This window comes from Equus quagga, chromosome 10 (assembly GCF_021613505.1).
Source record: "Equus quagga isolate Etosha38 chromosome 10, UCLA_HA_Equagga_1.0, whole genome shotgun sequence".
Lineage (NCBI taxonomy): Eukaryota > Metazoa > Chordata > Mammalia > Perissodactyla > Equidae > Equus > Equus quagga.
Genome location: NC_060276.1, coordinates 74,338,919 through 74,411,007, shown reverse-complemented (window position 1 = coordinate 74,411,007; position 72,089 = coordinate 74,338,919). Strand labels below are relative to the sequence as shown.

The window sequence follows — 72,089 nt, the reverse complement described above, 5'->3', positions numbered from 1 at the left end:
AGACCAATTGGTTATTGATCCTTTCTCTCCCAAAGATAGCTATTCTCTTCTCGTTTGTCTTATTTCATGTTCTAAGAACTTGACTTGTCTTTCTGCCTTCCTGGGACATGCAGGTTATTGGTTCTTTCTTTTGGCTATGTTTGAAAGTGACTCTAGGTCTTGTGAATATAATATCTTTTGCACCCTCCTTGAGGACACCTCTTAAGTCCATAGGATTGTTTAATACTGCCAGGAATATTTACTGAAGCCTGGCGGAAGCCTGATGATATATTTGAAATGGTTTAATAACTTTATCACGAGAAATTTGGCCCAAGTTGAAGTGATATTCAGAGTCTGATAGAAATTTTTTAGATCTTCTCTCCTAAGCTAAATATACCCAGAGGGAAAGAGAAACATTTCAACACAGCTGGATGAGTGTGCCATTCCTTTGATACCATTTAGGTAGCAACCCAAATCTTTGAGAAAATAAAAATGGCTGTCCTTGTTTTATAAATCTAGTCTTTATGGGACCAGCAGTGTGACTCCAGAAACAATTCAAAGTCCACTGATTTTCTTTTAACAATCTCAAAACTTCACCTATCTCAAAAGTCTTGTAAATATTAGCCTTAGGAAGCCAAAGTCCTTCTTGGATTTACTTGCATTCTTTCCCTGTGCCTTTGAGATGAAAATGCAACTCTTATCTATGCCATCTCTTTAAAATACAAACTTCAGGGAGGTAATTCTTATCAGAAGGAGAATGAGAGGAGGAGAGATCATTTGAACAGATTCAACTTCTTTTATTAACTAGTGAGTTTGCATTGTCATACCCATCTCATGGCAGTAACTTTAAAAATGCAAGCTATAGAGTCTCTCTTTGCATCTTTGTTTATGTTTATCTGTGTCTATATATGTTGTAGGTGTGTGACATTTTCTACCTCTGGATGTATTGCCAAAATTAATTTATAAAAGAGCTCTATTTAATTGGCTTAAAGAAAATTACACACTTATATAAATTAAATCCTCAGAAATATAGAAACCAACCCAAATGTTTTTAAGTGCACATGATCTAGGATTAGCCTTTCGTAGATAAAAGCTAGTTTAAAGCATGTCTTTAAGTTATCAGCATTAAATATAAAACTTTTTATTTTATCTGGGTTTACTAATCAAATAAGTTTGCTATCTCTGATACAAAATTTTTCAGCAAGAAAAATATCTTGGGATGATGGTTGACTTTGTATAATATCTCATGAACTTTTTGTGAGTGATCTAAACATAAATTGTTAAGAACAAGTAAATTGAATACATGTAACTAGCATAAAAAGTTGTTAGGAGAACTTTTTAAATAGTTTCCCAAATCTTTTTGTAATCTGAAACTTTAAAATATTGTGAAGGTAAATTAAATTATGAGTTAAGTTAAATTCGTTGAATATCTAGATTATTTCCAAATAAAATAATATATTTAAACATTAATTACTGAACATAGCTTTATTCGCTCTTGTGTTTACATAGTAAATTAAAGATATTTGGGTCTATTACTAAAAATATTTTGTGCCACACTAAGAAATTTATTATGAGAAAACATATTTTTCCAAAAGTTATACAATGTATTTATAAATTTGCTAAGCCACAGAATGGAGATATAAAAGACAGTTCACAGTTGTTTACTTCTTTATTAAGGTTTTTAAGGGTTAAAAATTCTAATATTGTAATTGAAGACACAAGAATTAATAAGAGAAACATCTCCAAATGCAAGGAAAATAAGAGGTGTGTCTTCAGTAAAAGAAGATATGGGGAGTGGAAATGCATTTTGTTGATGGAAAAGAAAGTAATTTTGTCCTAAAGAGGGGCTAGTTATTTTAAAATGGGAAAGAGGGAAAATGTAGGACAAAATCTGAATGTAAAAAAGAAAGTTGTGGAAGGTTAGCTAAAAGGCATCTCAAGAAAGGAATTTTATGCATGATTAAGCTAAATGAATTTGTTATAAAGGTTTTAAATAGAATAAGCTTTAATACAAATAGTGTATTTATGTAAAACTAAACCTTAATTTTCTTTCATCTGATGAAAGGAAAAAGTTTTCTTGGACTATTGGTCTGCTTCTCATAAAATATTGTAAACGAAAGGTTTTTTTCTTTTTACCTCTTAAGTAATCTACCTAGAAAACAAGGGTTTTGTGTTTTATCAAAATAATTTCCTGTTTGCTATCTTTATCAGGTCTTTGATGACTTAAGTAAATATAATCTTCTTGATATTAAAAGAGCTAAATTTTGCCTCAAACTATGTAACATTCTATATTTGCCTGTGAAGTCTTTAATTGTTACTTTGGTTAAATAGACACCTAAGAATTGTTTCACAGTGACCTATGATCCTATTTCATCAAGTGTTTTAAAAATTTTGACTTTTTTGGCAAACTTCCCAAGAACCAAATTCCAAATAAAGTCGTTTTGACCTTGAACTAACTTTGGGATTCTCCAGAGAGTCCTTGAAACATCTCAAAAGATTTGTTCTCTCCCTCATAAAAAGAGAGAAGTTACACTAATTAGGCTTATTTGCTATATTAATTTATGTGGAAAGCATTGGCAAATAAGCGGGGATAAACTTTAGGTTCTATTGTATGGGTGAATGTGATTGATATAAGTGTTCTAGAAATTGTATGAAATTCTTAGAAATCTGATATGTCCTGGTATAATGTTATCACTTGTAATTCTCCTTATCTTAAAATGTGTATGTCACAGAAATAACAAAAGTCCCTTGTCAATTCCATTATAATAAACTCTCATATCTTCAGTAATGGGCATTTTTAAATTTTTTGTCATTTACAGAGAGTTATTGCTTGATTCTGATGCTTTACAAAAGTTTTCCTGCCGAAGTACTTCATCTTCAATGAGATCCATGAAAAGCATTCTCCTGCAAACACAAATTTCTGATACCTTTAAGATCATAAAACTGGATTAGGGGTTCTGCATCGTGGCATAGTGGATAAGTTTGGCATGCTCTGCTTTGGCGGTCCAGGTTTGTGAGTTTGGATCCCAGGTGCGGACCTAGACCACTTGTCAGCCACACTGAAGTGGCAACCCACATTTAAAGTGAAGGAATATTGGCATGGATGTTAACTCAGGGCTAATTTTCCTCAAGCAAATAAACGAGGAAGATTGCCAACAGATGCTAGCTCAGGGCAAATCTTCCTAAACCAAAAATGGCCCCCCAAAACACACTGAACTGGGTAATACTTTCCAGAACTAACGGAAAAATTGGATTCAAGCAGAACAAGAATTAATAGTATGAGACTGAATGAACTGAGGAGGATTTTTATAATTTTTATGGAATGTTGTTGGTTCTCTAATGTTTTGCTTGTCCAGATTTAAAGGAGGCTTTTCTCTTAAGCTTTCTATGACTTACAGCAATTTGGTAAAATGCATCTCTGTAAACAAAAATGAAACATTTATCTTTATCCCTACCTGATCTTTCCAGAATTCAGAAACTCTTGAGTATTCTTTTCATGGCAATATAGTTAGTTATTTGCGTAAGTTCGATAAGAATGTATTCTCCTTGTAACAGGACACAATTAGAAATATTGGCTATATTATAAAGGCTTTGACTGGATTATTATATTTGAGAGAGATGTGCATAGACTCAGATATGACTAAACGGTTTTAAGGAACTAGGGCTGACTTTACAGAACCAATAAAGCCCCCTGGTAAAAATTGACCTGATACTTTGCTTACAAGTTTCCATGAAAGCAGTCTTAAAAAGAGCTTATATGGTCAGTCACTATTCTTGCTACACTTATGTAAATAATGAGACTAAGTCTAAAGCAAACAAATTAGTTTTACTGTGATTATCGTTGGACCCTGATATTAGATCGTAGTCCTGTTAATTATCTTTCAGGTTGTGTTATATACCTGTAAACTGAACTGGATCCTGAATTCTTCTAGTTTCCTCAAACATCTGGCTATGACACTCCAAACTAGCATTTCCAATTTTCTTTTTATTATTGAAGTATTACTGATATGCAGCATTATGTTAGTTTACAATTAGTAAACTAGGTACCAAAGTTTGTACCTCTTAATCCCCTTTACCTATTTCACCCAACTTCCCACACCCCACTCATCTGGAAACCACCGGTTTCTTCTCTGTATCTATGAGTCTGTTTCTGTTTTATTTGTTGTATTTTTTAGATTCCACATATAAGTGAAATCAAACAGTATTTGTCTTTCTCTGTCTGCCACTTCATTTAACATTATACCTTCTAGTTCCATCCATGGTTGAGTTATATTCCGTTGTGTATATGTGTATGCATATATATATGAGTTCTCTATTCATCTGTTGATGAACAATTAGGCTGCTTCCACACTTTGGCTGTTGTAAATAATGCTGCAATGAACATAGGGGTGCATAAAACTTTCAGAATTAGGACTTCTGTTCTTCTGTTTTCTTTGGGTAAATATGCAGAAGTGTAATTGCTGGATTGTATGGTAGATATATTTTAAATTTTTTCAGGAACCTCTATACTGTTTCCCATAGTAGCTGCACCAATTTAGAGGCATGAGGTGATATCTCACTGTGGTTTTGATTTGCATTTCCCTGATTATTAGTGATATTGAGCATCTTTTCATGTATGCCTGTTGGCCATCTATATGTCATCTTTGGAAAAATGTCTATTGAGGCCCTCTGCCCATTTTTTAATTAGGTTTTTGGGTTTTTTGATATTAATTTGTATGAGTTCTTTATATATTTTGGATATTAACTCCTTTTCAGGTCCATGATTTTCAAATATTTTCTCCCATTCAGTAGGTTGCATTTTCATTTTGTTGATGGTTTCCTTCACTGTGTAAGACTTTTTAGTTTTATGTAGTCCCATTTCTGTATTTTTGCTTGTGTTGCCCTTGCCTCAAGAGATATATCTGAAAAGATATTGCTAGGACCAATGTCAAAGAGATGACTGCCTATATTTTCTTCTATGAGTTTTATGGTTTTAAGTCTTACATTCAAGTCTTTCATCTATCTTGAGTTTATTTTTGTATATGGTGTAAGACAGTGGTTCACTGTTATTCCTTTACATAGAGTTGTACAGTTTTTCCAAAATCATTTATTGATAAGACTGTCATTTCCCTATTGTATATTCTTGCCTCCTTTGTTGAAGATTAATTGACCATATACTCATGGGTTTATTTCTGGGCTCTCTATTCTATTCCATTGACCTATGTGTCTCTTTTTTTTGTCAGTACTATACTGTTTTGATTACTATATCTTTGCAGTATAGTTTGAAATTAGGGGGTGTGATACTTCCAGTTTTTTCTTTTTTCTCGAATTGCTTTGGCTATTTGGAGTCCCTTGTAGTTCCATATAAATTTTAGGATTGTTTGTTCTACTTCTGTGAAAAATGTCATTGTTGTTTTGATAGGGATCATATTGAATCTGTAGATTACTTTGGGTAGTACGGACATATTAACAATATTAATTTCTCCAATCCATGAGCACAATCTATCATTTAATTTAATTGTGCTGTCTTCAATTTCATCAATGTATTATTGTTTTTATGTTGCAGGACTTTCACCGTCTTGGTTAAATTTATTCTTAGGTATTTCATTCTTTTTGATACAATTGTAAATGCGATTGTTTTCCTAATTTCCTTTTCTTATAGTTTGTTATTCATGTATAGAAACACAGTAGATTTCTGTATAATAATTTGGTATCCTGAAACTTTACTGAAATCATTTATTACATTCAATAGCTTTTTGGTGGAGTCTTTAGGGTTTTCTATATATAGTATCATGTTATCTGCAAATAGTGACAGTTTTACTTCTTTCTTTCCTATATAGATGACTTTTATTTCTTTTTCTTGCCTAATTACTGTGGCTGTGATTTCCAATACTCTGGTAAATAAAAGTGGTGAGAGTGGACATCTTTGTCTTGTTCGTGATCTTAAAAGAAAGACTTTCAGTTTTTCACTGTTGAGTATATTACCTGTAGGTTTGTCATCTACAGCATTTATTATGTTGAGGTACTTTCCTTTTATACTCATTTTGTTGAGAGTTTTTAGGATAAAACATATGCTGAATTTTGTCAAATGCTTTCTCTGTCCTATTGAGATGATCATGTGATTTTTATTCTGCATTTTGTTAATGTAGTGTACCCTGTTGATTGATTTAAGGATGTTGAACCATCCTTGCATCCCTGGAATAAATCCCACTTGATCATGGTGTACAATTCTTTTAATGTATTTTTGAATTCAGTTTGCTAATGTTTTTGAGGATTTTTGCATTTTTGTTCATCAACAATATATGCCTGCAATTTTCCTTTTTTGTAGTGTCTTTGTCTACTTTTAGGATCAGGGTAATTCTGGCCTTTTAAAATGGATTTGGAAGCATTACTTCCTCTTTAATTTTTTGAGATAATTTGAGAGGGATAGGTATTAACTCTTCTTTAAATATTTTGTAGAATTCACTTCTGAATCTGTGTGGCCCTGGACTTTTGTTTGTTTAGAGTTTTTTGATTACTGATTCAATTTCATTGATAGTAATCAGTCCATTGAATTTTCTATTTCTTCTTGATTCAATCTTGGAAGATTGTATGTTTCCAGAAGTTTATTCATTTCTTCTGGGTTGTCCAATTTGTTGGTGTATAGTTGTTCTTAATAGTTTCTTAAGATAGTTTTTATTTCTGTATTTCTATGGTATGTGTTGTAATTTCTCCACTTTCATTTCTGATTTTATTTATTTGGACTCTCTCTCTTCTTTTCTTGATTAATCTGGCTAAAGATTTGTGAATTTTGTTTATCTTTTCAAAGAACCAGTTTAGTTTCATTAATCTTTTTTGAGTATTTTTTAGTCTCTTTTGCATTTATTTCTGCACTGATCTTTATTATTTCCTTTCCTCTACTAACTTTAGTCTTTGTTCTTTTCTAGCTCCTCTAGGTGTAAGATCAGATTGTTATTGAGATTTTCCTTGTTTCTTGAGGTAGGGCTGTATTGTTATGAACCTCCCTTTTATTTTTTTATTTTTTTATTGATAAAATATCATGCTTTTTATGTGCTGGATGACATTTGAAATATTTTACATACTCTAATGCATTTAGTCTCACAATATCCTATGAGGTAGTTCTCTTGTTTTTTGTTTGTTTGTTTGTTTGTTTTTTCAGATGTACATCATAATGTATTTCGAATTCTGTGTAGATTACATCATGTTCACCACCCAAAAACTAATGATAGAAATGCTTTTGCTGCATCCCATAGATTATAGAATGTTGTTTCCATTTACATTTGTCTCAAGGTATATTTATATCCTCTTTGATTTCTTCACTGACCCATTTGTTCTTTAGTAGCATGTTGTTTAGTCTCCATGTGTTTGTGTTTTTCCAGTTTTATTCTCATAATTGATTTCTAGTTTCATACCATTGTGATCAGAAAAGATGCATCATATGATTTAAATCTTCTCAAATTTATTGACATTTGTATTGTGTCCTAACATGTGATCTAAAGTGGAGAATGTTCCATATTCACTTGAAAAGAATGTGCATTCTGCTGTTTTTGGATGGAATTTTCTGTATATATGTATTAAGTTCATCTGATCTAAAGTATCATTTGAGGCCAATCTTCCTTTATTGATTTTCTGTCTAGATGATCTACCCATTGATGTAAGTAGGGTATTAAAGTACCCTACTGTTATTGTACTACTGTCAATTTCTCCCTTACATCTGTTAATATCTGCTTTACATATTTAGGTGCTCCTTTGTTTGGTGCATCATTATTTACAAATGTTATATCCTTTTGTTGGATCAACTTGTCATTATGTAACGCCCTTCTTTGTCTTTTGTTACAATCTTTTAAAGTCTATTTTGTCTGATGTAAGTATTGCTACTCCAGCTTTATTTTCATTTCCATTTGCACAGAATACCTTTTTCCATCCCTTCACTTTCAGTCTGTTTGTGTCTTTAGATCTGAAATGAGTCTCATGTGGGCAGCATAGAGATAGGTCTTGTTTTCTTTTTATTTGTTCAGCAATCCTATGTCTTTTGATGGAAGCATTTAGTCCATTCATATTTTAAGTAATTATTTATAAGTATGTACTTATTGCCATTTTGTTAATTGTTTACTGGTTGTATTTGTAGTTCTTCCCTGTTTCTTCTTCTCTTGCTCTTTTCCCTTGTGGTTTGATAACTTTTAGTGTTAAGTTTGGATACTTTTCTTTTTATTTATTGTGTCTATTATAGGTTTTCGGCTTGTGGTTACCATAAGGTTCATATACAACAACCTATATATGTATAGCAGTCTATTTAAACTTGATGGTCACTTAAGTTCAAACCCATTCTAAGATCTGTACATTTTTACCCCCTGCCCATGTGTTATGTTTTTGATGTCATATTTTACATCTTTTTATTTTGTGTATCCCTTAACTAATTATTGAAGTTATTGTTGATTTTGCTCCTTTTTTTAACCTTCATACTATCTTTATACGTGATTGATCCACTATCTTTATTATATATTTGCCTTTTCTAGTGAGGTTGTCTCTTTCATATGTTTCCTTATTTCAAGCTATGACCTTTTATTTTCTGCTTAAGGAAGTCCCTTTAACATTTCTTGTAATGCCAGTTTAGTGGTGATGAACTCCTTTGGCCTCTGATAGTTTGGGATGCTCTTTATCTCACCTTCAATTCTGAGAAATAACCTTGCCAAGTAAAGTATTCTGGTTAGAAGTTTTTTTCTTTCAGCACTTTGATTATATCATACCATTCCCTTCTGGTCTGTCAGGTTCTGGCGAATAATCCAGTGATAGTCTGGGGGTTCCCTTGAATGTAACTACTTGGTTTTTTTTTGTCTAATTTTAAGATTCTTTATCTTTATTTTTTGACATTTTAATTATAATATGTCTTGGGGTGGATCTCTTTGGGTTCATCTTGTTTGGGACTCTGTGCTTTATGGACCTGGATATCTGGGTTTTTTTCCCAGGTTAGGGAAGTTTTCAGCCATTATTTCTTCAAACAAGTTTTCTGCCCCTTCCTCTCTCTCTCCTTTTTCAGAATTCCTACAATATGAATGTTAATACACTTCATGTCACAGAGGTCCCTTAAATTATTCTAATTTTTCTTAGCTCTTTCTTCTTCTCTTCTGATTGGGGTATTTCCACTACCCTGTCTTTGAAATTACTAATCCTTTCTTTTGTATCATCTACTCTGCTGTCAATTCCATCTACTGTATTTTTCACTTCAGCTATTGTATTCTTGAGCTCTGATTGTACTTTATTATGTTTTTTAGGTCTTTGTTGAGCTCTCACTGTGTTCATCCATTCTTCTCCTGAGTTAGTGAGCATCTTGTTTTGTCTTCTTTTGGTGAGGAATATTGGCCCTGAGCTAATATCTGTTGCTAATATTCTTCTTTTTCCTTGAGGAATATTGTCCCTGAGCTAACATCTGTGCCAATCTTCCTCTATTTTGTATGTGGGACACCAACACAGCATGGCATGATGAACAGTGTGTGTAGGTCTGTGCCTGGGATCCAAACCCATGAATGCCAGGCCACCAAAGTGGAGTGTGTGAACTTAACCACTATGCCACCAGTTAAGCTGAGAGACTGATCAAAAGGGCTAAATTGTTAAAAAACAAATAACAAGCCCAAAGTGGAGTCACTTGTGCTTAGCCTCATATCAGTGAACCAAGACTTAATTGTAGTTTCAGTCTCTTCCACGAGAGGAATTTTAAACCAATCAATATGGAACTTCCTGATCAAGACTAGTGGGGTAATATGCCTGATAAGACCCCTGTCATTCCCTGCACCTAAGGAAAGATGACCTTGCTTGATATGTTCCTTTCTTTCATTTCCTTTCCCACCCCCCTTCTTCCTATTAAAGCCTGCCATTTTGTACAGCTCCTTGGAGCTACCTTCTGTTTGCTAGATTGAGTGCTGCCCAATTCATGAATCGTTTAATCAAGCCAATTAGATATTCAAATCTACTAGTTTGAATTTTGTTTTTTTAACAGCACATACACAGCTCTGAACATGTGCATGTCCTTCTAGATTCCTAGGAATATATTGAAGCTCTTCAAAGCCCACTGTGGACACCTTAATACACAGATTTTATTAAATATTTTGGCCCACCTCTCGTTTGACCCAAGTAGTGTAATTTCCTCAGGCAATGTTAAACAATTGCCAGTGATTGATATGAAAAAATGCCTTGGAGATACAACTTTGCCTAGTGAGCCAACGCTCTGAGTCAAGTGAAATAATGACAAGCCCCATGAATGGTGTTTATCTAGGGAAATTTCCAACTGGCCAAATGACAACTTTCTGGGGAGGAATTTTTTGAGGAATTCCAAACGCAGTCTACTAGGCTGCTTGTTTTCACACCTACCAAGGTTGTTAAACTGTTAGTTTTCAATGCTACCATGAATACCATTATGTGACTTGTGTACCTTGGCAAGGGAATAGGCCGGATCAAATAAGAATTTCAAAAAGCTTGTTTCTTAAAGGACATTGATCCACAGACGTATGAGCAGAACATTACCAAAGATTATGAGAACAACAAAGCCATAATTGATTTATCCACCCTCTCAAATATGATAAACTACCTGGAATATTCCATCAAGACCAGATATGCACTAAACTTCACCAGAGAAAGAATCAGAGCTGCACACAGTGTTTCTACTTATAAGGAGGCTTGTTCAGCAAAGCCCACAGAAATGCAAATTCCTATTGAAAATGTAACCAAATCCTTCTCCCTTTCACCAAATCCACTCACCAATCTATGATAATTGTGAGCTATGTGTGCAGAGTGTGCATGTGTGTGTGTGTGTGTGTGCATCTGTGAGTGAAATTTTTGATACCAGATCAACACAAGGTTGACACAAGGGAAGCAATATCGTAGAAAATAAACCATATTGTAACTTTGAGTTACCTCTGACTAACTAACTCAGCTGGATATGCACCCTCCAGAAGATCTAACTGCTTTGTAGATTTCATGACCCTTGCTTGCTCAGGTACCTCCCAGCTGCAATAAGACAATAACTTTGTTCTTTTGAGTTTCTTAGGAATGCAATGACACCTGGAGAGAAAGTCTATCTGGTGTGGCCACTCCCACTCTGTAACACCAGATGGTCAACATTCCTAAACCACTCCCCTATAACCCGCTGTCCTGTATAACTGCTTCAAGATTCTGTGCCCCCCTTAAAATGGTTCTTTTGGACATTAGTCAGCCATCTTCCCTCTTGCTAGAAAGCTGCAATAAAATACCCTTTCTCTGCCACCATCTTGCCTCTTGACAATTGGCTTTTGTCTCATGGTGAGCAGATCATGCCCTTTGTGTGGTAACAGAAATCTGGCGACTATGAAGGGACTCTAAGTTCTGCTTGTGGCTAGTGGACCTTGGATGGGCAACCTGTTGGGTAAGTCCCTAACAGGCACTCCTTTTGTCTCAGGGATATGCCCTTCCTGCTCTCCCATGCTGATGCTGGCTGCTTCTTAATGCTCCATATGATGGAATGAGAAATGGCTACTTCTGGTGGGTCGATGGGCTCACATCTGGAGTAGGGTAAGTTGCTTCGTGAGTGAACCACCAAGAACTTTCCTTCCCCTCCATCCAGGGCCCCCTCTTTGAGAGGGGGACCATGTGGTTAATAGGGCGCCTTGCTGGAGTGGGAAGAGGTACAGGACTTCACTCAAAATCTAGGAACCAGTTCAATGGTGTCTGGTTTTTCTGTGTCTGTGTCTGTAAAGAGTTTCAAGATTAGACGTCTTCTGGGTGAGTGACCACATTAAAACACGCCTGTGCCTAAAATTGTCTAATATCTATCAGGATATTGGGTTAGATGCCCCACTGGTGATATTTGGTTGCTGGGTTAAAGTCCCAAGGTTAGGATTTGGGGAGACAATATAAAAGGGTTACAGCTACTGGGGGACTCAAAAGGATCTGGTTAGAGTCCCAACCTCTGAGTTAGAGTCCCAGAGTACCCTGGGTTAGAGTCCCAGAAGTATTGGATTTTGGTGTCTGTTCATATTTGTCTATATCTGACTGTTCTATTTATTAAAATTGGCTGTTTTGGGATGAGTTTCTCAGTGATCGTAACAAACTCTTTAAAAATTACCTTGTTTGCTGTGGCCACATTGGGGAGAGCCCCTTAAAATGGGGATAACTGTAAACTGCTGGCTAGATAACCTGGGATAATTTTAAATTACTGTAGCCATTTTCAGCTCTTTTTGAGCCTCCAAACCAAGGAACAAGGAAAAATCTTTAATCTTTTAAAGAGTTAAGTGTTCTGCCTTTCAACTGAAATTTTCCAGAAGCTGTAAACATTTACAGAGAACAGTAGAATCTTACCAAGTTTGTTTTATGTCCTGAGAGCTTGGCTTGATAATTGTCAGGTTGAGGGGTTACCAAAAAATGGTTGGACAAAAATATGGTTGCATCCCATTTTGCAGTAAGAGACAGTCAGACAGAAATATGAGTTGCACTCCTGCTTGTGGCTAAGAGTCTTACCAAGCTGCAGTCAGCCTCAGGGGAGTTACATTGGCCATTAGAAGAAAGCCTTATCTGGGCCTTCATTGTAAGGGTCTTGATTTCAGGGATGCTTGAAATTTTCACGATCTGATTCTAGCTGCAGTATAAATATACTTTTGATCAGTGGTGTCTCAATTCTGAAACAATGGGAAATGCTAATTCGATCCCAACCTGTAGCCCCCTAGGCTGCATTCTCCGGTATTGGGCAACTTTTAGCTATAAGTAAGTTGTACAAGCTATTGAGTACTCATTGTATGTATCCTTCTCCTCCCAGAGAAAGCCACTATTTTTCCTTGTGTGTGTGTGTGTGTGTGTATTTCATTTGTCATAAAAAGGAAAAACTATAGAGCAAGTGCAGGCACTCCATAAGCCTATTGTCTGGGCAGGCCCACAGGAGGCTTTGCTGTAGGGCTTGCCTATGAAGTATGCACATAAAGGGGAAGCTGTTGCTAAGGGCATCTTGGAAGCCAAAAAAGCCACAATATTGATGAGGTTGGGTTTAGTAGTTAAGAGCCATTAGAGCGCTCACCACCTCAAGATGTCTCATACACAATCCCCAATCCCACAGCACCTCCCTGCAGTTATAGGTCTGGCTCAGTGAGACCCAAAGCATAGCTAAAACTGTTAATGTGCATATAAGATGAGGTTTTTTTTTTTTTCTTTTTGTCTAGTGCTATGTATTGATAGCTTGGCTTTGTGACCTCTTTGGTCATGAGGGGTCCCAGTCCATCTGGGGCCTTTGTCATCTCAACCTTTATTGTTTGTTAGTGCACTACCACCTGTGCAGCAGTAGCCTTTGCTTTCTTGGCCTATTTTTGGGAGTGAATTTTCTGGGTCTTCTGAGGGCTGCTTCTTTTGAACCCTCTTCTGGGGATGCCTCTTGCATACATAGTTAAGCCATAAGTGCTCATAGGTATTTGGATGCTAAAAACTGATAAGGCAAATATGACCCAGAAACTCCATCTTGGAGAAAACTTGAGTGGTTTCTCTGTTCCTTTATGATGTAGTTGGACAGGTACACTAAGCTATAATGTCATTTGAGTTACAACACAATTTCTGAAAAATCAAGAGCAACTGTCCTTAGAAAATCCTTGCAAGACTGGAAAAGCAGCTCCAGAGGCAGTTCAGATTCCACCCAGTTCCTTTATCTCAAAAAGGATTATCATCATCCACTTCTCGAGAAACTGTCATCTAGCCCATTACTAATTCCTAAGACTGAAGGGGAAAAAGGAAAAAGCAAGAAAAACTGCCTAAGAGCACCCTCGCCAAAAATCTAGCATCTTGAGTGTCTTCTCTACAAAAATTAGTAAAATAGTCTTAAAGCAAAATTTGGATTCATAACTAGGGAGTCTTATACCTGATTCATGGGAGTAATTTTAAAACAACAGCTGTGCAGTCTCTGTGTATGTGTGTCTGTATGTATGTTATATATGTGATATTGTACCTCCAGATGTTATAATTTCTAAAGACCTCTATCCAATTTGCTTAAAATAAGTGCTTATATAAATGCAATAGAAACTAATACAAATGTCTTTCAAGTTAACATAATGTAAGTTACTCTTTGGTAACTGAAAACTTATTAAGATTGTTGGTTTAACTAAAATAGACATGTTCTCAAAGTTCTCAGCATTGGCTATGACCCAGACATGCAGCCTTTATTCTACATTTATTTGTCAAATATGCTGATGTTATGTCTACCACAGAACTGGTTAGCAAAGACAATAACTTAAAATGATGACTAATTTTGTTTAATGTCTCATGAAGTTTTGTAGGCAATCTAAGTAATTATTGGAAACAGGTGAACTGAATAAATGCAAAAAGGGTGAAAATTTTTAGGGATTTTTTAACAATGACTATATGTTATGATGTATGTACTTAAAACAACTTAAGATGATGGCTAACTGCTTTAGTGTTGCATGAAATTTATATTACTCATCTAAATATGATTGTTAACAAACAAATGGTCTGGATGTAAGTGAGATAGGAGTTTATAGGTAAACTTTTAGCAATAATTATAGTTTATGACATGAGTACTTAAAATAGCTTCCAAAATCTCGTCAATAACATGAAACATTGAAGTTTTGCTAGGTTAGACTGAATGATAAAAGATAAAAATTCATTGAGTATCTAGATCATTTCCAAATAAGATAGAATATTAGAGATTAATTATAAAATCTGGTTACCTACTTGTGGCTTCTTATTACAGAGAAACTAAAAATTTTTGAATCTACTAGTAAACATGTCTTCTATTTTATTAAAGATTGTTCTATGAAGTATCATGTTTCTAGAAATTATTAAAACTATTTATGAATTTGCCAAACCACAGAATGTTAATATAAAAGATAGCTCATAATTTCTTTTTAGTTTTTACTAGAGTCTGTAAGGGTTAAAAATTTAACTTAATATATGTCATTAAAGCTACTAAAAACTAATGAGGAATACACCTTTGTAATTCAAGGGAAGTAGGATATATGTTTTCAGTAGAGAAGGTATAAAAATAGAGATTTTTTTGTTTTGTTTTGTTTTAAAAAAAGGATAAATTTGTCCTAAAGTACTAGGAAAGGAAAAAGGAAAAAAATACTCGGGAGAAATTCTGAATGTAAAAAAAAAGTTATAGAAGGTTTGTGGAAGAAAAACCCTAAGAAAGAATTTTGTGCATGATCAAGTTGGCTAAGATTAAAATAAGTTTAATTACATGAATACGTTTTAATATCAGAAGTAAACTGGTACAAAACTTAATTGGGTTTTCTCTTTCTTAAAAGCTAATTTTCCTGGAATTTTAGTATGCTCTTGATAAAGAGATTATAAAAGGTTTTTCTTTATTTGTGAGTAAGTCTACAGAAAATAATAGAAGATCTATGTTTTGTTAAAATAATTTCCTATATTCAGAAGACTATTAAGCATTTTTTTACTGTTTCTGTTGTCACTTTGATTGAATGGATAACTGAGCATTTTTTCACAGTGATTGTTGCTTCATATTTGACCAAGTGTTTAAAATCCTCGTGATATTTTCGACAAGCTTCCCCCAAAACTCAAATACTAAATGAAGTCTTTCTTTTAACATGAAAGGAAAAATTTTTTCTTTGAGAATTTGTCAGAGGACACTCAGGACTACTCAAAGAAATTTGTTCTCTCTCTTCTTGTAAAGAAAAAGATACTAAACTAATTAGGCTTATTTGGTATGTTAAATTACATGGGAAGCATTGTCAAATAAGTGATGAAAAACATTCCTAGGTGGTGTTATGTGGGTAAATGTTATTGATATATATGTTCTAAAATTATTAACATTCCTAAGACTCTGGTCTGTCCTGGTTGTCAGCATAATTCTGGTTACTACTTTAAAGTGTTGTATGTCATAAAATTAACCAAATTTCTTTATTGCCATTTTGAAGCCTTGTTGTTTACAGATAGTTATTGTTTTACTCTGGAGCTTTTGGAAAATATGTTTCATCTTCAGAGAAATTCATGGAAATGACTCTGACAGTCTAGAATACAGGTTTCTGACAAACTTTCAGATTATAAAACTGAACAGGCTAAGAAATTACAGAACTCTAACAGAGAAACGGATGACTTCAGAAACTGCTGACAGAAGATTAAGATCAAGAACCAATTACACAGGACTGAATGAACTGATGAGGATGAGCATAATTTTTATGACTTTTGTTTGAAATAGTACTGATTTTTTTAATGTTTTTGTGTTTTTCAGATTTATGGAAATCTTTATCTCTTTTCTCTCAAGCCAACTATGACTTACAGCAATTTAGTAAATTATACCTTTGTAAGCAGAATTGAAACATTTATTTTTTTCTCCCTACCTGATCCCTCCAGCATTTGGAAACTCTTAGTGAGTGAGTATTGTTTTCATGGCAATATAGTTATTTGCATAATTTCAATAAGAATCTGTTATCCTTATAACGGGACGCAATTGGAAATATTGGTTATATTACCAAGGCTTGACTGGAATATCATATTTGAAGGAAACATGCTGACTCAGATATGACAAGACAGCTTTTGAGGAATAAATGTTGCCTTTCTGGAATAAAGCCACTTGGAAATATTGGCCTTGTACCTTGTTTTCTAGCAAGCTTACCAGGGGAGTAAGGAAAGTCACTTATCTGGAAGGTGCAAGGAACGTCAATATTTGGGGGGACCTCAAGAGAAGAGAGGAATTCACCTAAATCTAAGGTGTTGCAGGTGAAGACTGATTACAAATACTTGGCTTGGGTTTTCTGGCCTCAAGAGGCCTTTAAAGTTCCATCTGAAATTCCCTATAAAAAATACCAGCAAAGTAGATTTAAAAGAGCCTATATGATCAATGGCTATTCTTTCTGTACTTACGTAAATAACTGAATTAATTTTTATTGGAACTAGACTTATTTTGCAAACTAGTTAGTCTTAATTTGGCTATCTTTTATAAAAATTGAGGGTTATTTTAGAGAGAAAAATTGTGTGTTGGTAAAAACTATAGTACACATTAATGGATATTAGATTCTAGTTCTGTTAATTATCTTTCAGGGTTTTGTTTTGTATCTGTTAACTGGACTGGGTCCTTAATTCTCCTAGTCTCTTGAAATATCTGGCTACAAATCTCCAAACTAACATTTTTTCCATCATTTTAATTTGGAATCATTGAGAACTGAAGCTTCCCTTTTCCCTGAAGCCTTGCAAACTGAAGCTGGTTGACTTGGTATAAACTTAAGAGATATTCATGTTTGCTGCTCTGTAAGATACCTGAATACCTGATGACGTCATCAGAGATATTTGAAACTGAAAAAGATGCTTCAACTCTGACATCTAGAAATCCTTTTAACTGGCTGCCACCTGGGCTCAGAAACTGGTTTATAATTTGCTCCCACCATTAACCTTGTTTTTCTTTTGTCTCTCTAGAAATGCTTCTTATTAAATACCTGGTTACTTGTTTACACAATATAGGCCTAACTTTGGGAGCCCACCTGCATCACTGTCTTACTAAGAGACTGGTTCAATGAGATGGAACAACCTCTGCCCCTCATCAACAGGGTTTCCCTCAAAATTGAGGAACAAAAAACTAAAGGGGGGAATTCCTGCTGGCTCAATGCAAGGTTGACATGAGAGAAGCTATATTGTGGAAAAGAAACTATATTGTAACTTTGACTGACCTCTGACTAACTCAGCTGGATATGCACCCTCCAGGAAATCTAACTGCTCTGTAGATTTTATGACCCCTGCATGTGCAGGTACCTCCCAGCTGTGATAAAATGATAACTTTGTTCTTTTGAGTTCCTTGGGAATGCAATGACACCTGGAGAGAAATTATATCTGGTGTGGCCACTCCCTGTCTGTAACACCAGAAGGTCAACATTTCTAAACCACTCCCCTGTAACCCACTGGCCTTACATAACTGCTTCAAGATTCTGTGCCCCACCCCCCCTTAAGATGGTTCTTTTGGACATTAGTCAGCCATCTTCCCTCTTGCTAGCAAGCTGTAATAAAATGCCTTTTCTCTGCCACCACCTTGCCTCTTGATGATTGGCTTTTGTCTTGTGGCAAGCGGATCATGCCCTTTGTGTGGTAACATTTTCAGAAGAAATCATTTTTGGATAAGTACATAATTATATTTCCACGAGAAATCTAGCCTATACTTTTTTTGTTGCCATTTGGCAAAATAAAAGACAATATTTAATTTTTCTTTGGCATGAATGGGTGATGTACGTGGTAGCCAATGGCAGCAGGAACTGTCTTCAAACATGGAAGGCTACTACATAGAAGACTTTGCTGATGGATTCCATCTAGATTCAGGGAGTATAACAAGAAAGACTCATAACAAACTCAGGAAAAGCTACCAGGGTAAGATTTCAGTTCATTTTAAGAATATAGCTTTCTATCTCCCTAACTGCTCCATGTTGCATTGTGGTGTGACAGGAAGTGAGAACCCCTTTTAGAGCTACTGCATAGGGGTTGCATGTTTTGGGAGCAAGATAGTAGAATTCTCTTCTGAATTTAATGTTCCATGTTCCTATGCGCACTGAACACTTAATAATACTGAAGGCTGGCAGAATTTGCCACCCAAAAATATGCCTCTTTGACATAAGGATTATTTTGAGAAACAGCAGACACAAGAGAAGTTCTGAAAACAAAGTAGAATTTACTCTTTTTTAAGGCAAATTTAAATTTATAAAGGAAATCTCCATTTGTAAGGGTGTCTCATTCTCTGTACCAGGAAAAGAAGAATGACTCTAAGTAACAAAAGAATCTTATCAATGGAGAAGGTACTACTTAAATCTCTATAACAAATCTCTCTTTTCTTAACAGTGCTTTTCACCTCCCCATAACTGTCCTCTCCACATCATTTCATTGTTTTAGCTGAAGATGGTATTTAAGCCTGAATTCTTTTTTCCAGCTTTCTTGAGATATTATTGACATATATAACATTCTGTAAGTTTAAGGTGTACAATATAATGATTTGATTAATGTATATATTGTGAAATGTTTACCACAATAAGATTACTTAACACATCCTTCATCTCACATAATTGCCATTTTGTTATTGTTGTTTTGTTGTTATGAGAACTTACGTTTGAATTCTAAGTCATCTTTTTTAGAGTCATCTATTTATCCTGGGTATCCCCCATGTATACATGAAACATACATTTTCATAAATTTCTGTTTGTTATTCTCTTGTTAATCTTCCCTTTGTTACAGGGGCTCCAGCTGAGAATTCAGAATGGTAGAGGAAAAAAACTTATTTTTTCTCCCCTACAATCCCCAGGAGCATATTTTCCTCTTACAGTTAAGTTTTTAATTTTCTCCCTGGAGCCTGTTTTGGAAGGAAGTGGCAGTGTATGTGAAGTAGATACATGAATGAAAGTTATTTATTGCTCAGAAACTGTTTTCTATTTATAATCCGACTTCTTTGGGATCTATTATGGCAAAAATTGGGGTTCTCTTGCTTTATGTGCATTAAAAAAGCAATTATTATGGCATCAGCTTTTGGGAAAAGACATGTAGCTTTAGTTTATGTGTTACATCTACAAGGATACAGGGGGTATGGGTCCTAAGATCTGTCTCCCCAATCCAGGGCTTGGGGCATAATTTATGGGATGAAGAGCAGGGTGGTCTGAATTGTGGAGATAGATGATTGGTGATAAGGAGAAGTGAGCTAACCGATGATCTGTGCAAGCATAGTCAAGCTTCATCCCTCTTCATAGGACACGTGTTCACAAAATGGCAATGTTACCATGATCTGGGGGTAGAGTTTTTAGCTCCTTGATGTCAAAAAGTTCACTTATTGAGCATTTGCACAGGCCCATTTGATGGTTTGGTGGTCTCCACTGGCCTGAACTGGACAAGGGGTCTCAGTTCCTGAAAGAAAACTCTTAATTACTCTGTTGATAAGATGGAGTCAGTTGAACTGGTCCTGTAGTTTAAGCCTTCTGTATGACACTTGAGACAACAACTAAAACGATAAAGAATCTATTTTCCTCAGCCTCTTTACATTCTTGGGAGTTTTTTTTCATCACGTTCAACCTTATTCCAGATATCACTAGATCTCACTAGTCTCAAATTCATCCTCTTCGGCCTGGCATTCCAGGCCACCTGTAATCAGGCCCATTGCACCTATTCAATTTTACTTCTTACTCTTTCCTAATATAGACCTTTCATTAGCCTCAGGCCATTCTCTTCACTCCCGCCAACGTGTCAACATTTGTATCATTTGAAAAAGGAAAGCAGTTAGCAGATAAAATTAAGCCCAATGTTGGTATAGTAGTGTGGGGAAAGGGAAAAAGCACAGACCTTGAAACCAGTCTGCTTGGGCTCAAATCGCAGCACTGTCATTTACTGGTATTGTGACTTTAGGCAAATTACGTAAAATCTGATTCTTAGTTCCTTCATTAGTAAAGTGGAGCTACTAATGCATAACTAAAATAGTTGTTATGAGTATAAAAGATATTCCAGGGGCTGGCCCCGTGGCTGAGTGGTTGAGTTCACGCGCTCCGCTGCAGGCGGCCCAGTGTTTCGTTGGTTCGAATCCTGGGCGCGGACATGGCACTGCTCATCAAACCACGCTGAGGCAGCATCCCACATGCCACAACTAGAAGGACCCACAACCAAGAATATACAACTATGTACCGGGGGGCTTTGGGGAGAAAAAGGAAAAAAATAAAATTCTTTAAAAAAAAAGATATTCCAGCTGTGTTCACCCTGGAAATCACACAGAACTGAAATGCCAATAGGATTACCCCTTCAACTCAGCAGGATCCTGTTTTCATATGAAAGCAAGGAGCCTTCTGGAAGAACAGTTACCCTAAAGAATAAGAGAGTCAAGAATAATGGTCCAGTGTTTGGTGGAAGGATTTTGAGTAGAGTATTGGGTCTGCCAATCACATTTGCCCAGTCTCTGAGAACTCATTCCTAAGTATCAGAGAAAGAGGCTTGGAGATTTCACTAGAATCTTTGCTTGTGTTACATGGAACTAGTGAGAGTAGAGCGTACTTTTCCTCATAAAACTGACCAAGTGATTCAAGAATCACACAGAGAAAGAAGACATCACACCAGGGATCCTGAAATAAATTAAGCAAAATGACTGACACCCTGTGGTAACCAGAAAGAATATATTACCAGAGAACCTTCTGAGGATTCCCAGATCTTTTTAGGAGGCACTTCAGTGTGCCAGAGTTTCCACTGAAAGAGTCTTGGTATAGCTAGGAAAAAAATTGTTACTGTTTATTGTGACTCAATTTTCCCCATATCATTTTATAATGAAAAATTTTAAATATACACAAATAGAGAATAGTATGATCAACCCTCCTGTACCCATCTCCCAGGTTTAACATTTTTCTGCACATAGTCACTGGATACCCCCCTTCACTCATCTCCTCGCTGGATTATTTTATACAAATCCCAAACATCATTTCTTTCCAGCCTAAAACACTCCAGTATGTATTTCTAAAAGACAAGTCCTCTTTTTTCCCCAACATTACCATGGTATCATTATCACAGCTTAAAAAGTTAACAATTCCTTAATGACATTAAATATTCAATTAGTGTTCATATTTCCCTGATTTTCGTCATATTTTACAATTAGCTTGAATTGGGATCCAATCCAAGATACAGACATTGCATTTTGTTGATTTCTATCTTAATTCTCTTTTAACCTATAAATTTTCAGTGACAGGTAGAATAATGGGTCCCTAAAGACGTCCACAACCAAATCTTCAAAAGCTGTGAATATTTTAGGTTACATGGCAAAGGGAAATTAAGGCTACAGGTAGAATTAAAGTTGCTAATTAGATGATATTAATGAGGAGAGTATCCTGGATTATTTGGGTGGACCCAATGTCTACCCAAGGATCCTGAAAAGTGGAAGAGGAAGAGAGGAGAGGAGAGTCAGAGGGAGATGTGACTAAGAATAATATCAGAGAGATTCAACATTTCTGGCTTTGAAGATGGAGGAAGGTAGCCATGAGCCAAAGAATGCAGGTAGCCTCTAGAAACTAGAAAGGACAAGGAAATGGATCATTCCATAGAAGCTTCAGAAGGAAAAATAGCTCCGCCAACACTTTGGTTTTAGCCCAGTGATACCTGTGTTGGACCTTTGTCTTACAGAACTGTAAAATAATAAATTTGTGTTGTTTTAACCCATCAGGTTTGTGGTAATTTGTTACAGCAGCAAATTAAAAACCAATTAATTCTCCTACCTTTTTTCTTTCTTTACATTTATTTCTTGGTGAAACCACATTTCTCCTACAGAATTTCCTACACTCTGATTTGCTGATTGTATCTTTTTGGTGTCATTGAACATATTCCTCTGTCCCCTGTACTTCCTGTAAACTGGTAATTAGATCTAGAGACTTGATCAGATTCAGGTTCAACTTATCAACACAGCTACTTCATAGGTGTTGAGTTTTCTTCCTTTCCTAGGTGATTCTGAGACATCCAGTCATATACCAGCATTTAGAGACCACTAATTTTGTCTGACTCCTATTATGCTGTAGGTAGGAATATCGAAGTCCAAACAGAAGATGGGATCCACACAAACTCTCACAGGAAGTTAGTGGCAGAAATGAGACTACTATTCTGATTTAAAGTTCATTATACTGCCAGATCCTGGGGCTAGATGGACCCTCAAAACGTCATTTAGTCTAGCTCTTGAAGCAGAGCTCACATAATCAGCTTCTTAGATGACTCAATATTTATCTCATAGGGTAGCCTCAGTCTTGGAAAAAGGTTTCAAGTCCTTCACCCTAAACTGCTACCAGAATAGAAAAAAGAAAAGTCAGGTTAACCGCAATCTGGCTGATCTTGCAGTTTGTTCTTCCGAGGAAGATCTTGCTGAGAGTGACATCTAGGATGGTCACCCCAATGCTGTCTCCTGCCACCTTCTGAGTCAGGGTTAAAAAACATAGCCCTTTTGAGAGAATGAACACACACACACACACGCACACACACAACTAACATGAGAAGTTTGTTAATTATAATTTACAAAAGCACTTTATCATCCATTATGCCATTGGATCCTCCCCAAAGCCCTGAGAGGTGCACTGAGCAATAAATATTATCTCCATCTTAAACATGAGCAAACTGAGGCTCAGAAAGGCAAAGTGGCTTATTCTAAGTCACAAAGGTTTCAGATATGTCTGACCCCAGACTCTTTACATCCTTGGGTCCCCCATCCATGTCTTCCCTAAACCCCTCATGTGTCCACCTACAGGCTCAAGCCCATCACATGTCCTGAGCCAGTACTCATCAGGGTAATAACTCAGTCAACAGCTTCTTCCTGCTATGCAATCAGACTTGGAATTAAGCTGTATTGCCAATCAGAGTGCTTCCCAGGGCACTAGGGAATAACAGCTGCCATTTGTTGAGCACTTTCAATCTGCCAAGTATTCTTCTAAGCCCTTAAATGAATTCCTCACGACACTATTTTCCACTTTACAGAAGAGGAAAAGAAGACTTAAGAGAGATTATTGATTTGCCTAAGTTCATACAACCAATAACTGGAAGATACAAGATTCAAACTCAGATCAACCTAATCATTAGCTGCCTACCTATGTTGCCTTAACACATGCAATTCTGAGCATCCATGTGGCCTCAGTGACAGCCATCACTTCTCTTCACTGAGAGAACAGAAAAGGAAGGTGACCATGGGCTAACTGCATAATGTGAAAGGCATAGATGAGTTTAGAGACCACGAATGTTAAGCAGGGTTGGGCTACACAGGGCTGGAAGGTATTCCCAGAAGCACATGGCTTCCCAGGACAACAGCAGCAATTATTCTTGATTTGAGGTTTTCCAGGCAGTATGGAGGAATAACAGAGACAAGGAGAGCTGAAGATATTGGCAAGTGAAGTATTGGAGCAATGGACCAGGAGGTCCAGGCTGGAGAAGAAAGACAGGATAGGGTGGATGGACCAGGAGACAGTCTCAGCCCCGAGGCCTCTGTAAGGTCCAGGAGTAGGTGGGCAGGAGGAACTAAAGGTAAGAGAAGGGAGACTGGGAAACATGGTAGTAGGGTAAGGGGCAGAAAGGGGACATGGAGTCATAAGATTTTAGAAGTAGAACCCTTTTGGCTATGGACAGATCTGGGAATTGGGAGTTGAGATGGAGCAGTGATGAAGGTTCAACAGGCTTTTGTCGATAACTGGAGGAAACCAATGCCTTCTCTTAAGAGATGAGACTCAGGAAGTAAAGATCGTCTTGTCCCTGGAAGGGGTTCAACTTCAGTCTTCCTAGATGATATATGAGGTTGTATTTTCCCCAAAACATTGTTGGCTTGTCCCATGAGGCTGAGCTCCGTTGTGCCAAACTCCTCATCACAGCTCACTGACATGCAATAACAATGGCAAGAGGCTTCCTTTGGTCATGTTGAGGATAGGACCATTTCAGGATGACCCAGAGAAGAGAGATTCAGTAGCAGGACATCTGACTGTTTAGATGAATCAGGACAAAGGTGGTATCACAGAGCTGGAATAAGTTGCAACTCAGGAGGAGACTCGGTTCTAGTTCTGCCTATGTAGTGGACCAATTTGTGACTTTGTGCCAGCCACTTCATTTCTCTGCGGTTAATGTTCCCATTAATACAAAGATGAACTAGACTAAATGACTCCAAGTACCTTTCCAGCTCTAAATTCCTAGGCTTGAATCGAACAAGGGATCAGCTATATAAGGAATGGGATCTGGCAAGTTATTAAACTGATTTGAATGGAGTCACACGGGGATTATTGAAATAGTTTTTGAAGTGTTAGGGTGTGCTTAGGTTTGCTCCCCTGGTTGACTGGGAAGAGCTGCTGAGTTTCTTTATACTGAAGTTAATCAAGCTGGTTGGATAACAGAATAGAGGCTGCTAAGAGCCCTAGGCTGGCTGAATACCTATCATATTCTTGGATTCTCAGACAGAACTAAAACTGAGTTTTCGTTTTCCCTCCCTCCTCCAGCCCTGAACTTAGCAAGAGAAGGATGAGTGTGTCTAAACTGACATTTAGAAGATGACTAATAGATGCATCAGGAAACCTCATTAATCTTCCAGTAATCACCCTTCTGTTGGCATTCCATCGTAGCCTTAGGTCCTCCCATCCCACTCAACAGCTCCCTCATGCTTGTGGCTGATAATGACCAATCCTGCAGAATGCTTCTAGGGAAATTCAAAGGGAGTTTATAGGTTTCTAGAATTGCCTACTTGGGTTCAGAGGGAAAAAAATCTCCAAGGCAAGACATGGAATCAAACTAGATGTCTACCAGCTTCTATCCTCCTGCCACTTATTGCCAAAGCAGAGAATCAGACAGGGGAATGGTTGAGAGATATTGGGCATTTCCAGCCAGAGCTGTACCACTGTTTGGCTGGAGCAGTGCATGGTATGATGGGAGGCAGGGTAAAGGAGGTGGAAATGAACAGGTGTCTGATTACCTCTCCCCTCATAAGATAGGGCCAAGACTGGCCCAGCTAGTCTAGAAAATCCAGTGACTAAGGTCAAAGTTATATTCAGAGAGGCCATAAGCAAAGCACAAAGCGCCAAGGCAGCATTCTAGGGGGTGAACTGAGGACCCAGAATTGCTTAAACACTCCAAATCCCAAGACCTAAGGAGGACCAGAGGTGGAATCAAGGTCAAGAACCAAGATTGTGCATCTCAAAAGGATGGAATTGGAGCAAATGTAGGTCAGGGACAAGTACGAGGATGCCACAGAGGCTTGGCATAAACAGCCTTGAGGCATTTAGAGGCATGGGATGCCTAGTTTGTGTATTTATCTAGTTGGCTTAAATGGCCAGAGCAAAGATGAAGTATCCTTATCTCCAACACATACATGCTATTCCCTGGTAGGGGATGGCCCTGGACTTCCCTGGATTTATTGGTGAAAGAATCTAATGGGTTCTTGGGTGTAATGGGTTCTTGAGATAGAAGATGGCTTTTCACAAGCTTTCATCTGGCCCCTAACCCTTTACTGCACCAGAAATTGGGGGTGACTATGGTGCTAATGGATGTTCAGACTTGTTCCATTCTTCTCCCCAGTTCTCCATCTCAATTAGCTGGGGTTGGACACAAGGCTAATAGATGTGGGATGTGCTCTAGGCAGGCCAAGTGGAGTAGCTCCAGTAGCAGATAAGTGAATCTGCATAGACATTGGCAGCTGGAAACAGAATGCCATGGGGTTTATTTCCTTGGTAACTGTTTTCCAGTTTTTTGAAGGGGTGGGGATGATAAAGATGACCTCTGTAGGGAGATTGTCTTGTCTGCTGCTTAGGGTTGAGTGTTGGTTTTACACTATTCCCCTGTAAACCAAAGTAGGTCCTATAGAAATTTTTGAGGCTATGCTGCTCATACAAGTACTGGCAGACTGCTGGTAGTGTGCTGTTCGGTGGAGTCATAGCAAGGGTAAATGCCACCATTAGGGCTGAATGGAGAACAAAAGCTAGTTATACTCGCAGTTTCAGCAATGGTGAGGTAGGTTGACCAAGCTTACCGTCAGTAAGAAGTGTAACAGCTGAGGTACTCTCTTTCCAGGCTCTGACTATTCCTGAGTTGTAGTTCATAGGCTAGAAAGATAGAGATGGAGAGGGCACTAAACAATACTTTCCACTGTATTATCACCGCCTAATCCTGCTGGTTTCGGAGGACACTCAAGTCTGTTATGAAGTTCATGGCAATTATGTCCAGGAGCACTTCCAATGAAAATAAAGTGATAGATCTCTTTGGGAGACTGGTTATTCACTTGAGTTTTGGGGTTTAATTTCTGAGGTTTGAGTCCCAGCTCTGTAAATTACTGCATGACCTCAGGCACGAAACATAACCACTTGGTGCTTCAGATTTTTGTAAAATGGGAATAATAATAGCGCATATATTTTTGGACTGCTGTGAGGGTTAAATGCGAGCATTACGTGAAGTACATAGTTCAGTGGCTAGACCACAGTAAATTCTCACTCAATAAAGAAAACCTACTATACTTTGGTTCTTTGAGATCTGTCTTCACCCCAATGCATGTTTCATAAAGGGAAATATATTAGAAGGCATCAGGCGAAATGCAGAGTCATCAAAAGTCCTGGCAAGTCATATTTTTTTTTAAAGGATATGGTGCTCTGTCAGAGTAGCATTAGGCAGGAGTGCACTTCTCTGTAGGTTTCTCTCTTGGGAACACGTAAGCAGCCATTTGTATCTTTGGGTCTCCTAGGCTAGTTTTTCATTTTTTCCAGGTGCTGCCACTTGTAGGCATCTCTTCCTTGCTCCTTTTGGATAAATATAGCCACCTGCCTGCTATGGAGGCATCCCTTCTGCTCTCTAGATGGAAGCCAGAAGCCTCCTGGTGGGCAGTGTTGTTACTTGGTCAAGATGTAGAAGAATGTCTGGAGCCAGGGCTGGCAGGAGGATCAAGAGATCAAGGACAGTGTCTCAGTGCCCTTGGAGATGTCAGGGTTATAATATTTCAAGCTTAAAAGGCTAGGATTTCAGTGATGTGTGGAGGAGAAAGGAGCAGGCATAACTGCTGCTGCACTGGGTGTGCACAGCAATGTGGGGGAGGTTCTGTAACAGGTGCACCCCATCACCAGCACAGGGCAGCATCTTCCCAGATGGCAGAGTGAGTGGATCAGGGCCAGACCTCAAACTGTCTTCCCAGAGCCCCTGAGCATACTATGACATAGATTAGAAACAATAGGTGACAGCTGCCCTTAGCACTACCAGAAAAAAGAAGGCTCACAGCACAGCCAGGTCCAAAGGTGAAGTAGGGTGACCAACTACTTCAGTTTGCCTAGGACTAAGGGGTTTTCCAGGATGTAGGACTTTCAGTTTTAAAAGCAGAACAGTCTTTGGAAAACTGGGACAAGATGGTCCTCCTAAGTGGCACGCAGAGCTGTCACTCTCCCTCCATTATCATCTGTTCTCCTCGGTGCTCTGCCAATTCCACTGGGGTCAGTGAAAGGTATGCTGATTATACAAGAGGTCAAATTATAAAATAAGAATGCTGGGGGAAAAACCAAGGGTTTTACGCAAAGGAGTAACATTACCAGATAGATTTTTTATCTCCCCAATATTTTATTATGAAAAACTTTAAAATATAAAATTTTAAAGATACAGCCAATTTTATAAGTAATACCCGTATGCCTCCACATAGATTCTATAATTAGCACTTTACTAGACTCATTTTATCACATCTCTATTCTTCTATGTGTCCGTCAATCCACCTAACTTTTGATGCATTTCAAAATAAATTGCAGACATCAATACACTCTTCCAGATGTTTTTGTGGTTTAGTGACGGCACTTTATTGAAGGCACTTTGTTGAAGGCTCTTAACCTCTACCAGCCTCAATTTTCTCATCTCTAAGTTGATGACACTTAGTTTTGCTAGGAAGATTTGATTTGTTTACCTGTTTAACAAACTTTCAAATAATGCTTCCTATGTGCACTTTATAAATTTTATCTCATTTAATCCTCATAACAATCCAATGAGGTAAACTCTATTATTACCTCCATTGTAAAGTTAATGAGCTCACTGAAAGTCACACAGTTAAAAATGGCATTGCTGAGAATTTAATCCAAACTCTCTGCCTTTAAAATCTATGTTCTTAGCTACTACACCATACTACCTCCAATATATGATATGTGAACACTTAGCACAGTGCCCACTAAATTATGGGCATCCAGTGAATGGTGATTTTCATTGTTAAAATTTTCACTGCAATCCCACACAGCAGGTATTATCTCCAGTTTACAGATGAGGAAACTGGATGTCGGAGAAGTTTGATAACTTGTTACGAGTGCACTGCTGATAAATGAAGGATTTGGGATTTTAACCCAGGAACAACTGACTCCTGGGTCAGCGTCATTTCCCTGTACTTTGCAGTACAAAAACTACTGAGGTACACATGATCCTAGACCACCTATTGGGAATTCTTGTGTGGGGATGGTCTTCCCTCCCCAGCCACAAGCAGAAAAGAAAGTGGTAGAAAGAAGGGCTTCTGCCTAGTTGCCAGGAGGGTCTTGTCTTTTACAACCATTAAACAGACTCAATGGCAGGTGGCAGCAGGGCCTCAGAGCCTCATCAAGCTCCAGGAAAGGAACCATGACTCTCAGCTATCAGCTTTCCCTCTGTGGGAGGCCTTACATGGGGCAATCCCTTCTCTCTTGTACCTTCTTCCTCCCCCTTCCCTTCCCCCTACCACTAACCCTCTCCCTTACCCTCCCTCTTCCTTATCCTTCCTTCTCCTCTTTCACCTCCTCCTCATCTTTGGCCTCTCAGGGAGACAGTCATAATCATTATCACTTTCTTCCTCATAGTTACCATTTACTGAATGCTTCTCAGGTGCTGTTTTAGGCAGTTTACATATATTGGCTTGTTTAATCTTCACAACAATGCTATGAGGAGAGCGCTACTACTATTCCTGCCTCACATATGAGAAAATGGAGGCTCAGAGGACACTTGGCCTAAGGACACCTGGCCCTGAGTTAACAGCCTTCTCAGAGTTCGCCTTAGGAGATGTTAGACATTGCAAAGATGCTCATAGTTGCTATGGGAAAGCTGAGGACATAATAGTAAAAGCAACCTCTGGCACAAATCATGCATACTTAATCCCCACTGTCAAACATGTAAAGAGGGCCCAAAACTTGGTTATTCCCATATTGGAAGGCCTGGGTTCTATTCACGACATTGCTCTTATTTTACTATGTGATCTTGGGCAAGTCAGTTTCTCTCTCTGAGTCTCAGCTGTAAAATGCAGATGATAATAATGCATTCTCTACTAACAGTACAGGGTTACTAACATGAGCATCAGATGAGAATGTTAAAGAAGGTGCTTTAAGTGTAGAGCATTTTACCAACACAACAACTTCCCTTACTCTCCTCTTCCTCCTCCTTCTCTCTCTCCTGCATCTCCCTTTTCTTCTTTCACTCTATTTTTGTTACTTCTCTTTCCTTCTATATTCTCCCTTAACCAGGTCTTGGACTTACCTGCAACACTACACTTAGGCAGAAGGATCACAGGCTTTAGAGGCCTGGATCTGATTCTTGGCTTTGCCCCTTCCAAGTTGTTTGTTGGGCAATCACTTTACCCTTTTTGAGCCTCAGTTTTATCATCTGTAAAAGTGGACACACATAACACCTTACTGGCAAGGTTGTTGTTGGAAGATGTGGTAGACTGTCTGCAAACATGTCCAATAATTCCTCTCATCTCTGATATGCATGCAGCTCCTTCCATCAAAAGGTAGAATCTCTTTTCCCCACTCCTTAAATTTAGGCTGACTCTGTGACTTGCTTTGACCAATAGCATACAACAGCACTGTTGCTGTATGACATCTGGTCTTACGCCACAAAAGACCTTGCAGCTTTGGTTTTCACCCTCTTGAAAGCCTGCTGCCAGGTAAAAAAACAGTCTGTTTTACTTAGAGAGGCCAAATGGAGAAAGAGAGGCCCTGGAGGATAAAATAATACAAAGGGAGGTGGGGTGGGCGTCAGCCAGCTCACAGCTGTTCCATCCATCCCAGCTTAGGTGCCACATATGAGAGTGCAAACATCTTAGATCCTCCAGCCCCAGTCAAGCTGTCTGAGACAACACCATGTGGAATAGAAATACATCATTCCCAGAAAGCCCTGCTCAAATTGCTAAGTCATGAGCAAATAAATGGTGGTTGTTTTAAGCCACTATGTTTTGGGGTGGTTTGTTTCTCACAATAGATAAATGAACCAGGAAAACTAAATGAGATAGCAGCATCCCATCCAGTGGTTGGCAGATGTAGGTGCTCAGCATGATTGTTCCCTTCCCATTCAGAAGTGTCCCTGGGAAATGGCTGATCTGCTAGTGGTGCTACCACCAAAATGAGAGATCTGACCTCCCAGTGTTCCAAGGATGCAGAGCAATGGCTACTCCTATACTTTACAGGGACCTACTGAGGCTTATACAGGTTAAGGTGTATTCCAAGTCACACAGTCGGGTGTCCTCCCTTTGCCTGGAGTGAGCCTGGGCCACCTCAAAAGAAAGCTTGTAGCTGAACAAAATCTTGGTTGATAGAGTAATGTCAGGTAAGGCAAATAGTACTTTTTTTTGACTAGTCATTCAATCTAGGTGATGCCAGAGACACAAAGGAAAGAAGGAAAATTAACACTTATTGAGTGCTTACTATGGGCCTGGCATTGCTCACAACAGCCCCAGAAGTAGGTACTATTATTTTTCTCATTTTCCAGATGAAGACTCTGAGGCATAGAGAAGTTTTTGTCAGCTGCTGGGTTCCTGGGAAGCACTGGGAATGTTTAATGTATAGGATATTAATTAGGGCGTCTTTGGGATTAACACTTATAGAAGGGAAGAGAAGGAGGCAGGATTGGACAGAGGGAACTGTTGAACTACAACGCAGTTCTAAGGGAGACCTGAGTCCACCCTATGGGGGAGCTTTGAAGCTGTGATGGCCTTGTAGAGTTGTTCCCTGTAGGGCACCAGGCCTTTATATTCCTGTACCAGTCATTGGATTCCCAGTCCTTGATTTCTAGTTCAGCATTATGTCAACTATTCCTAACATCAAGCCATTCCAAAAAGGAAAAAAAATCATGGAGAAAAAGTAGAAAAAATATGGACTCTGGAACCAGACAAACCTGGGTTCAAATCCTGAAACTTCTCTTACTAGCTGTTTGTTAACTCTGGACAAGTTATTTAACTTCTCTGAGCTTCACTTTACTTTTTTGAAAAATGGCAATAAGAATAAGTAGTTTGAAAGGTTGTTTTGAAAATCAAATACAGTCATTTATATAAAGCATCTTGCATAGAGACCTGACACAAAGTAGGTACTGAATAAATGGAAATTATTATTATAATAGGGTATATTATTGTGGTGCAATATGCCTGGTTTTCTTATTTGTCGGGTGGAGTGAATAAAAGTGAAGAAGAACTACCCAGAAGGGCAAAGACATTACATTTTTCCTATGACCTGGTACACGTAGGCACTCAGTCAGCATTTACTCCAATGAACAAATGTTTATTTAAAAGGATTTGTACAGACATAGCACTCTTACTTTCAAAGAGCAGAGGAACTTTTTATATTATGAACACACAGACACTGTGGAAACTTAAAACTACAATTAAGGAAGGAAGGAAAAATATGCCCCCCTCCCCACAGCCAGGGGCTGTGACCTGTAGCAAAAACTTTTTCAGTCAGCTGAAAAACCCCCATCCCTGTCCCATAAGTCTGAGCGTGGTTTGACTAGAGATCTGGCTTTGGTGCAGGGGAGAGCTGTAGGGCTTGGGGAGCGCGGTGCCTTTTCTTTTGGGAGGGAAGGCCACCTGCACAATCTACAGAAAAGGGGGTGGCCAAGCAGATGACCTGAGCTGAGGCTGCCTTATAGAAGAGGGGAGATCCAAGAGAGGGAGGGAATGGAGAGAAAGTCCCTGCGTGTGTAAAGGGATTGGCACTCACTTGAATCTCAACTCACTCCCCTGACCCCTAAAATATCCCACTGAGTAAGTGCCAGAGTAATGGTTTTGAACAAAAGGTAATGCAGATATAAGCCTGGGGACCCTCTCAGCCTAAGGTACCCCTACAGTAGAGCCCTCAGCCCAATGACTTAGGCAGCAGAGTTAGGCAGGACTTGAGGAGTGGGTTTGGCTCCCTGATCTCGCTGTGGAGAACGTCTACTACTGATTTGCTAAAACTAGGGTCATGGGGGAAAGGCCCACAGATCTCAGGACCCTCAGACAAATAGCCTGGTACCTGAGAACTTTAGTATATATGGGAGACTGGCGAGGAGGGGTGTGAACTCAATAATAAACAGCCAGGCCTCCAAAATGAATATGAAAAGGAGGGCTTGTCTAAGCTACCTCTTGGCCTTGAAGATGAGATAAGAGTGAGAGGTGGCTGGGGGACATACATGCACCAAGCCTATTGGAAAGTCCAGCAAGAAGACTGTTATCCCTTCAGAGCCTAAGGCAAAAGTACAGGGAGGGGGCACACTGGAGCCTGCACCTGAAATAAGATATGGGTCTCCTCCAGCCCTCAGACACAGGAGACAGAGAATCACATCTGTGCCTTCTGCCCTTCCCTCAGTTCCAAACAATGGCATGGGTTGAAATGTGGGTGGGAGAGAAGGGATCATCAGAGACACTGTCAATAGCACCTGAACCACATCTCTTCCTAAATCAAAAACCCCAAGAAGAAAAAGAAGTAAGAGCAAAGTGAGACAGGGGTTGTGCTTCCATCACATTAAATAGGAGACTTGGTAGAGGTGGGGAAGGGTTGTTTCACATCAGGACATCAATTACTCTGGCCAAGGGGAGGGGTTATGAGCAGCAGAACTCTATGTGTTCTCTCTCTCTTCATTCATCCTGCTTCCGTTTCGGCTTTTTGGGGTTTCGGGACCGACTCTTGGCTTTGCACAGAGGGCATATAGGTGCATTCCGGTGAATCTGCTGATGACATGACAAGCAGGCCTGGTGGGGGGCACAGGACACAAAAAGTTAGTGGTCAGATTCTTCTAGGGCATGATTCAGCCTTCTGATCCCCAGGGGTCCAGAAAGCAATTGTGATTTCCCAACAGGAAGGAGCAGTAACAAGTGAGAGAGACCCAAGTAGAGAGATCAGTGCTGGATGTAAGGGACATAAAAGATATAAGGGAGTGAGGATCAAATAGGGGTATTGAGGAAAAATATCCAAAACTTGAAAATAAGGCAAAATGAGAATTGTACATCCATTTAGTATTATACTAGAAGATAGTCCAACAGGCCCACTCAAGGATTATTTCTTTCTCTAGGACAGGTATCAGTAAACTTTCTCTATAAAGGCCAAGATAGTAAATATTTTAGACTTTTCAGGTCATATGATCTTAGTGACAACAAGTCAATTCTATTTTACATGAAAGAAGCTATAGATAATACCTAAACAAAGGCATGGAAGTGAGCCAATGAAACTTTATTTACGAAAACAGGAAACAGGTCAGACTTGGCCTGTGGGCTCTAGTTTTCTGACCCCTACTCTAGAAAACTGTCCTTTTGTTTGACTATTTATCATTGATAAGGACCCGGACTCTGTGATTTATGCTTATAAGCTGCAAATGGTTTTTGCCCAGTAGAGATGCAGATTATTTCTGTTCCGAAGAAAAGATAATCACAAAGGTTAGTTTTATTGCCCTGTAGGATATTAACCATTCCTGTATTTAACTTTGCAAACTTATTTCACTATTCCTCTCCTTTCCTGGCTATATAATCATCTGTTCTTCAAATGCTTTTAGAACCAGCTTTGTAATCCTGCTAGCTCCCTCATTAATGATATATGCTCACTATATATTTGTTTGAGTCACGTTTCGAAGTTTTTGACAATTATATGTTGGCAGAGCCTGCCAATCTCCCTGCATTCTAACCCCTCTGGGAAAGTGAGGTAACAAAAACAGTAGGTCCACTACAGCACACACACACCATCCCTTCTTCTGTGTCCCAAGCAAAAGCTGTTTTAGGAAGGTCCCAAATAAGTAAGGCCAAAGCTGCAGACCTAGCCTTCTATGGGGCTTCTTGAGGATGCCTTGCTTCCTCCATAGCTCTTACCCAGCTCACTCACCTTCATTGGTGGGGGTTGCTGCCTGAAGGTGGCTGTTTGCCGAGTGTCCTGCTTCCTAGCCACTTGGAGTTGTTGGGCGGCAGCGGCTGCAGCGGCCAGGGACTCAGGGATGGGGGGCTCCTGAGGCTCTGTCTGCCATTCTGCTTTCTGCTTTTCAAAGTAACTTTGAAGATGAGAGACATTACATTAGCTGGATCATTCTGAAAGCAAGCAGAACCTTGCCCATCTTAAGGACTCCCTGCCACAGAACCAAGGGGGTTGGGCTGTGGCTCACTATAGAAAGTTCTTGCAACCTCCCCAGCACAGGTTCTTCTCCCTGGGTACCAGGCCCATTGTCTGATCAGAAAGGTAATCCTCCTGCTCCTTAGCTCTGACAGACCCAGAAAATCAAGAAATCCAAGGGCTAGCAAAGTCCTCAAAGGACATTCATCTACCTTCCATCTCATGTTCCTTTGTAGTATTCCTATTAAGTGTCTTCAGGTCTCTGCTGACATACCTCTAGGAAGAAGAAGCTCACCACTTCCATAGGCAGACTGCTTTACCTTAAGGAAGTATGCTTGCTTCTACTGAACTGAACTCTGTCTCTCTGTAAGGCAAGCCTAGTTCTTTAACTCTGGGTCTTAAGGTGAAGTTCCAGGCTAGCCCCTAGAGACCATGAAAGCTCAGCCTTCTGTGTTTTCAAAGGTTTCTGGACACTCCTTCTAGCCGTTGACTTGGGAATTGACCTCTTAAAAGCCATAGACACACACACACACAGAGTCATACACATAGTCTTGTATTGTCAAAATTGCTCAAAGAATTTTAAAAGCCATCTAGTAATTCCAGTCTAATTATCCTTCTTTTAGTGTAACAGCCCAGCACAGAGACTTGCCCAAGGTCATGCAGTGGATTAGCCACTGACAGGCCTGGGGCTAACACTGTGTACCCTGACTTTCAGACCAGGTTTTATGTGTGTACATAAGCCTGTGCATATGTGTGTGTGTGTGTGTGTGTGTGTGTGTGTGTGTGTGTGTGTGTGTATGGTATGTATGTAACAGGGACAAGGGGCTGGCAGCTTACTCCAAGGAGAGCTTCTCTTCCTCTTCACATAGGTCAGGGAGCCTCTGCAGACCCAAAGTCATGCGCAGGGCATCCACATGTTCCTTCAGTGGTTTATACTCATCATGTAGCCGCCGGGTAGATTCTAGCAGCTTGTTTAGATCATTCTCAGACTGTTTGATGGTATTTTCCATCTGGAACATAGAGTGAGGTAGACACAGAAAAGACCCAAAGATTCTCAGTGAGGCTCTACAGCTGAATGGATAATAACACAGGCTCCAGAGCCAGAACAATCTATGGTCAAGTCTTCAATCCACCATGTATTCTGTGTGATTCTTGTCAAACCTCAGTTTCTTCATCTGTATGATAATGACAATACTAGTGCCTACCTCATATAATCTTGGTGAAGGTTCAATGATGGAATTCATATAAAGCTCTCGGTACAGAGGCTAAGACAGAGTAAAGGCTCAATAAATGGTAGACATTAATCAAATATAGCATCTTAGAACTGGAATGGATGTTAGAGTTCATTTAGTCTACCCCACCACGATTTTACATATCATAGAATTGAGGTTCAGAAAGAAGAAGGAACTTCCTCAGAGAAATACTTCTTACAGGCAAAGCCTAGATAAAGACTTAGGGCTTCTGCCTCCTAGGCCAGTAGCCTTTCTTCTAAATCAGTGGTTCTCAAAATGTGGTCACCAGATCAGCAGCATCAGCATCTCCTGGGATCTCATTAGGAATGCAAATTCTCAGGCATTACCCCAGACATACGGAATCAGAAACTCTGGGGTGGAGTCCAACAGCCTGTGTTTTAACAGGCCCTCCATGTGACTCTGATGCATGTTCAAGTTTGAGATCCACGGGCCTAGATTTTCAGCCCCTCTGTGGCTAATATCTTCTTCATTTCATTGGCTCTGTATCCTTGGTTAGCTGGCAGCAGAACTGCCAACTCCTCATAAGATCCTAAAACCCTATGATCTTGTGCCACAGAAAATCCCAAGTACCTACTGTCCAAATTGCATTTATATTTCCTTTAAGATCCTAAGCCTGGCAATATCAGGAAATAAGTATTGCCACAGAAATGAGTTTTCCAATAATAGAAACTTAACTCCTTCAAATGTAATTTAAAAAAAAATATGTCTCATTGTCATATGCTCTAAGGGTTGGAAAGGACCTTACAGGTCAGCACCTCCAACCTCTCTCCTGGTGAAAGAACCATCAATACTGCAGCCCAGACAGGTGATAATTCAGACTCTGCTTGCATAATTCCAAAAAGTGGGAAGCTTACCAACTTAGCAGGTAGTTCATTCCCCATGTTCGAAGAGTCTCCAAAAGAGACTCTAATGACAGAGCCCCACTTTGGTAGGCCAGCAGGGATGATTTGTTTGGCCTAGTTGGAAGCTTTAGAACCCTTTAAGCTAGACCTCAGAGGTAGCTGCCTGCTCTGCTTTTCTGCAAGGCTAGCTCTCAACTCCCAGACTCCTAGAATAAGAGCATATCAGAACTGAAAGAGACCTTAGAGGTGACTGAATCCCTCTCATAATACAGACAGGGAAAATGAGGCCAAGAGAGAAGAAGGGGGATGTTCAGTGATATATAGTCAATCAGTGACAGAGCCAGGACTGGATCGCAGAACTTCTAGATTCTTCTACTCCACCACAGCCTGATGCTTACTTTCACAAGTTGGTGACAGCCACATCTCAAGGAGAGGTCACAGCACTCACTACTGCCTATTCCTCAAACGGCCCAGAGGAAGACTTCAGGGAGCTAGTCACGTACCACATTGATGTCAGCATGGATCAGTCGGAGTTCCTCCACGTGGGCCATCTTCTCCTGTAGCAAGAGGTCCATTTCCTGCTTGTATTCCTTCAGGTGCCTCTCTTCTGACTCAAGAGCCTCAAACTCAGCCTTCAAACGGGCCTTGATCTTCTCCATCTGCAGGGTCTTGTTCCTGCAATTCCCAGAAAGCAGAAAACAGACCAGCAGGAGAAAGGAAGAAAATGGGAATGGGGTACAGAGTTAGGCCCTGAGCTAGGGATACCTTTCTAAACCATCTTTCTAAGCTTTCCTCTCTCTAGGCAGAGCCAATCTGAAGCCATCTCAAAAAAGTTAGGAGATTCTTCTAAGATAAAAGCTCAGTGGGTCTCAAATGGGGATAATTTTGTTCTCTTATGGGGCATTTGCAAATGTGGGACAGGTTTCAGCTGTTATATGATTTAAGGGAGAGCACTACTAGCATTTAGCGGACATGGGCCAGAGATGCTAAACAGCCTCTCAATTCACAGGGAAGTCCCATACCACAGATAACTCCCACCCAAGATGCCAACTGTGACCTCTTGAGAAACTCCAGAGCAGCACTGTCCAATAAATTTTCTACAATGATGGAAATATTCTATATTTATGCTTTTCAATACAGTAGCCACTAGGGACATGTAGCTACTGAGCACTTGAAATGTGGCTAGTGCAACTGAGGAACTGAATTTTGAATTTAATTTTAGTTACTTGAACTTTAAACAGCCACATGTGGTTAATGGCTCCCATATTGGATAGCATAGCTCTATAGGGTCCACTCATCAGTTCCAGAAGAGGAAGGGGAAAGTTAAAGAATGGCAGCTCATTTCTTTTCTTAGAAAAATAAAACCTGTTTCTGCTTAAATTCCAATTGCATACCCTCTGGCTCAGTAATCCTACACCTGGGAATTTATTCTAAGGAAATAATTCAAGGAAGCGAAAAAAAGTTGATACACAGCAATGTGTTTTCTGGGCTGTGGGCAAAATTTGAATATTTGACAGCCATTAAAAAGAATCACTATGAAGACTTATGACATGGAAAATGTTAAGGATATGATACTCAATGAAAAAGTATACACATTATTTTGTAATTTCAAAATGTACGTGCATGTGCCTAAAGAAAAGCAACCAGCAAGGGTACAGTTTCAAGGATCTTTAAGACCATTTGAAGCCTGCTTAAGTGAAAGGGCCATCAAAACTTTGGAAGCAGGCCCCTCTAGGGCACATTATCTTCCCACTGGCTCTGTACTCTCTGGTTCTCAGGTCCTGCCTAGCCATTATCCATTACTCAGATTTGACATCTCCTTTCTTCTGCTTCAGTAGCTGGCTTTCTGTTCTGTCCCAGCCAATCCCATGGGTGCTCTTGCTCCACAACCTTGACCTCAGCCTGCTGCTGTCTTCAGTCTTTCTCTCCTTTATCAACATTGCCTGTGGCCCTCAATGGCACAGAACCACAGAAAGAATTGTGTTAGATGGGTAGGATGATGGGAAAAATTTTTCTTTCTATATTCAAAAACTTTTTTTCATGTTATTACATTGTTTTTACCTTTGAAAAGGGTAAAATGATAGGTATTATTATCCCATTTGTAAAGAAGGAAATTGAGGTTCAGGGTAGTAACTTCACCAATACTACAGAGCTATTAAGTGGGATGTTAGGATTTAAACCCAGGGCACTCTAATACCACCCATTACTCCACACTGCCTGAGTTGGGTTACCCAGGCTAAAGGGCATAAACACATCTAGAGTTCCTGGTATACCTGTTCGACTATCTTGCAGAAGGATCATACTGATTTGTATTGGTCAATTAATTAACTATTTAGAGCCCCTCCTATATACACTTCTATTTTCCTCCTCTAGATTACATGCAGAGCACTTTGAACTTTGCCTATGCATACCCCAATTTACAGATGGGAAAACTGATACAGTGTCTTACCCTAAATCATATAGCCAGTATTTGGCAATGCTGGGCCTAGAACCCATTTCTGCAGGCAGAACCATATTGTGAAAGAAACATGGGCTTTAGATTCAGACCTGGGTATAAATCCTGGTTCTGCCTCTCACTAGCTATTTGCCCTTAGACAATAATAATAATAACTATATTTATAGTTTAACTATATTGAGCACCTAAATGTACCAATTATAGAGAGTTTAAATATATATTTATTCAACAAATATTTATAGAACATCTATTATGTGCCAGGCACTTACTAGGTGCTAGGATAGAAGAGAGAACAGGACAGTCTGTGGACAGAAACCTTCATCGAATGAGGAAAATAGACCGTTAACACACTGTTACCTGCAAATCTATGTGATGAGTAGTAGGGATGAGATGCAGAATGCAGTGGAAGGGTACAACAAGGGGATCTAACACAGTCTGAGGAACATTGTAGATTCAAGGGGGGAGTCAGGGGAAGCTTCCCTGAGAACCTGAGGAAGTGACATCTAAGTTAAGACCTGGAGAATGAGTAGGAGGTAGCTAGTGAGTGCAAGTAGACACAGAGGAGAGCAGTTCAGGCAGTGAGAAGAGCATGAGCAATGGCCCTGGAGCAGAAAAGAATATGGCACATTAGAGGAACTGAACAAAGGTCAGTGTGACTGGAGCATCTACTGCAAGAGGGAGGGGGCCTGAGATGAAACTAGGGAGGTTGCCAGAATACAGCTGGGAGATTGTGATGAAGTGGCAATTTTATCCTCATGGGAAGGGGAAATGATAGAATTTTAAGCAGCAGGAGAGTGACATAATCTGATTATCTCACTTCACTTCTCTCAGCCTTGGCTTCCTCATCAGTAACACAGGAATAATAAAAGACACCTACTTTGCAGGTTATGAGTATGTGGCACATGGTGGGCAGTCAACAAATGATAGTACCCTTCCCTTCTCACTCTGCCCAACTCTTCTGACTTCTGGTAAAGGTCATCTCCTTTACCACAATGGTTTGACCTTTGTTATAAAGATCCTACAGTGAGTAGGGTGTGTGTGTGTGCTTGTGTGTACATGGATGTGTGTATATGTACTAGCATGAGTGGCAAGGTATATTACCAGTTACTAAGGTTATAACAATAATCATTAGCGTAAGCCACTTCATAATATTAATTTTTTTTTATATTTTATAGTGCTGGGCCAAGCCTTCCTAATTTGTAACCAATTCAATTAAGATGTCATCAACTACTACTAAATAAAATCAGGTGAGAAGTCTCTCACTGATACTTCATAGAAATCAGCATAGTACATCTTTCCCTGTTTAAATGAATTCCTTTTATCTAATCCTCCCTTCTCCCTCTGTGCCTAATCTACTTACACAGCCCTATGTTGTCAGGCAGGAATCACTGCAATCCCACATTAAATCAAAATAAACCAAAGGCTTTTCACCTTGTGGGTTAACAGTCAAGTGCTGCCTGGAATTGGAAAATCAAAGGCATAAAGCCTTTCTCAAAGAACCAGTGGTATTTCCTCTCCCTGGGGTGGAGGGCTGTCACCAGCAAAATGGCAGCTTTGTCCTTTGGGTAGGAAACCCAGGGTAGCCACAATGTCTGCCTCTATCAAAGGTGTTTTGGAGCCTTTTCAATTGTCCACTCTGGGAAGAAATAGCAAGGACTAGAGACCCTGACTAAGGGAGAGAAGGGCCAAGACTTCTGGTTGGGGAAAGAAAACAGAGTTGTGAAGATAGATTGCAGAAATAGCCTCTATTTGTTTCTCTGGGAAGAGCCTGGCCCATGCCTTAGTGGAGGGACAGCAGTGTCACTGCAGTCTTTGATGGTACTACTGTCACCTCTCAGCAGTGGCATACTAAGGGCAGGGCAGTGGAAGCAGTCCACGCTGGATGCAGACAAAAAGGGGGCACATTGTGTGTAAAGAATTAAAAAATATTAATAGAACCAACTAAAGTTGGTTTGCTCTTTACTATCACTGTGCACTGAAAATTCTAAACAATGTCACTGAAGGACATCTGGGCTGATCCTAGATTTTAGCAATTATGAGTAAAGCTGCTAGGAATATCCATGTACAAGTTTTAATGTGACCATAAGTTTTCATTTCTCTAGGATAAATGATCAAAACTACAATTGCTGGATTGTACGGTAATTGCACGTTTAATTTTTCAATAAACTGCCAAACTGTTTTCCAGAGAGGCTGTACCATTTCACAAGCCCACCAACAATGTATGGGTAATCCAGTTCCTCCACCTGGCCAGCCATTTTACTTGAAGTGTTTTAAGAAGTAGTATACCTCAAAGTGATTTTAATTTGCATTTCCCTAATGGCTAGTGATGTAGTACATTTTTTTATTTGTCATCTGTATATCCTTTTCCACGAACTGTCCGTGCATGTCTTTGGCCCATTTTCTAACTGGATTATTTCTTCTCTCACAGTTGAGTTTTGAGAGTTCTTTATATATCCTAGATATGAGTTCTTTGCCAGATATCTGGTTTACAAATATTTTCTCCCAGTCAGTAGCTTGTCTTTTCATCCTCTTAACCAGGTCTTTACCAGAACATCTAAAAATGTTTTTGATGAATTCCAATTTGTCAAATTTTTCTTTTATGGATAATGCTTTGGTGTCATGTCTAAGACTCTTCGCCAAGCTCTGGGGTCTGCAGATTTTCTCCTACATAGTTTTCTAAAAGTTTTATAGTTACATTTATACCTACAATCCATTCTGAGTTAATTTTCACATAAAGTGTGAGGTTTGGGCTGAGAGTCATTTTTTTGCTTATGGATATCCAATTGCTCCAGCAGCCTTTGTTGTAAAGACTATCCTTCCTTCATTGGATAACTTTTGTACCTCTGACAAAAATCAGCTGGATTACATACTCGTGTGGGTCAATTACTGGGTTCTCAATTTTGTTCCACTTATCTATGTGTCTGTCCCTTTGTCAATACCACACAGTCTTGATTACTGTAGCTATATAAGTTTTGAAATCGGGAAGAGTGATTCCTCCCACTTCATTTTTATAGTTCAAAATTCTTTTAGCTATTCTTGTTCTTTTGCCTTGCCATATAAATTTTTCCATATAGAATAATCTTGTCTATATCTACCAAAAATCTTTCTGGGATTTTGATGGGAATTTCATTAAATTTGTATGTCAATTTGGGGGGATTGATATCTTTACTATACTGAGTTTTCCAAACCATGAATACAGCATGTCTCTTTATTTATTTAGATCTCCTTTGATTTCTTTCATTAGCATTTTGTAGTTTTCAGCATAAAAGTCCTGTACATGTTTTGTTAAATCTTTGTTACACTTAGGTATTCATGTTTTTGAGTAATTATAAATTGTTTTGTATTTTTAATTGTAGTTTCTATATGCTTATTGCTATTTTTTCTGTTAATCTTATATCCTGCAACCTTGCTGACTCTTATTAGATCTAGAAGTTTTCTGTTTTGTTTTCAATTTATTGAGATTTCCTACATAGACAATTATGTTATCTGCAAACAAGGACAGTTTTATTTTTTCCCTTTCCATCTATATGCCTTTATTTACTTGCTTACTCAATTGTCCTATCTAGAACCTCTAGTGCCATATTGACTAGCAGTACTGAGAGTGGACATCATTGCCTTGTTCCTGATCTTACAGGGATAGCATTCATTCTTTTGCAATTAAGTGTAATGTTAGATAGCTGCAGGGTTTTTGTAGATGTACTTTATCAAGCTGAGAAAATTCCCCCATATTCCTAGTTTTCTAAGAGATTTTATCATAAATATTTATTGAATTTTGTCAAATGCTTTATCTGTATCACTTGACATGATCATGTGATATTTTTCTTCTTTAGCCTGTTAATATGATCAGTAAGATTCATTGATTTTTGAATTACAAACCAGCCTTGCATCTCTGGAATAAACCCCACTTGCCCATGATGTATAAGTTTTTTTATATATTGCTGAATTCTATTTGCTAATAATTTGATAAAAATGTTTACATCTATATTCATGAGGGATATTAGTTTCTAGTTTTCTTGTATTGTCTTTGCCTGGAATTTGGTATCAGGGTATTAAGGGCTTCATAAAATGAAGTGGGAAGTGCTGTTTCTACTTTTACTTTCTGGAGAGATTGTTAAGAATTGGCATTAAAAGACAAGAAATAACAAGTGTTGGAGAGGAAGTGGAGAAAAGGGAACCCTCACACACTGCTAGTAGGAATGCAAACCGATATAGCCACCATGGAAAATAATATGGAGATTTCTCAAAATCTTAAAAATAGAAATACCACATGATCCAGCTCCCACTACTGGGTATTTATCCAAAGAACATGAAATCAACAATTCAAAGAGATTTATGCATCCCTATGTTCATCACAACATTATTCACAATAGCCAAGATGTGGAAGCAAAGCAAGTGTCCATCAACAGATGAGTGCATAAAGAAGATGTGGTATATATAAATACAATGGAATACTACTCAGCCATAAAAAAGACAACATTGTACCATTTGCAACAACATGGATGGACCTTGAGGGTATTGTGTTAAGCGAAATAACTCAAACAGAGAAAGACAAATACTGTATGATTTCACTAATATATGGGAGATAAACAGACACATAGATAAGGAGAACAGACTAGTGGTTATCAAAGGAGGAAGGAGTGGGGGGAGGGCGACAGTGATAAAGGGACACATAGGTATGGTGATGGATAAAAACTAAACGATTGGTGGTGAACATGACACAGTCTACACAGAAACTGAAATATAACAACGTACACCTGAAAAATACACAATGTTATATGTGAATATGATCTCAATAAAAAAAAGAATTAGTGTTAATTTTTTTTTTTTGATTATTTGGTAGAATTCTCCAGTGAAACCATATGGGAGTGGAGATTTTGGTTTTGAGAGTTATTAAATTACAAATTCAATTTCCTAAATAGTTAAAGGTTTATTCAAATTATCTATTTCACGTTGGGTCTGTTGTGGTAGTTTGTTTTTTGAGAATCAGTCAATTTCATATAATTTGTCCAATTTACACAAGTAAAGTCATTCATAGTGTTCCCTTGCTATCCTTTTGAAGTTTGTGGAGTCTGTAGCAATATCCTCTTTCATTCCTGATGTCATTAATTTGTGTCTTCTCTTCTTTCTTTGATAGTGTTGCTAGAGGTTTTCCAATTTTATTTCTTTTTCAAATAATCAGCTTTTTACTTCGTTGATTTCTTTACTGTTTTTCTGTTTTTAATTTCATTGATTTCTGATATTTGTATTATTTCCCGTTTTCTGCTTGTCTTGGGTTTATTTTACTCTTCTTTTTCTAATTTCTTGAGATGGGAGCTTAGACTATTAATTCAAGGCATTTCCTCTCTTCTAAATTAAGCATTTAGTGCTATAAATTTCCCTCTCACCACTGCTTTTGCAGCATCCCACAAATTTTGATACATTATATTTTCAATCTCACTATGTTCAATGTATTTTTACTTTCCTTGAGACTTCATCTTTGAAACATGCATTATTTTAGATATATGTTATTTACTGTACAAATGTTTGTTGATTTTTCCTGGTATTTTCTTTTTTGATTTCTTGATTTCTAGTTTGATTTTATTAATGTCAGTGAACACACTCTGTATCTCCATTATTTTAAATTTGTTGAGGATTATTTTGTATCCCAGGATAGGGTCTATCTTGGCATATGTTCCATGGGCACTTGAAAAGCATGTGTATCCTGTTTTTGGGTGGAATGTTCTATAAATATTAACTAGATCCTGTTGTTGATGGTATTGTGGAATCCTATACCCTTGATGATTTTCTGTCTAGTTCTATCAAATGATAGAGGCATGTTAAAGATTACAACTGTAATTGTTGATTTGCCTATTTCTTCCTTCAGTTCTATCAGATTTGCTTCACATATTCTGCAGTTCTGTTGTTTGGTGTATACGCATTTAGGATTACTATGTCTTCTTGGATTGACACTTTCATCATTATGTAATGTACCTCTCTGTACATAGTAATTGTCTTTGCTCTGAAGTCTACTTTATCTGATATTAATATATCCATTCCTGCTTTCCTTTTTTTTTTTTTTTGTTTTGTTTTTGAGGAAGATTAGCCCTCAGCTAACTACTGCCAGTCCTCCTCTTTTTGCGGAGGAAGCCTGGCCCTGAGCTAACATCCATGCCTATCTTCCTCTACTTTATATGTGGGACGCCTACCACAGCCTGGCATGCCAAGCGGTGCCATGTCCACACCCAGGATCTGAACCAGTGAACCCCGGGCAGCAGAGAAGCAGAACGTGCGAACTTAACCACTGCGCCACCGGGCCGGTCCCGCTGCTTTCCTTTATTTAATGTTTCCATGGTATATCTTCCATTGTTGTATTTTCAACATACTTATATCTTTATATTTGAAGTGAGATTCTTGTAGACAGCATATAGATGGGTCATGCTTTTTAATTCTCTTGGCTAATCAGTATTTTAATTGCAGTATTTAGGCTATTTATACTCAGTGTACTTATTGATAAGTTAGGCCTTAAGTGTACATTTTATTTTTTGTTACTATTTGATCTTTCATTTGATTTTCTGTTTTCTTTTTGCTGCCTTCCTGTTAATTGAACATTTTTTAGAATTACATTTTATCTACAGTGTTTTTAAGTACATCTCTTTATATAGTTTTTTAGTGGTTGCTCTAGGTATTACATTTCATAATTTATCATAGTTTACTGTGTCATCATTTTATTAGTGTGAGTGAAGAGTAGAAATGCTACCTCCCTTTATGTCCCTTTACCTTCCACCACATAAAATATAATTATCTGATATATTTCTTCTACATATATTGAGAATCACATTAGACAGCACTATATTATTGCATCAACAATCAGAAATGATTTAGAAAACTAAATAGGAAAAGGAAAATGTACTGTACTTTAACCATATTTTTATTCTTTCTGTTGGTTTTTCTTTCTTCTTAATATTCCATATTTTCTTCTTTTATTGTCTCCTTTAAGATAAATTCCTTTAGCTATTATTTTAGGGTAAATCTACTAGTGACAAATTCTCTTAGTTTTCCTTCATCTGAGAATGTCTTAATTTCTTCCTCATTCTTGATGGATATTTTTGCTACATATAGAATTCTGGGTCCATTCCCTACACCTTTTACCTCCCCCACCATAGGCAACCATTCAAAAGTATTTAACGTCTACTCTTTGTGCTGCATGTGTTCTTCCGAAGTGTTTATTATTGTTTCATATGAAATTATTTATATTAATATATAATATATATTAACTTATATATATATAGAGAGAGACAGAGAGAGAACAAGAGTGAACGAGCAAGCTTATGGACTGAATCGTGCTCCTTCAAAATGCATGTTGAATCCCTAACCCCCAATGTTAATGTATTTGGAGACAGGGCCTTTAGAGTGGTAATTAAAGTTAATGAGGTCATAAATGCAGGACCCTAATTCAATTGGGCTGTTGCCCTTATTGTAAGAGGAAGAGACACCAGAGATTGCTCTGTCTCTCTGCATGCACAGAGAAAAGGCCATGTGAGGACATAGCTAGCGGGTGGTTGACTACAAGCCAGAAAGAGAGCCCTTAACAGAAAGCAGATTTGCTAACAATTTGACCATGGGCTTCTAGCCTCCAGTACTGTGAGAAAATAAATGTCTATTGCTTATGCCACCCAGCCTGTGGTATTTTGTTGTGGAAGACTGAGCAGCTTAATATAAATTTTGCTACTCTGAAGTGGGGTGCTACTTTAATAAATACCTAAAAATGTGGAAGTGGCTTTGGAACTGGGTGATGAGTAGAGGCTGGAAGAGTTTTGAGGTTCATGCTTGAAAAAGTCTATATTGCATCCAAGGGACTACTGGTAGAAATACATACATTAAAGGTACTTCTGGTGAGATCTCAAAAACAAAATAGGAACATGCTATTGGAAACTGAAGGAAAGGTAATCCTTGTTATAAAGTAGCAAATAATTTGGTTGATTTTTTTTTCTAGTGTTTTGTGGAAGGTAGAACTTGTGAGCAATAAAATTAGCAATTTAGCTGAGGATATTTTTAAGCTAAGTGTTGAAGGTGAGGTCTGGCTTCTCCTTGCTGCTTACAGTAAAATGCAAGAAAAAAGAGATAAATCGAAACAGCCATTAAGCAAAAAGGAACCAGAACGTGAAGACTTGGAAAATTCTCATTCTATCCATATTGCAAAAAATGATAAAACATGTTCTGAGAGAACACCAAGGGTCTGGATGGAAAATCACTCTATGAGGATATTACTTATGATTTTAATCAGGTATCTCAGCAGAAGCTAAGAATAGAGATGGGATTATACAAGCACAGACACTGTCAGTACAGACCAAGGGGAGAAGAAAGAGGATGAAGTAAAGGAAAGTTTTTGGAATTCTGGGACTCAACAGGACAGGACAATAGAGTTATTTGGCTGCAAATATGCTTTATCCTTCAAGTAAAGGGAAAAATGATGCCAAGGTGATTCAGATATCATCAGGGCTGCCACTCCCACCATAAACCCAGATCTAACAGATCCAGGGGTAAAGGCTGTTTCCTCCTCAGTTTCAGAGAGTGGGTCCCCTCCCCAGTTTCAGTGGGCCAGGATTCCTCTAGTGTCTCAGGAGAAGGGTGACTGCAAAGAGCTGCAGGAGTGGGGATGCCACGAAGAGTTGTGGGGGTGACACTGCCCAAAGCATCCAGCCAAAGAAGAGCATTTTCATGCTTGAGAAATCTAATGGAATTTTCCTCGTTAGGTTTTGCACTTGCTTGGGATCCCTCATCCCTATCTTCTTTCTGATTTCTCCTTTTTAAAAAGGCAATTTCTATCCTATGCCTGTCCCACCATTACACTTGGGAAGCAGATAATTTGTCTGGTTTCACAGCTGGAGAGGATTTTGCCTCTGGATGAATCATATCTCAAGTCTCACTCAAAGCTAATTTAGACGATATTTAGATGAGACTTTGAACTAGGCATTGATGCTGGAATGGGTTAAGATATTTGGGGCTCTTGGGATGGGATGAACCAACTTTACATGCACGAAGGACATGCATTTGGGAGAGGCATAGGGTGGAATGTTATGGAATGTATTATGTCCCCCTAAAATACATATGTTCAAGCCCTAATCAACAAAGTGACTATATTTGAAGAGAGGACTTTCAGGGAGGTATAAGATTAAGTAAGGTCATCACAGTAGGGCCCAACTCTATAGTAGGTAGCCTTATAAGTACTGGAAGGGACATGTGAGCTCTATCTCCACACAAGAACAGAGGAAAGGCCATGTGAGGACACAGGAAAGAAGCGGCCATCAACAAGACAGAAAGAGAGCCCTTGCAAGAAAAGAAAATTGCTTGTACCTATATCATGGACTTCTAGCCTCTAACATTGTGAGAAAGTAAATGTCTGTTGTTTAAGCCACCCAGAATGTGGTATTACAGTGTGGCAGAAAGCAGACAAATACATACATACATACATACATACATATATATATATATATTATAGACTAATGATACTATCTAGTTTTCAAGCAGCACTCTGATGTTAAGATCCAGGATTCTGGGCCAGCCCAGTGGCACAGCAGTTAAGTTTGCACGTTCCGCTTCTCGGCGGCCCAGGGTTTGCCAGTTCAGATGCCGGGTGTGGACATGGCACCATTTGGCACACCATGCTGTGGTAGGAGTCCCATGTATAAAGTAGAGGAAGATCGGCACAGATGTTAGCTCAAGGCCAGTCTTCCTCAGCAAAAAGAGGAGGATTGGCAGTAGTTAGCTCAGGGCTAATCTTCCTCAAAAAAAAAAAAAATCCAGGATTCCTTCCTCCTAGGTGTGGCCATCCACCATACTTTACCTGCCCACTCTTCCAAGGAAAGTCTCTCAGTTTGCTTCCATCTCACCCCTCCACAAACAACACTTTAGTGAATATTCTTTTTCCTGTCTGAGTAAATTTAGGGGTATATATCCCAGGAGTGGGAATTTTGGGACACAGGTAATATATATTATTTCATCTAAGTGGTGTCAATTTCTTCTCCAGGATGGTTACACCAGTTCACACTCCTACCAGTAATGCATGAGGGCTCCTGTATCTGTATTTGTACTCAGGAAGCAGGAGCCATGGGGAAGCTTGGGGGATCCACCCAATCGGAGACCTATAACAGAATGCACCCTGATTTTGTCTCATTTCTCTCTTAACCTGTGCTCAACCCACCTTGTACCTCTACCCCACTACCATCAAGATCTGATTAAGAGCTTTGCTTAGTTATTCCTGCTCTGGCCTTCCCCAGTCCCTGATCTCTGGGGGTTAAATGAGAAATTTATATGAAGGTGACTGTATTTATTTGGGCATTTACAGTGAAGAAAAACACGAAGCAATGCTGGGCACTGACAGCAGCCAAGTGATTCACATACAGCAAGTGGTTCCAGGGACTACCAGACCAATGTGGGTAGGACCTGAGCATATGTGAATCTCCAGGCTGGGAAGGACCTTTGAAGGCATCTATTGCCCCCTCCCAAACACTGCTTAAGTGTTCCTCTATAACATTAATGCCAAGTGTTCAATTACGCTTTCCATGAACAATTTAGTTGTAGAGTTGTTGCTACTTCTCTAGATAATCCATTCCATCTATAGGCAACTCCAACAATTTGAAAACCCTAAGGTCACACAAAACACAAATGCTCCTGTCCCCCAAAATTCATTCTTCCCTCCTTCCACAGTAACAGAATCTCTGGTTTTCATCTGGGCATGTGATGTCTAGAATAAAGACTATATTTCCCTGTCTCCTTTGCAGTTGTTTCTGGTCATGTGACAATGTTCCAGCTAATGGGGTGAAAACATACGTGATATGTGCAACTTCTAGGCTGTGACCCTAAAGGAAAGAAGCATGTCATTCACGTCCCCTGTTGCCCTCTTCCCACTGCCTAAAATGTGCACACAACATCGAGCCATCCTGAACCATGTAGATGAGGGCAACACCTTGTATGTGGTGAAGCAACAAGATAAAAAGAGCCTGAATCCCCAACACTAAGTAACCACACAAACCACAGATAGTTTGTTCCAAGACTGATAATGTCAGAGAGAAATGAATTTCTGTCTTGTTTCAACCACTGTTATGTTGGAACCGAGTTGGATTAGCTTTACCAACAACTTGGCTAATTGGTTTTTGCACTTAATTGAATCTAAGATGCCACTGAATGTAAGTACACATTATTCTATATTACTAAAAAAGAGTTACCAATTAAATTACGACAAAATGTTTTCTTTGTTTTTTTTCAAAATGTTTTCTTATAACTTAAATGTCAATTTAATACTTGCTGAAAGAGCTCTTGTAGACTTATTTAAGACACTATTTTTTATCAGACTTTTCTAGTCTGAATCATTCCTCACACACAAAAACTTTTCATTTCAAGGGAGAACCATGATGAAATCTTTTTGAAGACATTTTAAATGGCAATTAAACTCAACACATACAGTGGCAATCATGCACATAAGTCACTTGAAGGGATGATAATATAAACAGCCATGGCCAAGTTTGTGTGTGTTCATACACTGACAACAACACAATGACCTCTTGGCCAAGAGCAATTGTAAGGCAGCATTGTATTTAAGACACATCTTGACTTTAGGTTTTTTAAAATATAAAATATGTGTGTCTTAAATGGTGAAATCTGATCTTTTAATGCCAAATTTGGGGAATAACCTTGATTTCCACTTCTGGTCAAGATAGAGTAACAGGGAAAAGATTTACCCTCCCATGCAAAATAACTAAAACAAAACAAACAAACAAAAACACAAGGGAAAAAAACATATGAAACAACAGTGCTCATTAGACATTAGGCGAGTAAGGTCAGTGATCTCTGAGAGATGGGAAAGCTTGGATAAGCCCAAAGATTGCCCCATCTTAATGCCTAGAGAAATATACTAGGATTCAAGGCAGGGACAGAGAACTCAGACAGAGTCTGGCAGTCTTTCTCAATTGAGGAAATGGAGCTATGAGTCTGGGGAAGCCAAGGCATCTGAAGTTTGCAGGCAAGAGTTTTGGAGAGGGGAGACCTGTGTAGAGAGAGAATGCTTACAATATTCAGAGGATCCCTCTCAAGTATTCAGTTAAGTATTGACCAGCACATGTGTGTAAGGAAACTACCTGAGGCCAGGGAATGAACCACCCAGAAGGATTTGAGTGAACAGTGATCAGAGCCCACAAAGGGAAGGGAATAGTGACTGTTCCAAATAGCCAAGGTGGAAAAACTTCACAATTCACAAAAGCATTAAAGTACAAAGAAAAGTTTTGTACCACTACTGGGGAAAAATGAGCTCTACACTAAATGCTGCTATGATTCCACTTAGCTAAGCTGAAACGCAAGGTCCAGAAGGATAGAACTGATTCCAAGCATCTTAATGACATGAGCCAGAACAAAGCTGAAGAATACTTATAGGAAGGAAAAAATATGCAAAATTAACAAGGTAAAATTCACAATGCCTGGCATCCAATCAAACCTTGCCAGGTGTGCAATTTAGCAGGAAAAATACAACCTATAATGTAGAGAATAATAAGTCAAAACTGACCAAGAAATGAAATGGTAGATAAAACTAGTAGCCAAGGACACTAATAGTTATTATGAGCTCATTTCATATGTTCACAAAGCTTGAGGAAATACTGGCCACATTAAATAGATTCATGGGGGAGATGAAGAAGACCCAAATAAAATATCTACAGATGAAAACTACAATGTCGAAGATGAAATCTACATTAATTGATTCAGACAATAAAGGAGAAAAGATACATGAACATAAAGACATAGCAATAGAAGTTTCCCCAAACAAAATATACAGAGATAAAAGATTTAAAAAAAAAATAAACAGCATCAGCAAACTGTGGGACAACTTCAAGTGGCTAAAAAGACAGGTAACTAGAGATAAAGAAGGAGGGAGAAAAGAAAAATACTTGAAGAATTAATGACCAAAATGTTTCAAATTTGGTGAAAACTATATATCACTGATCCAAAAAGTTCAACAAACCTCAAGCACAGGAAGCATGAAGAAAACTACACCACGTCATATCACAATCAAATTGCTCAAAACCGTGATAAAGAGAAAATCTTAGCAGCAGCCAAAGGAAAAAAGGCACATTGCCTAAGGAGGAACAAATAACAATGGAAGCAAGATGACAGTGGCAGATCATTTTTAAAGTACTGAAAAAAAAAAACTTGCTAATATAGAGTTCTTTACATAGTGAAAATAACTTCTAAAAACAAAGGCGAAATAAAGACCTTTTTCAGACATAGAAAAGCTGGAATGCTACATCACCAGCAAACCCTCTCTCTATAAACGTTAAAAGTGTCCTTGAAGCAGAAGGAAAATGATAGCAGAGGAATATTGAGCACCGAACATGAAAAAAATATGATGACTCTTTTTCTCATTATTTAAATTACTTAAAAAGATAATCAACCATTTAAGCCAAGAAATACATCAATGTAATAGCACAGAGGCCAGAAATAGAGAAATAAAGGTGTAATGTTGTATACTATGTTGTATACTAGTTTCGTATACTATGTCTGCAGCAGTATAAGACCAATTGAAGATAAATTGTGACAAGTTAAAGATATATATAACAGACCCTAAGGCAACTACTAAAATAACAAAACAGAATCATAGCTAATAAGTTAGAAAAAGAGATCAAATGGAACCATAAAATATACTTAAACCAAAAAAAGGCAGGAAGGGAGGGAATAGGAAACAAAAAACAGATGAGATAAATAGAAAATAATAAGGTGGCAGATTTAAACCTAACCGTATCAACAAGCACCTCAAATATAAATAGTCTAAACATCTCCAATTAAAAAGCAGATTGTCAGATTGGATTAAAATAAAAAGGACCAAATCATGGGCTACCTAAAAAAATCTCACTTTAAATATAAAGAAACAAGTCACAGGATGGAAGGAGATACACCATGCTAACACTATTCAACAGAAACCTGGCTAAATGCAGTGGGGTATCTTGGATTGCATCCTAGAACACATAAAGGACATTATTTGAAACACTGGTGAAATACAACAAATTAATCTATACAACCAGTGCAATCCTATCAAAATTTCAGCAGACATTTTTGAAGAAATTGATAAGTGGAATCTAAAATCCAGACAGAAATGCAAAGGGCCTAGAGTAGCCAAAACAACTCTGCAGAAGAATAACAAAGTTGGAGAAATTACACTGCCTGATTTCAAGAATTATTATATAGCTGCAGTAATCAAAACAGTGAGGTACTGGCATAAAGATACACAAATAGACCTACAGAGCAGAATACAGAGTCCAGAAATAAACCTACAAATATACCCACAACTTATTTTTGACAAAGGTGCAAAGGCAATGCTGTGGAGAAAGGATGGTCTTTTCACCCAATTGTCCTGAAACAACTGGATATGCACATGTAAAAAATAAATAAACTTCAACTTATACTTGTATCATATACAAAAATGAAGTGAAAATGCATCATAGCCCTATATGTAAAACCTAAAAATAAAATTTCTGGAAGAAAACATAGGAAAAAATCTTTGTGACTTTGGCTTAGGGAAAGATTTCTCTTATACGATACAAAAATCACAATCCATAAAAGAAAATACTGATGAACTGGACTTCTTCATCAACATTTAAAATGTCTGCAATTCAAAAGACACTAAGAATTAAAAGACAAGAAAGAGACTAGGAGAAAATCTTTGCAAAGCAGGTATCTGATGAAGGACTTGTATTTTGAATATTTAAAGAACACTGAAAATTCACAGTAAGAAAACAAACAACTCAACTGAAAAATGGGCAAAAGAATTGAATAGACACTTCACCAAAGAAGACATATGGGTGGCAAGTAAACCCATGAAGAAGCTCAACAGGATTAGTCATTAGGGAAATGCAATTTAAAACTACAAAGAACTGCCACTTCACACCACTATGATGCCTATAATGTCTTTTGTAAACACACAATAACAAGTGTTGTAGAGGATATAGAGAAACTGAAACTTTCATACACTGCTTCTGGGGATGGAAATTGGCACAATCACTTTGGAAAACAGTTTTGCAGTATCTTAAAAAGTTATATGCATGCTTATCATATGACCCAAAAATTTCACTCCTAGGAATCTAACCAGAAGAAATGAAAACATATTTCCACACAAAGACTTACATGCAGCATTATTTACAACAGCCAAAAGGTGGAAACAACCCAAATGTTCATCACCTGCTGAGTGAAGAAACAAAATGTGGTATATTCACAGAGTGGAATACTATTTGTCAATAAAAGGAAAGAAATACTGATAAATGCTACAACGTGTAAGAGCATCAAAAACAATATGCTAAGCTACATGCGATATCCTGAAAAGGCAAATCTATAGAGACAGAGAGTATATTACTGGTTGCCTGGGGCTGTGGGTGGGAACAGAAACTGACTGAAATTGAGCATAAGGGCTCTTTTTGGGATGATGGAAATGTTCTAAAATTGTATGGTGTTGATAGTTGCCCAACTCTGTAAATTTACTAAGTCACTGAGTTTTACACCTAAAAGTGGATGGTTTCTACAGTATGTAAATTACAACTCAGTAAAGCTTTTAAAAATATATCCTCCAATGGCTTCTTACTTCACTCAGAATCAAATATAAACCCACAACATGGTCTGAACCCTAATTCTAAACTGTTTCTACTCCTCTGCTCGAGTTTTCCCAGGAAAATAAATGACTTGTCAAAAGGTTTCTGTAGAGGAAATACATTTTTAATGGAGTTGGTTGATTGAGGTACCCAGGAGGAAGGGGAAGGGGTGTTAATGATGAAAAAAAGAAATAGGGACTTGTTACCCTTGTGGTTGATTGCCTTTACTATGCTCTTCAGGCTTAGTATCTAAAGCCCACCCTTCCATGTTCTGTCCACCAACTAGGTAGTTTGGGTTAAGATTAAATATAAGTAAAATGTCCTTCATTTCTCAAATCTATATAGTGGGCATCATGTCAGCCACTGCTTAAATGCACACACACGATAGCTTACTTCTCTTTACATCTTCTATCAATCAAGTGGACAAAAAAAATTATTAAGCAAGTACCATTTACCCAACAGTGTTCTGGATCCTGTGGGTGATTGATGAGAAGACCCCTTCCTTCAAATAGAATAACTGATTGTGATTCAACATAGAAAAATAAGCCAAATCATAATACTTTATGGTTGAAGTGGAAGTGGGACCCCCAGGGTCCTTATTCTCTCTTCAAATCCAACCTCACCTGACTCTACCAGAATATCCCTTGATACACCTCCCTGGAACTCCCAGGGCTCCTCAGAACCTTATTTCAAAGCCACTAATCAAATCCATCCTCTCCATTTCAGAGATGAAGAAACAAATGTCTAGTACAAGAGCATACAGTTATGGTCCTCTGCGTCTTCTAAATATACAGACTTACACATGAAGCAATTTGAAATCCAGACACTTATATATGCAAGCGCTTTCTAGAGACTGGCACTATACCATATTTCTGTCAACTCCACATCAGCTATCACACTGCTTTGGCCATAAGCAGGGTTCAACAATTACATCTGGAGTGTGACAAAAATGGATTCAAATAGGTGGTAAGTCCAGGGTACTGACTGTAATTTCAGTAGCCTAAGAGAAAGAAAGACATTACCATAGGTGGGGGTTTTTCATTCATTCAGTAAACATTTATTAAGAGTCTGTAGGTGCCAGGAACTGAGAAGGAAATGGGTGTTAAGAAAGGCTTTATTTAACAATAATAGCTACTATTATTATTCTTTTTGGTGCCTACTATGTTCCAGCAACTGTGCTAGGCACCTTATACGCTATCTAATTTAATCCTCATCACGACCTCATGACATTAGCTTCATTTTTACAGATGAAAAATTTGAGGCTGAGAAAAGTAAAGTGATTTGCCCAAGATCACAAAGCCAGGAAGTGGAGAATCCAGCATGCTGAGCCTAATAACCTGTCTATAGTGCCAAGAAACTTTCCTCATATGATAGATTTCAAGCCACGGAAAACAAGCCAATGGCTTGTCCTGGCTCAGTCACCAATTTTCAGGATGAAATAGGGTACATTATGGAACCTCTTGGAACCTTGAAAATTCTACCTGAGAAGTAGGACTCAGTGTAGCCCTGCACAGAGTTGTTGGATGACTCCATGAGATGGAAGCTGTGGAATGTTTGGTGCTCCAAGTGTAGAAAGTATCCAAATCATTCAAGATCTGATTTTATGTGGAAATTTCATAATGAAATCCTCCCAAGTGGCCACAGAATACCAGGAAAACCACAAGACACTTACTTCCTTAGGGTCTTACACACTCACTGGGGCCAGTCATACCTTACTGTTGAGCCAGGATTTCTGACTTCCCTAGGCCACAGCCTCTCCAAACAGAGTCCTGGACCAAGATAAAAATATTTAGCTGGCTAACTTCTGGTTAACAATGACTCTTTGCTGGCTAACATGGAGGAAGGGTGGAGAGGAGAGGTTATAGGGCAATGGATCATCCATACCTGGGACAAACTTGGCAGGTTCATCTGTCACCTAGCTTCAGAGGTGACTTAGCCCCAACAGTCACTCAAAAAGCAGGGCAGTACAGCTGGGACCTGTAGGACTTAAGGATGAGCAGATCAAGTGAAGACAGTGGCTAATGGAGATGGATGGAAACCTGTTCACGTTTGTTGATAAGCTAAGAGAATGGTGAGAAGTAGACAGATCCAGAATATATTACATAGGTATAACCTGCCAGGTCTTACTAATACATTGGTTTTTACAAGTGTGGTCCCTAAACCAGGAGCAACAGCATTGCCTAGGAACTTACTAGAAATGCAAATTCTCAAGCCCCATCTGAGATCTACTGAATCAGAGACTCTGGTGATTAAACTCAGCAGTCTATGTTTCGACAGCCCTCCAGCTGGAGCCTAATGTATGTTCAAGTTTGATAACCACTGTGCTACTGTTTTGGATACAGGGGTTCAGAGAGAGGGAGGAATGAAGAATGATTCCAGATCATGGGATGGAGGGACATTTACTACTGATGGGGAAGACTAGGAAAGGAGAATGATTGGGAGTGAGGGTGGGGATGGAATTGAGAGTTCTGTTGGGGCCTGTTTGAGATGCCAGTGATACTTCCAGTGGGGTTGGTTAACTGGGAAGTTCGATATGTGAGTCTGGAACTCAGGGATATTCACCTTGATTCTAAGATCCTCGACAACAGGTCTAATTCATTTTAGTGGTCCTCACAGAATGTCCCAGCCCTGTCTATGGCCCAGAACAGGTGCTTGACAAATATCACCGAATGAAGAAAAAGGAGCCAGCTTTTTCTGCCTACTCTGGAGAGAACACTGCCTAAGTACCAAGTGTTCTTCCATTTAATGTTTACTCGCTCATCTGGAAAAACAACTACTGCCAGCAAAGCAGGTTTCTTAGAAGAGTTTGCCTTGAAGACTTTCTTATAGCTCACTACCAAATGTCAAGTCCTTTCCATTCTCTCTCCTGCGGTCAGCATCGTATGCCTTGACTTGCTCATTCCTAAGTCCCAGAGGTCCCAGCTGTCCTGTGACTTGCTGTTGTGTAGCACTGGGGCTGAGTCAGTTCTCAAGCCAGGTGACAGAGGAACCTGCTGAAGCTGCCCCAGCAATGACTGAAGGAAGGAAGGAAGGAAGAAGACATGTCAATTCAAAACTTTATCATAAGGTAGAATAATTTGAGTGCTATAATAATTTTCTCTGTGGGAGCCCAAAGGGCTAGTGATTCATTTGAGCTGGGAAATTTGAGACGGTTTTGGACAAAAGGTGGTATTTGTTCTGGGTCTTCCTTGAAGAATGAGTAGGATTTACAGACTTGGAATGAGGGTAGGATATTCAATAACGAGGGATCAGTGTTGGCAAAGGCCTACAGGAGTGGAAGTATATGAAACAGTGAGGAACTTCTGTGTGGATAAAGGATCGGGTGAATGAAAAGTAGTAGCAGATAATATTGGAAAGGTGGGTCTGGGTCAGACTTATGGAAGAGAGGGGCATGAATACCATGGCAAAAATTACAGTCAAATGTCTTGTCCAATAGACATACAGTAAGAAATGACCTCCAGTGAGAAACGAATTTCACACTGTAACCCAATATACACATACACATATATAAAACTGAAACAAAAGTTTCTGCAAAGAATACCTATCATTTCTCAAGCAATGTATGCTGATATTTTCTATCTTATTTTGTTCTTTAAAAAATTTTTTTTGCAAACGCTACCAGCAACTGACTAATGCATTTCATGATCTACTAATGTTTCATGACCTATTTTTGAAAAATACTGCTATAGGCAATGGGAAATCAGTGAATGTGTTCGAGGAATAACATAATAACACCAGTGCTTTAGGAAGGTAGTTCTCATAGTGGTGCGGGGGGCATTCAAGATGGGAGGAGGGGGATGAAGACAGGAAATGGATACAACATTACAAATACCCAGGCCAGTCATGATGAAGGCCTAAAATGTGGCAGTGAGTGTGGAAGTGGAGAGTGGGGCAGGAATTTGAGCCAGATGTTGAGGGTAGAAATAGTAGGACTTGCTAAGTGATCAGAGGTGAGCTATAAACAAGAAAGGGTAATCAATATTGACATTCAGGTTTCAATCTGAGGTAACTGTGCAGAGAATATGGCATTAAAGCAGAGGTTTAGTGAGAGGAGCTGGATTGGGGCAGGAAGAGAAAAAGTCTTAAGAGTTGGCCAACTTCAGCTGTGTCTGTGGTGGGATGTGGGATATATTGGGCTGAAGCTTGGAAGGAAGGTAGGGAGTAGAGACTGAGGATTTGGAGATAATATTCGATGCCATGGGAGTACAGAAAGTCACCCAGGAGAATGTGTAGAGAGAAAAAGAGAGGATCCAGGGCAGAAATTTAAGAGGGTCTACTTGACACCACAATATTTACTTCCAAAATGAGTTTTTCCTTTCTTAAGTGAGGAAAGCTCATTGTGCACGGATATGTGTGAATCGGGGTATGTGTATGTGCAGTGTGTATGGATGGCCTGTGCATGTTATAGAGACATTAGTATGCATTTGGGGAGCTGGTGAAGGGCTCTGGTTCATCTAGTGGTGGCTGCACTCACCTTCTCTGCCTCATGGCTTCTTTTCCTTTTCTTCCCTCTTTTCCATCTCACTTCTTTTATTCCATTCTTCTCTTCCCTTTTCCACATATCCACATGCTCCTTCATCAACATTTGAAAGCCCAAGGAATGGATGGACAAAATAGACTAGTGTGGGATTTGGGGGGGCTTAAGTCTAGAGCATGGTGTTGGAGTGTGGTTGGGATTGGGAGGAAAGACAGGGCTCAGCATGCAGTCAGAATCAAAAGTCAGGAATGGTCTGTGATGGGAGAATTCATTCCTGAGACATTTACCACTTCAAATTCTGCCATTGGTACACATGAGCACTGACTATGAATGTGTATATTTTTGGGCCTGTGCCTAGGGGGTGTGTCTGGCTTTCAGCTTGACTTAATCAGGTCTTTAGGTGATATTGCCATCATCACCACTACTTCAGCCCAGAAGCAACGTTTTGTTTTTGTTTTTTAGCAGAAATAGGCTCTCTGCTCATACCTTTAAGAGATTTAGGATTAAAACAGTTGAAGAAGTGTGAATAATGGCTAAGCAGACTACCCACATTTGCTGAAATGCATATGCCATGCGAATTGAAAGATATATTCTCTCTTCCTTTCCTAGCTGTGTGACCACAGATAGGTTACCTAACCTCTCTGAGCCTTAGTATGCTTATCTGTAAAATTGGGATAATAATTCCTACCACAGATTTCCATTAGGAAGATTACTGTATTAAATGAGCCAAGAGTTTTGAAATTAGTGGGTGTTCAACAAACCTTAGTTCCTTTCTCCAGTTCCTTCTACCCTTTCGTTTGCTCCTTCCTTCTTTCCACCTCCCACACGTTTACCTGTCCATTTGTGAACATCAAGTGTGTATTTGTTATACTTTCTCCATTTTAAATTCTTAAATCAAGTGATGTAAGCTTTCTATATTATTCTAAAATTGTCAAAAACAGGCTAATTTAAATCACTTTTGGTGCATACACATCTAGATTTGTTATGTGTTCTTGATGGATTGATCCCTTCTCATATTGTAATGTTCCACTCTGACCCTGGGAATTTTCTTTTGCTATGAAATCTGCTTTATCTGATACTAATATAGCCACCCCTGCTTTCTTTCGATTGATATTTGCCTGGTATCCTTTTCCATCCTTTTACTCTCAACCGACCTATATCATTATATTTGAAATGCATTTCTAGTAGACAGAATATAGTTAGGCCATGTTTTTTAAATCCACTCTGTCTTTTAATTGGTGTATTTAGACCATTTATATTCAACATAATTATTGATATGTTAAGGCTAAGTCTGCCGTATTATTTTTTGTTATCTGTTTGTTCTCTCTGTTTTTAGTTTTTCTGTTTTCTTTGTCCTGCCTTCCTGTAGGTGACTTCAATTTTTTTTTGAATTCCATCTTGATTTATCTATAATGTTTTTGAGTGCATCTCTTTGTATAGCTTTTCTAGTGTTTGTTGTCACTATTACATTATAAATATACATAGATAGGCAGATATATAATTTATCAGTCTTCTGATGTCATCATTTTACCAGTTCATATACCTCCCTTTTACACCCCTTTACAGTCCCGTTTATAACAAATGTCTTAAATATTTTCTCTACATATATTCAGAATCACGAGATAGTGTGATAAATTTTGACCCAATCATCAAACATACTTCAGACAACTCAAGAGGAAAATAACTTCTGCTGTGTTTACCCATGTTTTTGCTTACTGTGTTCTTTCTTCCAAAGTTTTCTTTTGTTGTTTCTTTTCTGTTTCAAGAACTGACTTTAGTCATTCTTATAAGGTAGACCTCCTTCCGATAAATTCCCTGTTTTCTTTCACCTGAGAATGTCTTGATTATCCCTTTATTCCTGAAGGACATTATCACTGAACATGGGATTTGGGGTTGACAATTCTTTTCCTTCAGCACTTGAAAAATGTTGTGCCACTTCCCAGTAGGACCTCGTCAGTTTCTGATGAGAAATCTACTGTCATTCTAAATTCTTTTCCCCTGCAGGTATAGGTAAGGTGTTGTTTCTCGCTGGCTTTCTAGATCTTTTCTTTGCCTTTTGTTTTCAGAAGGTTGACTATGACGTGTCTTGGTGTGATTTGCGAGGTGGTTATCCTGATGGAGTTTGCTTAGCTTCTCAAGTCTGGAGGGTTATGCCCTTTGCTCAGTTTGGGAAGTTTTTAGCCACTATTTCTTCAAGTGCTTTCCAGTCCTGCCCTCTTTCTCCTCTCTGAAATTCTGTTGACATGAATGTTAGATCTTTTGTTATAGTCCCACAGGTCCAGAGGCTCTGCTCAATTCTTTCTGTTTTCTTCTTTTGAATCTAATTTCTCTCTGTTGTTCAGATTGGGTGATTTCTATTGTTCTGTATTTAAGTTGTCTGATTCTTTCCTCTGTCTTCTCCATCTCGCAGTTGAGCTCATCCACTGAGTTTTTAGAGTATTTTTGGCTAGTGCATTTTTCAGTTCTCAAATTTCCATTTGGTTCTTTTTTATGTTTTATATTTCTTTGTTGAGACTTTCTATTTATATGCAGAGATTTTCTAATTTACTATTTGTTTCAAGTGTGTTGTAATTGCTCCTTGAAACATTTTTACGATGGCTGCAAAAGTCCTTGTCAGATAATTCTATCTGTGTCATCTCAATGCTGGCATGTTTACTTTTTCTACTCATTTAAGTTGATAATCTTGTATGGCAAGTAAATTTTTCAATTAAATGTGGACACTCTGGATCTCTTTTAAATCTTTTGTTTTTGTAGACCTTTCTGACATCCTCCTTTTGCAAGGAAGGGGGGCAGTAGAAGTCCAGGTTTTCCACTGGGTCTCTGCTTGACATCCAGGTTGGGGAGGGGCTCCTTGTTACTGCTGGTTGAGCTTGGAAGTTCAGCCCTGTCTCCAGGTCTCTGATGATCCCATCTAAACTAGTAGTGGTAGGAATGCCTGGATTACCACCGTTGAGGGTAGAAGTGATGGCCTCCCATGTGTTCTCCACTGGGCGTGGTCACTTTTTCTTCCTCCCAACTGTTCCTTCTCCTGGAGTTGGGCAGAGGTCCCATTAAAGTCCAGTAAGAGTAGAAGTCTAGGCTCTCCACTTGCTGGCCTAAGCTTCTTATTAGATGCGTTGTTATTATGACAGCTGGCCTTTTCCTACACCAAGATATCCTACTTCCTATCTCTTAACGCCTTTGCAGAAAAAAATCGCAACCTACTCGCCCCCCTCCACACTTTCCCAGACCGTCCGTGGGATAGGGCGAGAAGACCAGAGCCTCTGCACGCAGATTGACTGGATTCCTGTCAAAATTTGGCATTTCCAAGCTGTTTGGCTCTAGAAAAGTTAGTTACTGAGCCTCCATTTTCCCAGCTGTAAAGGAGGTGTAGGAAGCTCTCAGGACTCTTGCTGAAATGAGGATAACAGGTCAAAGGGCTTGGCACAACAGGGGCTCAGTAATAATAGTTCCCTTCCTTTCACTTCCCCAAGTAAGTAGAGATGCAACCCCTTCAAAGGACTAAGAAGCCAAGGTGCTTCCTACCATCACCATCATGTATAAGTCTCACGGGAGGCATTCACTCCAAGGGTTAAATCTCTTGGTCAAAGTCTTATTTCTTAAAGGGACACGCTTGATATCTTCCCTTCTTGTTCTCCAGGTTCCTGGATAACACTAAAGGGAAACAGCTGGATCCTGGCCACCCTCAGAATGAGGGTGGAAGCCAGGGCAGGGAGGCCTGGTGCTGGCCCAGGCAGTCCACTTGCAAGGCGCTATTGTGTTCTAAGCGAGGACAACCGTCATCGCCTTGCCATAGCCACTCCCAGAGCGAAGGGGTCAGGACGCAGGCAACTCCCACTTTGCTAGACCACCCTTCACCTCTGGCGGCTCAGAGCAACTGTTGTAATCCCACCACCGGGCGGGGCGTCTGCCTCCCCAGTCTCCATCGCTCCCATCCCCTTCCCAAGCACGGGGCTACAAGAGGAAGAAAGTGGTGAGGGAGTGAAACCAAAAAATACATACGCGCGCTCTCCTTCCTCACAGACCCGGCCTGCCGGGATTCCTCCGCACCGCGCCCTGACTCCCCCGCCAGCCCGCAGTCCCTGGCAACCGCCAGCAGCCCGGACGCGCTAGACTCTGCTTTTAAAAGGCTTGCCTTAGCTCCAGGTCTGGAAGTTGAATGTGAGAATAAAAAAGAAAATCTCGACTCCTAAACAGCAAGGAGCGAAATACACCTTTGAGCCAACAAACACTTAAAAAAATAATAGGTCTAAGAATGCCGTCCTCCAACTCCCACCTCAAGAAGAATAAAGCTATCTTGGGACCAACACCGCCGCCCCCGGTGTGTCTCCATCTGGCATTCTCAGCCACATCTGGCAAGAGGTCTCCCTTGGTCAGTCTCTCTGTTTTTCTGTCTCTCTCTACTAGTCTCAGTTCCGACTATCCCCAACATTCTTCCCATTCCTGATTCCCGTGTTGAATGGGCTCCTTTCCCACCCCCCTCCGCAAGTAGCCCAACAATAGATACTTTCCCTACGTAACTCAGTCCTCTCCGGCAGCAAGAGATTTTGGGGGCTTTGAGGGGGCCTCAGGGGGCGCTGCAACGTTCCACTTACCTGATCTCTTTAATGCTTTCCAATTTGCACATGATTTCTTGCTCATCTGCCATGCTTTTCACTCTCAATTTCACGTCCTAAGAAATGTACAAACACACAAGCCCCGGGATACAATAGACACAATGTAACCACCTCCTCCGGGCATGGAGCTCTGAGCCTGTGCGGTGTGGACTTGGAGAAGGCCTGGGAGCTGTAGTCCGCAGCTCTAGGGCCAGCCAGGCAGCCTTGGGGCCGGCAAGACTACAACTCCCAGAAGGCCAAGCAAGACATGTCTGTTTCTCTTCCCGCAGTCGTACTTTAAATCACTGTCACAGATAATTATGTCAAAGGTTGTGAGGAATACAATGCCTGGCTTGTGCTTGGAAAAAATGGGGAAAAATACCTCAGAAGGCAACTGAAGAGATGAGAGACAGACTCATTCACACCCCTCCAGGGGCCCTCACTCCTACCCATCCCCAAAAGGTTACCAGGAGTCGCTAATTACTTGACACTTTGGGGCAGGAGAGAAACCCTGCACGGGAATTTGCTTCTGAGATAATGAGTGTTCTGGCTGCTGCCAGGGAATTAGTGGCGTTGGCATTCAGATGGAAATGAGGCGGCAGTGGAGAAGAGGAGGAAGGAAGGAGGGAGCAGAAGCTAAAGCTGGGGGATGTTGAGGGGGGATGACCTCCTTCCTTCCAGCCCCCCATCCATTCTACAAACAGTTACTGAGCTCAAACTTTGCCAGTCAATGAAGGAGGTACTTGGGGAGCCACTGGGGGAGGCAAAGATAAATAAAAGCAAGTCCTTGCCTTTGAGGAGCAGGAAAGACTAAAAGATAACCCATTAATTACAGTGCAGTGTGCTGTCATAATACAGGAATGGATAGATAAAGTGTAACCTGAGCAGAGAAGATGTAAATAGGTCTCAAAAGGTGACTGAGAATTTGCCAGACCATTGAGGAGGATGGACTTTACAGGAGAGGGTACAACATATATAGAAAGGAAAGGACAAGTGGGCCAAGCTGTCTGGAGCATAAGGTTCATATATGAGGTGTGGAGGTAGGAAAGAGAAGTGGGAGATGTATCTAGAAAAGGTAGGTTGGAGCCAGATTGTGAAAGACCTTGAATGTCATACTAAAGAGTTTGGACTTAATCGTATAGGTACACATTCATCCAATACACATTAAAGTGTTTACTGTGTGCCAAATAATGCCAAGTTATTTTATGTTTCAAAGCACAGACGTGATTAATTTGGATGGATGTCTTAGGGAGGTGACTCCAGACAAAGTGGAGAATGATTTAGAGGAGATGAGAGCATGTAAGAGGTAGTTACTCAGAGAGCATGGACAGGACCAGAGAGCTGGGCTTTAGACAAAAGGAGGACTTTGAGTCACTCCCACGTAAAGGTGAGTTGGAACTATCTCTGACTGAGCTTACCATTTCTTTTACTGGGCCTCAGTTTCCTCATCTGAAAAATGGACTCAGTTAACCTCACCTCAAAGGCTTGTTGTGAGTACTCAATAAGATTATCCCCATATGGTGCTGAACACAAGGCTTGATATTTTTTAGGAGCTGGAGAAAAGTTAGTGGAACATGAATCTCAGGATACTCTGGGTGTCCACACTGATTTGAAGAGTTCTCCAGGGAAGGAATTGAAGCCGTTCTCTTCTTTGGATCCCAGACATAATAACTTCCACAAACAGGAAATTCTCCTTGTTGTCTAACCTAACAATTTCCTGATGGTCTTGAAAATCCCTATCTTATGGTGCCACTAATAGGCATGTGAAGACCATTGAGTTGGTTGGGCACAAAGACTGTGGGTCTGAGCTACCCTACCAAAGAGTCAAGAGCCAAGAACTGTCCCTAGCCCTGTCCTATAAGAGGAAGGGAAATAAAACAAGTCCATGTAAGGCATGGCATGTATCAGATACTGTGCTGAGAGCTATATGTACAGTCCCTCATCTCATTCCCACAACCACTGTGAAGGGGGTAAGTAGATTCATTCCCTTTTACAAGGAAGAAAACTGACTCAGATAGGGAAAGTGGCTTGTCCAAAGCCATACAGTAAGTTACAAAACTAGAGCCTGACCTCTGGTTGGACCAAGTTACTTGCAGATTAAGGAAGGGAATATCTATGAAAAAAATATGGAGACCAGAAGTAAGATGGGATCTTAGATGTAGATATTTCAAAGATAAATTACTTTATAATATGAGTTAACTCTGGTTTGAGGAGAAATGGAGGGTGTGTAAGGGGATGTGTGGGAAGCAATTTAGGAATGGCCTTTGAGGTTTTAAAACTAATGTCTCTTCCACCATCCACTTCCTCTTAAAATCTTTACCTCTCACTATATTCACATGCCTGGTAAGGGTCTAGATGTGGTTTTGCATCTGTTTAAATTAAATATGTTAATAGCTTTACAGTGTGATTTTCAAAATAATTCAGCAAATACCTTTCTTTCAAGCCTCTCCAAAACCTTATTTCACAAATGAGGAAACAGGCCAAGAGAGGCAAAAGACTAATTCAAGATTACACAGAAACAGGACTCCTGACTCAGGGCCTTGTGCTCTTCCCATGGCCTCACATGACCAGCATCAAACTGCTGCTGCCCTCATGGAATCCAAATGCTTCTGTTACTTCAGCCAGATGGTACACTCCAATACGGGGAGTCTGCAGAGGGTCAAGTATGTCACATGCTCCCAATCTATGGACATTAAAGGGAGATGACAGTTAATCTAGAGAAGGGGCGTTGGGACACCTGGAGCTTGGAAGAAGGTTTATGCTATTTGTAACAATTAAGGTATTCAATAAAGAAAAAGGTCCATAAGATTCTTAGCTTCCATTCGTTTTCTTGGCTTCTTGACCTCTTTAATAACAGGTGTTTCACCTGATCCTTGCTGAGTTGTAAGAAACCAGGATAGCAATGAGAGGAAGGTAAATACTACAGATAAAGAGAAGAGAGTAGAAGGAAACCATAGCCTTCTGCCCCTTCTCCTGAATCAGTACTTAAAACAATACCTTTAAGCCAAGCTGGTAGCCTTCTTACAGTAAGTGTTCAAAAACTCTCAATTGATCAGAAGTCTGTAATCGATGAGAAAATATTTAGAAGTTGTGCTAGCAATGAGTTCTAATGCATTATTTTATTAGAAAAACTGACTTATTTGAAGTGTTGAGAATAAAAAATCTTACTCTTATTAGGATAAACATTGTCCTTACAGGTAAGGAGGGCAGGGTATGTTGGGGTGAATACCATTAAAATTCAAGGAATTAGCAAAGGGAAAGCCAGCCAGTTGCTTGTTGACACGATACTTTCAGAGAATAGATCAAGATTTAAAGAGTGGAGGCCAGAATGTTTGAATTCATATATCTTTCCCTGTGCTTCAATAATGAACTGAACTAAGAGAAGAGGCAGAGATGAAACAACAGCTTTCAATCTAAATTGCCTTTCAAAAGGTGCTACAAAATACTCACTAAATTTCTCAAGTCATGTCTCTTAATTGGCATTGCTAAGAGAAAAACGAGCCAAAGTTTTTGGATCATCCCAGGCAAGAAATATTTGTTGTGTACCTATTATGTCAGGCACTACAATAGGCAAAAGAGATCCCATAGTAAATATGACAGACGTAGGCCCTGCCCTCACCAAGCCTGCAGTTTAGTTGGAGAGACCAGTTATTACAAAGATCACACACATAAATATTTAGCTATATCCAACAATTAGGGATTGGAAGAAGTCTAGGTTCTGTGAGCAAGCCTAACAGGAGAACAAACTTAGTCCTGGGCAGTGGGCAAGGGAACAGTCAGGGACAACTTTCCTGAGCAAAGAGTCCTGAGGGGAAACTAGGTAGGAAAGGAGGGAAGGAGCAAGAGGTATCAAGGATTCATTCATGCAGTCAGCCATCAAATATTTCTTGGGTACCTACTACATGCCAGACACTCTTCTAGGTGCTGGGGCTATAATGCTTTGCATGTATTAAGTCAATTGAATCCTTGCAATGACCCTATAAAGTATTACTATTATTATTCCCATTTTACAGAAGAGGAAGCTGAGGCACAGAGAAGTTCAGTAACTTTCACAGAGTCACTCAGTTAATAAATGGCAGAACTGGGATTTAAATTCAGACAGTCTGGCTCTGGAAGCCATGCTCTTAAACACTATGTTCTGTTGTTTCCCTAAGATTCTTGTCCTCATGAAGTTTACATTCTAGTGGGAGAAGCCAGATAATAATCACAGAAAAGAAAAAACAAAGAAATACACCAATTTTAGGTGGAGATAAGGCCAATAAATATACTAAAAGAGGATAATGGAATAGAGTAGTGGCAGAAGGGAGAATGTTTTAGGTAAGATGGTCAGGGAAGGATTTTCTTCAGAGATGACATTGGAGTAGAGATCTGAGAAGGAGTCAGCCATGCAATGATCTGGAGAAAGAGTATTCTAGGCAGAGGGAATAGACAGTGCAATGATCCTGAGGCAGGAACATGCTTGGCCTGTGAAAGAAAGTAGGTAGGGCTCTAGCTGAATGAGGGGAACAGTAGTAGATTAATGAGGTAGGCAGAGACAAACAGGATCTTGTAAACCATGATGAGGAGTTTTGATTTTATCCTAATAACAATAGGCAGTCATTGAGGGTTTTAAGTAGGGGAGTAACATGATCTAGTTTTAAAGATCGCTCTGACTGCTGACTGCTGTGAGGAGAATAGATTGCACTGGGGCAAGAATGGAAGCAGGTAACCAGCAAGGAGGCTATTGCAGTTATCTAGGAAATAGATGATGGTGGCTTGGATTGGAGTAGGAACAGTGGTTATGAAAAAAAATAGACTGAATGGAATCATATTATTGGATGCAGAACTGATATTATTAGCTCACAGATGTGATGAGGAGATACAAAGGGAAAGATAAGACATCTAAAATGACTCCTGGATTTCTGGCTTGGGCAATAGGGTAGTGCCATTCACTGAGACAGGAGAGACTGGAAGAGAACCATAGGATGTTAGGGTTGGAATGCCCCCCACATGTGGCACATGGAAAAACTAAATATCAGAAATGGTAACGGACCCTCCTGGAGTCAACCAGTGAGTTAGGGGCAGAGATAGGTAATCCCACTTTTACACTCTTCCAGAAACTTTCATGTTCTCTATCCCTTCAATTAATCTAGTCTAATAATTCTTATAATGTGTGTGTGTGGGGGGCGGGGAAGTAATGGAAGCCTTACCCAAGATTCCCCTAGTAGATGGGAATTGTGGGTGATTAGCATATAATTTGCATCTGCCTACACAGATTGTGTAAGGTATTTTCAGGCAATGTTTCAGCTGAGATTCTTGTTTTGGGGGATGTCTTTGAGTCACTGCACTTTCTCACTCCTCTGTCCTTTCTCACTTACTTAATGTCACTGATCTAGATCCCCCATATGCAAAGTGCAGGGTATAAAGAGCTGGCAGAGTATGGGTGCCCCACTCCAAGTCTGTAAACCCTGTTGTAAAAAAACATATTATAAAAGTAGGCTAGTGTACATCTACTAAATTTTATTAGTAAACATTTACCAGCTTCCTCCAGAACTCAAGGGAGGAGAAGACACACTGACTGTGAATCCAGGACCTTGGATTCAAATGCCAGCTCTGACACTGCTTCCCTGTGTGTCCTTGGGAAAGTCCCTTCCCCTACTAGGTCTCAATCTTCCCATCTGTAAAACAATAGGATGGAACTCTCTAATGTCCCCTGGAACTTAAAAGAAAATATCTAACAGAGGATACATTCATAAAAGCCACATTTTCTAAGCCCAACAAGATGTGAACTTAGGAACCTCTCTGGTTTGTTTCCCTGTGTCACTCTAAGCCCCGGTAGATGTGAGTCATTTCACCCATCTGACCTTGTCCTTTGCTATTTATCCTGTTCTAAAGGATGCAGTCATTCTCTCATTTCCTTAAATTTTCTCTTATGTGCTTGTTCCCATAGCAGTTACATTCTCCTCAGGAGAGATGAGAAATCATGTGGACAACTGCTTGTGTTGTATTTATTTCTTAAATAAATGTATGTAGGTTTTCTAAATCTGTACAGATCAGCTTGCAGGAAGAGGCAGGCTAAAGGAGCAGAAGAGCTGTGTGGAGGGACTGGCTCCACCAGTAGCTAGCCAAGAACTTCCTGGTTCTCAGTTTCCTCATTTGTAAAATAACATCACAGCAGGCGATGGAACTCTAGGGTCTGCTCTAGTGCTGACATTCTGAGATTCTATTTTTTTGCCAGTTATGCTTTTAAAAATTCATCAACTTACTAGGAACATTTGCCACCAATTCTTTTGTTATTCATTTCTCATTTACTCAGAATCACTCAAACAGGAGGAGGAGGAGGCAGGAGACCTGGGTTCTCTGTCTAGCTTTGCCATTAAATTCCTGTTTGATCTTGTGCAAGTCTGTTCCCTTCTCTGGGCTCCTGTTCCCACATTTCTAAGACAAAGGGGATGGACTAGCTGCTCTGGTATTCTTGCTCAGTCATTTTGGGATTCTATGATGCTTTAATTTGGTATCATTTAGGGTTTCCGGACAGCCAAAAGGGCTGGATAACTATCTTTGCAACGTTTCTGACCCCTTGGATATTTCCCTCCCCACAAACATATAAGCTGGTAATGGTTAGAAGGATTTTCTAAGACATGTGTTCACCTAAGTGTGAATATGTTTGCTGTTCATCAAATGCTTTCACCTATGTTTCATTTTTGCTGCAACCTGTCCTAGTTCTCATTGGCACCTATGATAGCAGAGCAGCAGGCTGGCTGCTGGGCTCTGTCTGTGTTGCAGCCCAGGAAGATGGTCAAAGTCATGGTCCCAGGGTGACATCATACTGAAATGGAGTTCCTCCCTTTGGCTTTCAAGCCACAGTACTGCCCTACTGCCTTCTTCTCTGAGTGCATTTCTCCTTCTTTTAACTCCTTTTCTTTCTCCTGACTTCAAAATAGAAGCAATCCACAAGGTAATTACATTAAACCTCTTCTTTTCTTCTGCTTCCTCCCTCAGGGAAGTGACAGCACCCCCTCCCTCTTCCTTCCTTCAATTCTTACCTCTTTGAGGATGACCAAACTGTATGTATAGCTCCAATGACCTTCACATCCTCATTTCTACCTGCCTGCTCTGTATCACCAAGACTGAATATGGAGCTGGGTTCCTACAAGTGCTGAGTCTTACCAAGGTCCCCTCCTATCTTTCCCAGTCTGGTGTACCTTGGAACCCCACACAGGTCCCTCCTCCCCCTCATAGAGCTGCTTAAGGATTAAATGAAAAGAGATAAGGTGTGAAAAAGCACCTAACACAATCGCTTAAATATAATTAGCATTCAGTTAATACCTTTCATCCTCCTCTCCACTTCCCCTAATTCTCAGAGTTGTTGTGTGCCTGCAAATTTGGAGAGAATTCAGTCAACAGAAACAGAAGCAAAGCATGAGAAATTATAAACAAGTTGTCTTTATTTATGCTTGAGAAGACAACAATAGAGATTTAATTTAGAGATCTCAAAATGGACAGGACAGCATATGATGCGAAGATTGGAGCCATCGTCTCCCCTGAGTCCACGGCAAAAACAGCCTTAATTATAGTAGAGGCTTGGAGAGATGATAACTTAAAAAGCCATGGTGACAGATAAGAAACCCCAAAGGAAAATATGGAAGAATTCAACTTTATAAAGATTGAAACTGTACAATGAAAAGTGACACTGATAAAAGAAAGATGAAAACAGACTGGGAAAATAAAAATAACTCCTAAGTCTTAGTGTTACCTCACCCAGGAGTTGGTTGCATTATAAAGAGTGGACCAAATCTTAAGTCAAAGGAATGAATCTCAATGAAAGAAACATCAGGCATCAGCAAGTGAATGGATTGGGAGATGAGTGAGAAGGCAAATGTCCCTTCCCTGAACATTCAAAATCCCATTGGATAGGCCTCATATAATTGCCCATCTTTACTACCACAGATATCCCTTCCTTTACAGCACAGGTGGCAGTATGCAGAGTGGTGAGGCACCCAGATTGCAGTCAGGCTGCCTGGGTTCATATCTGAGCTCTAATATTTTTAGCTGTTTGACTCATGGACAAAGCATTTCTATTCTAGAGTTTTAGTCTTTTCATCTGGAAAATGGGGATGACAGTTGCACTTAGAATTAAATTGAGATAATAGTTAGAAGTAGCTTAATTACTTCTTTACAGTAATTACTGTAATTCATTA

At 39.3% G+C, this 72,089-nt stretch overlaps 1 protein-coding gene across 2 annotated transcripts; it reads right to left on the bottom strand.

Moving 5' to 3' along the window:
* Positions 1-31,881: 31,881 nt before the first annotated feature.
* Positions 31,882-64,059, bottom strand: ZC4H2 (zinc finger C4H2-type containing). 2 transcript variants are annotated; one of them, XM_046674050.1, is made up of 6 exons: positions 63,910-64,038; positions 63,317-63,462; positions 37,284-37,455; positions 35,523-35,695; positions 34,464-34,626; positions 31,882-33,343 (listed from the first exon to the last, which is right to left on the bottom strand). In XM_046674050.1, exons 3-6 carry the CDS (start codon positions 37,437-37,439, stop codon positions 33,230-33,232), a joined length of 606 nt encoding a protein of 201 aa, XP_046530006.1. In that variant the 5' UTR covers positions 37,440-37,455; positions 63,317-63,462; positions 63,910-64,038; the 3' UTR covers positions 31,882-33,229. The 2 variants fall into 2 exon arrangements, with proteins under 2 accessions (XP_046530006.1, XP_046530005.1); XM_046674049.1 differs by lacking the exon at positions 63,317-63,462 and having other exon boundaries at positions 63,910-64,059.
* Between the last annotated feature and the right edge of the window lie 8,030 nt (positions 64,060-72,089).

Excerpts from the sequence above, each read along its gene's own strand:
- ZC4H2 (XM_046674049.1), bottom strand. The coding sequence starts at position 63,962 with ATGGCAGATGAGCAAGAAATCATGTGCAAATTGGAAAGCATTAAAGAG. Across the intron at positions 37,456-63,909 it reads GAAAGCATTAAAGAGATCAG|GAACAAGACCCTGCAGATGG; the intron begins GTAAGTGGAACG and ends TGGGAATTGCAG. Across the intron at positions 33,344-34,463 it reads AGCAACCCCCACCAATGAAG|GCCTGCTTGTCATGTCATCA; the intron begins GTGAGTGAGCTG and ends GCCCCCCACCAG.